Source organism: Camarhynchus parvulus, chromosome 27 (genome assembly GCF_901933205.1).
Source record: "Camarhynchus parvulus chromosome 27, STF_HiC, whole genome shotgun sequence".
Taxonomy (NCBI): domain Eukaryota; kingdom Metazoa; phylum Chordata; class Aves; order Passeriformes; family Thraupidae; genus Camarhynchus; species Camarhynchus parvulus.
In genome coordinates, this window is record NC_044597.1 from 3,511,748 (window position 1) to 3,562,973 (window position 51,226).

Below are 51,226 nucleotides of genomic sequence, written 5' to 3' on the forward strand. Positions count from 1 at the left end.
CAAACATCATACAAAGAAGGAATTTCTGCTGCAGAGCCAGGCATGGATGAGGGATCCACACAGAGAATGTGGGTGCTGGTCCCTCATCCTGGCCACAGATGGGGACGGGGTGACTGAGCCGCCTCTCGCTCGGTGCCGTCCCCCTCAGCCAGTGCCTGCCTGGCAGCTGGCACGTCCCCACGGCGTCCCGGCACGTGCTCAGGAGAGCAGCAGGAACCGGCAGGAACGGGCAGGAATCAGCAGCCGGCCCTGCCAAGTTTCCTAATGCAATTTGCAAACGGCTGCGAGGACGTGGCCAAGCCGTGGCTGGAGCGATGCGGGATGCGGAGCGGCAGCACTGCGGCACACCAGAGCCAGCCGGGACAGCGCGGCACAGCTGCGGTGACAGTCACCCCGTGGGGTCAGGAATCCCAAAGGGGACACAAGGCTGCTGTGGGGAAGTAAGGCAGGAGCTGGAGCAGGGCTGAGGTGCTTCCTTGTGAGGCCGGAGCCCAGCCCGGCGCACTGGGGCGGGTTCCAACACCCTCCACAGCCCCAGCAGCAACACCCAAGTGCTGGGAGCAAACCTGGCCCTGCTGAGCTGGTTTGGGTGCTGGCTGGGCTGCTCAGGCAGCGTCGGAGTGCTGGGTGCCCACAAACCTCTCCCTCTCTCTGTAGATTTGGCAGAGGAAGGGTGGAAACATCCCCCTGTGCTGCTGGGGGTGGCAGGGATGGGGTCACCCTGTGGATTCCCTCCTGAGAGCTCACACACACCAGTTACCAACAGTTTTGTTGGGAAAAGAATCAGGAGGAGCTCCTAAGTTAAGTGGTTCCTGCCCAGGCAGTACATTCCTGACAGCTTCCCACGGCTCCATTGCCCTTCCCCTGCCCCAAAAGTGGCAGAAACCAACTTGCTAATTGAAAAGAGAATTGAAAAGAAGAATGAACTGGGGGGGATTTCACCGCTGCTTACCCAAACAAATAAAAACGAAATACCCAAAAGAAACAAATCAGCTTTACTGAAGGAGCTGCTTCATTCCTTAAATAAAAACAGAGACCACGATCAAGCCAGCGGAGTTTGACATCCCAGGAGGGAGCGGGGAACGTTTAGTAAGGGGGAGAAGTTGGGAGAACTTGTGGCCAAGGACCGACTCGGGGGTTGGTTCTTTGGCGGCCCCAGCACGGGGGAGAAGGGGAGTGGGCAGCAGCAAGATGGATTTTGGGAAGGCACCGCTCAGGCCACGGGGGAAGTGCCTGGTCCTGAGCACAGTGCAGGTGGCTCATCCTGCTGCCTCACCTCCACGCAGGGAAGGAGCCATTCCAAGGAGCAGCTTTCCTCCTTGCCGAGGGGCCGAGTCTGGTGCTGGGATTCCTGTGGCTGTGTCCCTACGTGTTGCTCCTCTCCTTTGATTTTTCACCTTTGCTGTCCTGGGAGGGGGGGAAGAGGGAAGAGCAGCAGAGGTTTAGGGCCCCCCAAACCCCTACATGGGGGGAACAGTGCTATGGCTGGGTCTTGCCAGCAACACCCCCACCCACCTCTCTGGGCACAACCAGCCCCCTGTGTCAACCTCTCCACACGGTTCCAGATTTTTCCATCACGAGGCCTTTCCAGGGCCCCTCCATCAGACAATTTGCTTCTCAGCCCTCCCCATGTACAGGAACCCACCAGCACATGTCTGCCCAGGTCTGGGCTTGCTTGGCTGCCATACATGAAGAAGGTATCGAAAGGGAAACCAAAAACACACATGGCATTCCAGCACGCTCACACATGCACAGCTCACAGCACTGGAGCAAGGAGATCATTCCCAGCACAGGGAAGCACTCGCATCCTGAAAAACCTTTAACTCTACTGCCTGAATTATCTGCTGAGTTCTGAATGTTCGTCCTTCCAGAGAACTCCCTGCCTCCTAGCTCCTCCAGCCAGGGCTGGATTTTTCCCTCTCAAAATTGTCCTGTTTTCTACCCTGAACAAATAAAATTAAAAAGAGTCAACTTCAGACTTACTTTTTACGTGGTTTTAGTTTTAAAGATTTAAGTAACTCAAATTAACTGGAGCCCTGCTTACCACCTGCAACGAGAAGCTGAGGTTTGGGACAGGTCAGAGATGAGACAGTTTAAGATTTCCCCTTACAAAAGAACAAGGTTATTATTTTGGGATGGGAGAGGGAACTGCAGCCTCACACACACACAGCAGCGACATCAGACACACACACACAAGGAGCAAAGGTGAGGGGATGGTACCTCTGGAGGCGGTGGCTTGATGGTCACAGGCTGGGACGTCCGGCGGGGCGGGGAGGGCTTGGGCTGCACCTGCTGCTGGACAGTGTTGTAGTAGGTGACCCCCCCATACACCTGGGACTGCGCCTGCAGGAGCAGCAGGATCAGAGCTCCGGGCTGGGGGGCCCTGTGAGCCCCTCCTGGCACCCACTGGGGCTGGACAGCTGCCCCCAGCCAGAGCCAAGAGGGGCTGTGCCCCCCAGACATCAGCCTCCGAAGCCCCTTGTGTGTCCCCACCCCTCATCAATGTCCCCCAGCTCCAGCAGGGACAGGACACAGTCTGTGCAGATGGGATACCCTCACCTTGCAGTGCATGGAATGCCTGAACTTCCCAACAGCAGCTTTTCAGCCTAACACAGCTCCCCTGCACATCCAGCCCTGCAGCCTCGGGGGAAACTGCCCTCAAAGCAGGGTGAGGTCCTGCTGGGATCAGCTGGAGCAGTGGCAAGGGCAGGGATGGCTGGGAGCTCAGGGAACATGCAGCTCTCCAGCCTTCCACGGCGTGTCAGCCCTGCTCCACCCACAGCCTGTCAGCCCTGCTCCAGCCACGGCACCGGGATCTGGTCTGCTCTGGTCTCATCTGCCTTTTCAAGGATCTGGTCTGATCTGTCTCCTCACAGGGTCTGATCCTCAGAGAGATCCAATCCAATCTGCCTCCTCAGGGATCTGATCTTATCTGCCTCCTCACAGAAATCTGATCCATGTCCCTACAGGATCTGGTCTGATCTGCATTCTCAGGGATGTGAACTGATCTGCCTCCTCAGGGACCCAATCCAATCTGACTCCTCACAGCCCAGCAGTGACCTTAGATACCAAGCTGGGCCATGGAGCTTGAAAATCCATCCCCATGCTGCTCACACCAGCCAGCCCCCAGCCTCTATCTCAAACAGAACTGACCTCCACAGCCATTCCCAAGGTATCCTTGGCTCAGCAGGGCCCTGGAGGGGCTGTTTCCCTGTTCCATAAGGGAACCCCTCAACTCCACACCCCCCAGGACAGGATTTCACCCAGTGCCTGCCACGCTCAGGGAGCCATGAGAACAATCTTTTCTGGGATGCCAGCAGCTTTTCTCCACGGAGCTGCTGTGTTGTTCCACATCCTCTCCCAGGAACACCTCACAGAACACACCCCACACTCCACACCATCCCACCTGCTCCTGCCTGCTTGGGGAGGAGCCGCAGTGCACCCGGCTTACCTGCGTGTTGGAATAGAGATGAGGAGGGGGTGGAGGGGGCAGAGCTCCAGGGGGGTAGGGGTAGCCAGGATTCCCGAAATTCATCACTCCAGGGGCCGAGAAGTAAGTCGGAGTGAGCAGCTGCTGCGGCGGGGGCTGCCCCGGGGGCATGGACACTGCTGGGGGGTACAGGCCGGGGTTTGCCATGGCAGGGGGCGTCTGGTGGGGGTGTAAACCTGGAGGTGACCCAAAAAAGAGCGTCCCTGGGTAGCAGCAGGAAGGAGCATGCTCTGCTCCCTGCTGGGGAGGGACACAGAGCAGCAGAGCACAGCCCCCTCCCCAGTTCCGGATTCAGTGGAACCAGACGTGGCAACTCCACTGCAGGAAACAATTTGTGTGGGCAAGCAGAGAACGTGTTAGACAGCTCCCAGTTCTGCTTTTTCCTGAGCTACAGGGCTAGGGAGTGAGGAACCAGCCCAGTGCCCACGGAAGGGAGCGGCCCAGCCTGCTGAGGGCCCACAGAGACCTGCAAACATCCAGCTGGGAGCTGCCAAAGGTTCAGCTCCACTTGTCCTGCACTGGCGGGAAGCTCCAGAAACACTTATTTTTTCTTTCATTAAAACTGATACTGGTTCAGCCTCACTGCAAGAGGGAGCAGCTCTCTTCCACATTGTAGAAATTAAGGAAAATGGATTCCCCTCTGTGATAGAGGCTGTGGGAGAGCAGAGTTCTCTGTTCCCCAGGTCCAGGGGTGTCCCAGTGGCTCCTCACCTGGATGAGGGAGGTGCATCTCTGGCTGCACAATCATCCCTTGGGGCGGCAGCGGGGCTGGGTTCTCACCGTGGGCGTAGATTGGTCCCTGGAATTGTACTGCAACAACACATGACACGCTGTGAGGAAAAGCTCCATGGAATTTTATTCCCCTGCAGCTGGGCACACACAGCCCAGCCTGCCCCGAGGGCTCTTACAGCACACAGAGGCTCCAGGACTCACAGATGGGACATGCTCCCTAAGGAAAAGCCTCCTACTCCCTTAGAAAGCAGGAAAATACTCAGGGAATTTCTCCTCTAACACTTTAAATGCTGGAGGGAATTCCTAATCCATCCCCAGTCCTGCTCTCTCCATGCTCAAATGTCAAAGACTTGATTTAAAGTTCAATTTAAATCCCAGTTCTCAGGAAGAATTGGGGTGTCCTAAGAGCCCTGGCACAGAGAGGGGATAACACTGAGGATAATTCCATGGGTTTAAACACAACCAGGCAGGCTCCCAGCTGCCTTTGAGACACTGCACGAGAGGACACAACAAACAAAAGACAAGACACAGTTCCAGCCCTGAAAGAAATGGGGAGATCCTTGCTCCAGTTGCTCCCATGGAGCAGGGATCACATGGAGCCACAGGAGCAGGAAGGAAACACTCACGTGGGTCATAGTAGTGCCCTTCCACGATGCTGATGTGCATGGGGGGCGCAGGCTCTGGCACGGGGGGTCTCTGCCTCTGCGATGAGTAGCGCTTCACACGCCCCCCTGGCACTGCCTGTGAGAGTCCAGGGGTCAGGGGGGCTGTGGGGCACCCCAGATCCCCAAACCTCCCCTGGGTCACCCCCACAAGGGAAAGGCTGAGGCATCAACAGCCTGTAATTAGCACAACCCCAAGGGAATGAGAGCCACGCTCCGGGATCACGCGTTACCATCTCCTCCATCCGGTTAAACTGCGGTGCTGGCCCAGTTCCCACGTGCACATGGTTGGGAATACCTGAGGAAGGAACAGACTGGTTATTACTGTGGTTTGTGCTGGTTCCCAGGCTGGAGCTGCCTCACCCGGGGGCGTGGCTGCAGCTCAGCTCCCGCTCCCATGACATGGGACCTTTGGACTTCATGGCCTCAGTGACTTTAAATATTTAGGGATAAATTAGAGGCTGTTTTGTCGCCGCACATTTCTTCAAGGTGCTCAGCAATGCCTAAATCCTGCTTTAAAACTGAATCCACAGCTTGAAACTCAGGTCTTGCTCTGAGCTCTGTGTCTGCTGAGACACAGATCTCTTCCAGGTGGATCAAGGATCCATGTGGGATCTGATGCTGCAGTTTAAACCCTCTGCAGGGTGTAAACACTTTTATCATAGGCTCCTTTGGATTCCAACAGCAAACTGAATCCATGCCAATTCACAGCAAAGTGACTTTTAAACCATGGCTTAAAACCACAATGCCAAGGTGATCACAGGTGATTCCAAGGGAGGGAAAATGGATAAAACAAACACTGGAAGTGCTCATGGATCACTGACAGAGGGATACAGAATGGACAGATGGGGGCCAAATGCTTCCCAGAATAACTCCTCCCTCCTCTGCTAGGGACAAAAAAGGGACATCAGAGTCATCTCCTTCTCACAGCAGAACGTGATCATGTACCTGCAGCCAAGAGCTGGCCTGTGGGAAATTTGGGAAGATGCTTCATTTTTGTGCATTAAAAAAACCCCTAAACCAGACAATCTCAGCACTTTTGAACTCTCATCCCACTGTGATGTTTCCAGCCTGTCCAGGGGTCTGTTCTCACAGACTTCACAGTGCCACCAGTACCAAATGACTTCTGGTTCCATGACCTCAACCTCACAGACACTTATGAAAGCAGCAAGTCGCTTCCTTCTCCTTGCTCCAGTTTTACTCCCCTCGGGAAGCATTCTAACACTTCCCAGCACAGACTCTAATTCTGCAAAGGGATAATTATACCTGGATGACCTCTCTGTGGATGAGCAACTGGAACTGTCCTCAGGTGGCACCACAGTTACTCTGTCCCATGTCCCTCCCTCCTTCCAGGCACAAAGGGATTTGCCAATCCCTGCCAGGCCTTGGCTATTGGTAACCAAATCCCAGTGCCAGGAAATGAGCTGATAAACAGGAAGAAGTTCCCTTCTGCTCTGAGCAGGACACCACAGAGCCCAGTTATTGATCCTTATCTCATGCTCTCCTGCAGCAGGGGTCAGTCTTGCTGTGATTCACACCACAGAGAAAGGATCCTTTCTATCCTTCCCAGCCCTGATTCCATTCACCTACATGAAAATGTTTAATTTCCCTTTTTTTCTGCTGTTGTATCCATACTGCAGCACTTTCTCAGCAGAAACCACCACTCTGCACCCCCCTGGGACAGGGCTTGGACAGAGACAGCTCAGCTCTGACCAACTGCACAGATCAGGAGGCCCTGGGCTGCTGGAAAACCAGGAGGCTGCTCCCACTTACCCCTCAGCTCCCGGGGAGGGATGAACTGGGACTGCCCCGGGCTCCAGTTCTGCTCTGTCAGGTTCATCTGGGTCATCTCCTGCTCAAGTCCATCCACGCTGGATTCCACTGGTGACTCCCAGTTGCTCTTGGCTGGCGTGGGGGAGCTCTCAGCTGGCGTGGCTTTTGGAATCACAGGAGCCAGCCCCTCAGAAGCAGGCACCTCCTCTGCCAGCTTCCCTGCCTCCCCAGCCTTGACTCTGGTCCTTCTTGCCCGGGAATAAGATTTCTTCTCCACTGGTCTGTCCGGTGGTGGCTGCACAGCATCAGCACCCGTGGCTTGGTTTTCCAGAGCCCCCTCCTCCTTGCCAGGGCTGCCATGGACATGTCCCACCTCCAACTCAGGGGACGTGTCCCTCGATGGGCTCTGCTCTGCGTGCTTCCCACGGTAGCCACCCTCCTGCTTGGCTTGTTCCCCATTCCTGTGCAGGACAGTGGCCTCTGAAGCTCGGTAGCCTGGACGGGTCTCCTTGTAGCCCCCCATCCTGGGGTAGTTCCTGGCAGGGGGCATCCTGCCAGCACTGCCAGAGCTGCGGCTGTTGTAGGAGCGTGGGGGAGCCGAGGGGCTCTTGGCACCCTGGTGCCTCGGGGGCTTGGGGGGCCTCTCGCTGGACCAGTTAGGGTCTCGCTGAGGGGGACTGCCAAAGCTGAGGGAGAAAAATAGAACAATTCATTAGAAAGAAACCCCTGGGTGGGAAAAAATCACTTGTGTCAGGGAACACCTTCCCAGTATGCACATCTAGAAACCCCAGGAACATGGTCCCACGTGACAGAGCTTTCCCTCTTTGCATCTCCAGACCTGGCCCTTCTCCCCGGGACAATCCAAGCCCTGGTGGGACTCTGGGGCTCACCGTGGCTTGCGCATCCTGCGGGGTTTGATGTCGTCGGGGTTGTGGGCTGAGCGGATGTCGTAGCCATACAGAGCAATCAGCTCCTGCCTGGTCTTGGGGGCCTGCTCATCCTCACGGAACTTGTCGTGTTCCCAGCGCCCCTCGTCCTTCCACAGCTTCCGCTGACGGCCCTTTGGCCTGGAAAAGGGACACAGGGAGGAACAAGGGGCTGTAAGGTCAAGATGAGGCAGTTTTGAGCAGTTCCACATAGAGCCTGAGCATTCCTGGGGCAGGGAAGGCACAGGAGGCAGCATTCCTCCTTCCTCCCACTCCTCCTGCCCAGCAGCTGCTGGTGACCCTCTGCTATTTGGGAAAAGCGGCTGGAAATCACTGCTGCCTGGCACTCCTTCCTCTTGCTCCTCCTGCCCAGCAGCTTCTGGTGACCCTCTGCTATTTGGAAGAGTCACTGCTGCCTGGCACGAGGCTTTTTTGGTGGGTTTTGTGCATCTCTCCTTCAAAACAAAGAGCTGAAGTGCCCTGGCAGGTAACAGAAGCACAGACCTTCCCAGTGCATCCCACTGAAGCAAGGAGCCCTGCTGCCAAAGCTGGCCGGGAAGCTGGCCTGTCCCTCCCAGAGCCCCAGGGCGACACTCACATACCTGACCTCCTCCTCCTGCGTCTGCCCTCGGAGGTCGTGCTCAAAGAAGAGCCCCTTGCGTGGGATGTACGCCGGGTTCTTGCGATCCTCATCGTCATCCAGGTGCTTGGGAACCTTCTTCCCAACTTTCTTCTCCACAGGCTCGGTGCTCTCCTGTCAGAAGCAGGGAGCTCTCACCACTGCAGCAGTCCTGCTGCCAGCCCCCAGCCCGGAGCCGTGGGACACCCACCTGCCCGTCCCCGCTCTGCCGCTCGCCCGTCACCGCTCCCTTGGCATCCACCTTCTCAGTGCCCTTCTCCCCTCTGGCTGCCGACTCGCAGGAATCGTTGCTGTCCTGCTTCAGCTCCACCTTGGAGCTTTCTTCCTCGCTGTAATCCTCTTCCTCTGCCTGGGAGACACACAGTAACTCAAATGTGCTCCGTTACCAACAGATCTGCCAGGAATCTCCCCAAATCTGGAGTCAGATCCGGCAATAGATTGCCCAGAAATTCCCTCAGTTGTGGAGTTAAATCCCTGCTCCAGCTGTTAGGCATGACTCTTCCAGAGCAGATGATTAGCCCCTAAAATTCTTCCTATCCCTGTGTTTTTACAGGAAAAGCAAGTTAAACCCAAACTCTCCAAAGAGAGAGAGGATCCAACAGGCTTTCTGGAATGGAGCTGGGATCAGCTGCCCCACAAATATGTGACATCCCACCACTCCAAAAAGGCTCCTGCAGACTGGTGATCTCAGGCCCTTCCTTCCACACTGAGGGCCTGGATCCAGCCAGGGCCACGTTTCCAAATTCCCTGGAGTTCCTCAGCTGACTCACTCTGCTCAGGAGCATGACCTGGTTTCACCCCCAGGAGCCTCCAGAGGCTGGAGCCGAACTAAAAATAGCGCGGGGTGATTAACCAAACCCTGCTCCATTTTCCTCTTTCAACACAGCCCTTTCACATCGGCTGCTCCCGGTGTTTACGCTGGGGAAGCCCAGGCTGGGCATTATTTTTAGGTACAGGAACAGAGTCATCCTGGCAAGGCAGTGATGCAACAACCCCGCTGCCACTGGGAGCCTCCACGCGGGATTCCAGGCTGGAAGAGCTCTGGGAGCTGCCCCAACACTTCTGCAGTCTGCAGTGCTCCTTCTTTGTTAATAGCATAGATTAATTCCCAAACTGAGATTAATTCCCAAGTAAACAGCTTGGATTTCCTCTGCCTGGTGGTTTGGATGGTCTCTAGCCACTGTTTCCCTCAAGATTCCCAAAACACAGATGGATTTTCCATAGAAAGCCTTCACTATAATTCTTAAGACACCAGAACTTTTCTAAACTCCTTGTAAATCTCAAACTTGAAGACTTCTGAACTAAAAATCCAGGGGAACCTGCAACCCCCCAGGCACGGGTGGGATGGGATTCCTTCAGCACCCCCTAATTCCCAAAGTGCATCCCCGCCCTCCAGCTGCTCCCTCAGAACAGAGGGAAGCCCCTGGGATGCTCCCAACCACCACTTTGCTTTTGAATTCCAACTAATTAAAACCCAACAAGCATCCCACACTCCTCCCACGCCCTTCTTGGCCATGGCAAATCCAGTTCCCAGTGCGAGGAGCCAGGAGGGTTTTTCCCTTGCACATACTGGCCCTGCACCCCTCCCAGCAGCACAGTGATACAGGTCCCAGTGCCAGGGGCTGGGAGTGGGGGAGGTAATTTCCTCAGGAGACAGAGAGAAGGGATCCAAGGACACAAACTGGGTTTGTGCTGAAATTCCATGGGAATCAGGGGCTCAGCAGGACAGGGGTCACCCTTACCTCCGAGTCCTCGGCGCTTTCGTAGTCAGAGAGCACAGCTGTGGGGAGGGAGAGGAGTGGGGTCAGGGCAGGGGTGGACATGGCTCCTCTGCCATGCAACCAAACCCTTCCCAAAGGGAATCTGGATGCCAGCACCACCCTAAATCAATGCCACAGCCAGCTACGGGGAGCAGGGAACAGTTTGGGACACTGCCCCTGTACCCCACATTTTCCTGCTGTCATAAATGGATATTTGGCATGGCAACAACCACAGGGTTGTTGGAAAAGCTGTTTTGTCTGGTTTTTACTTTTTTTGCACCCAAACAACCCTGCCCAAGAGCCAGCACTCACCATCTCCTTCAATGCCATCCTCACTTTCCTGCAGAGAGAGAAAAGTGAGGGGTGTTAGAGCAGGGGAGGGCAGCAGCCAGGTCCTAGCAACATGGAATCATGGACTCACAAAACCACAGAATAATGGAATTGTTTAGATTGGAAAAGGTCTTTAAGATCAAGTCCAACCTTCAACAAACACCAGCACCATGTCACCACTAAACCACGTCCCCAAAAGCCACATCCACAGTTTTTGTACACTTCAGGGAATTGGGCAGCCTGGGCCAGTGCCTGACCACCCCTTCCATGAAAAAAAATTCCCTCAGAACATATTTTCTTAGTATCTACTACCCTAATCCCTTTTCCTAACAGCTGTTCTTTTGTCCTAATGTCCATTTTTCCTAACACCCAGCATCCCATGACCCCACACATGATAACAGCAAGGTCTGGCCCTGACCCTACTGCATCCACCCTTGGAAGTTCAACTGCAGTGACCAAGAAGAAACAAATTCCAGGCTCCCAGAGCCTTTCTAAGGCTCCAAGAACCTTCTAGAGCAGCTACAGTGGGGGAATATGGAGAGGAAAGCACAGCATGTCAGCGCTGGGGGTCTCCAGGGAACAGAGTGACAGTGACAGGGGAACCAGGATCCCTCCCCTGGCAACCAAGAGCCAGGCAAAGGGCAAGAACAGGGAATAACAAACAATCCTTGGAAGCGTCCAAGGAGAGGTTGGACAGGGCTTGAATTAAACTGGGATAGTGGAAATTGGTCCCTGCCCATGGTAGAAGGTGGAACTGGATGAGCTTTGAGGCTCCTTTCAAACCAAACCATTCCACGATTCCAGCATGAAGACAAAGGTCAACCCAACTGTACAGAAACAACAACCCCAGAGCACAAACAACCCGACCAAGGTGACAAGATAAACCCAAAAGCACCAGAGAAAAACACCCAGGGAATCAGGGGGAGCTGGAAATAACCAGCCCTGGAACCTAAAACAGGAAAGAGCTGGAAATAACCAGCAGCAGAACCCAAACCAGGAGGGAATTGCAGCTGGATGTGAACTGCAAAGCAGAACTGCATGGTGGGGGGAGAGAGCACCACCCACCCCACACCTGCCCTTGTTGCAGGGACCCCAAGAGCAGGGACAGCACCCCAAAAGCAGGGAGAGCACCCCAGGAGCAGGGACAGGATCTCAGACTGGGGAGATCCAGCCACAGGGCGCACACAGGGAGCCAGAGCAAAGCCTGGTCCTGGGGGGCTGCCCCAGCCCACCTCTCCCACACACATTTTGGGGGGGTTCAGCCCAATTCCCCCAATTCCCCAGACTGGTGCTCCCCCAGCTCTCCACCCCCCAGTTTGTCCCCACACCCTGCAGGTCCTAATATCAGTCCCCCCAACAGCAGAGCCCTCCAGGTCTCTAACTCCTTCCCAAGGCCCTTCTTGGAGATCTGAACTCTTCTCTAAACCCTCCCTAGAGACCAGAATCCCTCTCTCAGCCCCCCCTCAAAGACCAGAACCCCTTTCTCACATCCCCCCTTAGACACCAGAACCCCTCTCAGAGACCAGAACCCCTCTCTCAGCCTCCCCTGGAGACCAGAACCCCTCTCTCAGCCTCCCCTGGAGACCAGAACCCCTCTCTCAGCCTCCCCTGGAGACCAGAACCCCTCTCTCAGCCCCCTCCGTGCCCTTGATCCTCAATGTCCCAACTCCCCCACCTTCCCCTCAGGACCCCCAAACACCAGAACATCCTTGGACCCCCTCCCTCCATTCCCCAGGACCCCAAACCTCTCCATGATTCCCACAGACACCAGAACCTTCCCCTCAGCCCCCTCCATCCCCAGGCTCCTCACTGTCCCCAAGCCCCCTCCTTCCCCAGGCTCCTCAGTGTCCCCGAGCCCCCCGCCATCCCCAGGGTCCTCATTGTCCCCAAGCCCCCCGCCATCCCCAGGGTGCTCATTGTCCCCAAGCCCCCCGCCATCCCCGGGCCACACTCGGACCCCCGAGCCCCCGTCCCCGAGCCCCCCCAGCCCCTCACTCACACACTCCGACTCGGCCGCGCTCTTCCCCCCGGCCCCACCGGCGCTCTCAGCCCCGCGGCCCCGCGGCCCAGCTCCGAGGGCCCCCGCGGCGCCGCGCGGCGGGCGGTGCGACAGCCGGGGCGAGCCGGACCGGGAACGGGAGCGAGATCCGGATCCCGAACGGGAGCGGGCGGAGCGGGGGGAACCGGGAGCGGACCCGGCGCTGTCGGAGGCCGCCGAGCCCTCGCTGTCCTCGCTGTCCTGCGAGGCGCGCTGCCGCCGCCGGTCCGCCATCTTGGCCGCGGGGCACCACGGGAACGGCGCGCGCGCGGCCTCCGCTCCCCCCCGTTCCCTCCGGTACCGCGCCCGCCAGGGGGCGCGCGCCGCGCGCGCCGGTGACGTCACCGGCCCCGCGGAAATGACGTCACACCCGAGGGCGGGTAAATCATCAGCACCCAGTGGCCTTTTCCTTGTTTATTGTAAAAAAAAACCCAAAAAAAAAAAAAAAAAAAAAACCAACCAAAACCAAAAATATATAACCAACAACGAAAAGCAATAAAAAATAATAAAATAAAACCAGCGAGCGGGCGTGTCCGCGAGTGACCCCACCCCCTCCCCGTACTCCCCGTAACGTTTGTTTAGAACTCGGCGGTTTTAGAACTTTATCGATTTTTTTTTTAACAATTTCCGGGTTTTTTGAGGTTTTTTTTTTTTTTAAGTTTGTTTTTCTTAAAGTTTTTTTTTTTTTTTACTAATTTTTTTTTTTTTTTGTAAACGAGTTTTCCGGCGTTCATTAAGCTCGGGGTTAATTATAGAGAGGGGGGCAGTGGGGGGATAAGACTGGGGGGGCACAGGCTCAGTGTAGGGGGGAAAAAATGGGGAAAAATGCGGAAAAAGAAGGGGAAGGTGAGGAAAAAGGGGGAGATAGGAGGAAAAAAGGAGATAGGGAGAAAAAAAGAGGAAAAAGGACACATGGAGCCCCCAGCCATGGAGCCCCCTCCCCACCCATCCAGCACCAAGAGGGTCCAGCAGCACCCAGGGGCTCAGACAGGCAATAATCGCCCCCCCCTCACAGCAAACCCCTCGCCCGCCTGAAAACATTTAAATTACATTTTAAAAAAACCATTAAAACCCCCCAAATTGTGCGCACAGGGTTTCTATTTCACAAAAAAAAAAAAAAAAAAAAGGAAATTTTTGCTTTTTAACTCTCCCTTCTGCCCCCGCCAACCCCGCTCCAGAGAGGAGGAAAACCACCAAAGAAGGGGGAAAACCTCCCCAAAAGAGAATCCCAGGCGCTTCCCAGCTCCCAGCTGGCTCCAACACAATCCGCTGTTTATCCTGCTCTCTAACTAAACACAACATGAAGGCAGCAGCGGGTGAGTCCCGGGGGATGTGGCACCCCCAGACACGGGATCCGGTGCTGGTCATCCCCGTGCTCCCACCGGACACGGGAGAGCCCCAGATCCCAAGGCCACGGGCTGTGGAGTGCAGGGGGGGCACACAGGGGACTCAAGGATGGGGCTGGGATGCACCCACTGCCCCCCAGGAGTGGAGCTGCAGGCTGGTGGCACTGGGAAGGCGGTGCCAGTGCGGGGGATGAGTCCGGGAAACGTTCCAAAACCCAAACGAACAAAACTTGGGATCGCAGAAGAACGAAACCATCCGTCAGCACGGAGCAGGCAGCAGCTGGTGGTGACCCGCTGATGGCAGAGCTTCTGGTGCCTTAGAGGTGCTCAGAGCTCCTGAGGACGGAGCTCCTGGAGGTGGTTGGAGCTCCTGGAGGTGTTTGGAGCTCCCAGCATCTCCCTTATTTCCGACAGGTCCGGTGTGGTGTCTGCTTCTTCTGCACCTCCAGCCGACAGCGGCTGCGCTCGTCCAGCCAGGGCAGCTCGAAGTTCCTGTGGGCACAGCTGGTGTCACCTCAGCGCCCTCCCGACCCAAAATGGCACAATCCAGACCCAAAATGGGCAGGGTGCCTTGTTAGGAGTGACACTGGCACTTGCCAGCCCCATCCCCTCCCACCCCCAGTACTCACTGTGGGGTCAGTTTGGGCAAGGGCCGGCCAAAGGCGACGACGGGAAGGTAAGGGGTGATGAGCAAACTTTCCACTGTGGAGAGACAGCAGAGCGTGTGAGACCCCCCCACATCTGCACCCCAAACCCCTGACACCCCCTCCCCAAGCCTCACCATCATCTGGCTCAGGGAAAAATGAGGTAACTTCAGGTTCCGACTCCTGAATCCCTTTCCTTTTGTACATTCGGAGCTGCAGCCGCTGCAGGATTCTCTGTTCCCTGATCCGCTGGATGTCCCACCTGGAAAAGAGGATGGCTGGGAAAGTGAGGAGCCATGGGGCAGTGCCAGACTCCCCCCAGAGACCAGAACCCCTCTCTCAGCAGTGATCACAGGGCTGCACTGGCTGCCAGTGATGCGAGAGCATCCCTCCCTCCTCCTGCAGCATTCCTGGTGCCCATGCCAACTGCACCCTGCTCCAGGTGGCACCCCAGGACCCTCCCCTGTGAGACTGACACTCCAGACCCCCTTTGCTCCAACCTTTTCCTTCGTTTCTCATCCAGCTCCAGCTTTGCGTGCCGTTTGGAGAAGACGCTGTCGTCCAGGTTCTGCAATGACACCAGACAGGGCTCAGTGCATCATCCCAGGGCCAGATCCCCCCACCTCAGCCTCCCAGCCACAGATGGGGTTTGTGCTGGATGAGGGGATGGGATGCCACCAGCTCTGGGAGTGGGGGACAGCCTGGAAAGCCCCTGTGGCAACACTGATGGCTCACATACCTCCAGGAGGTCCGAGGGGTTGGGGTCTCTCAGGGGCTCCACGACATGGTCCCTCCAAGACGGAACTGCAGGACAAGGAGAAGGTGTGTTACCCCACAGCCAGCCCCTGCTCCATCCCACCACCTCCACACTCCCTTCCTGCCCATCCTTCCCCTTGGAGCACGGCTTGGCATGCCCCAAAACCCCATCCTGAGCCAGCAGTGGACACCTGGCTGACAACCATATGACAACCCTGCATCCCCAGGGCAGCAGAGCTGATCTCCACCCCCTTAGCCAAGCACACAAGCAAACCTGTGCCACTCCCAGGCATGTGCCAGGCTCTGTCTGAGGCACAGTGCTGAGCCACCTGGCACAGCCCAGTTCCCATCGCTGGCACCAACCTCGCTGGGCTCAAGGCAGGACAAGCACCGGATTTGGGGACAGCAGGTGACCCCAGTGCTGTGTCACTGTGTCACGAGCCAGAGACACATTTCCCACCCACCCACAGGAAGCTGCTCCACCAGACACCAGGCAGGATCCCTGCCCAGAGCGAGGTGAGCCCAAGATGAGATTTGGGATAACCCAGGGCCAGCACCCACCGCAGTGGAAGGAACCAGCAGCACGGCACCTTTCCACCGCCACGGGCACTCCCTTTGGGAATGTGGGAGCCCTTTCCCAGATTCAGAATGAGGGTGCTGAGCCCTGCTCCCAGGCTGGAGCCCTTCTCCATCATTCTCTCCATCCTTACTTGCTACAGTCTCCTCCTTTTTGGGGGAAGGCTCCCGCAGCGGCAGCGGCGACGGGGGCGGCTGGTGCCAGCGGCACAGGTACATTTCTGTGGTGGACAGGTAGGGCAGGTCGTCGGCCTCACTGACAAAGCCTTTCTCCTTGGGGTGGGTGCCAGGACCCTTGGGTGGGGCTGATGCTCTCAGTGGGGTCTCCAGGAGCGAGCGGGTTTTTTCCGGAGTCTCTTGGCTCCGCAGTTCTCGTTTACAAACAGTTTCAGCCAAGGAGCCGCCCGATTCCTCCTTCCCCGGGGAGTGTTTTGGAGTTTTACTCTTCACTTTGGAGAATTCTGACACTAGTTTTTTCACAGGCGTCTTCCTCTCTGCGCTCCCAAATGCTGGCTTCCTGCAGGAGGAAGAAGAGCTGAGCCAGGCACATGGATCCTCACCCTGCACCAGGAATGCTGTGGGGGGCTCTTGGCACCCCCAAACCAGGGCTGCTGCACCAGGGCCAGACTTAAGCAGTTTACAGAGGGGCTTCCTCAAGATTTTGTGACCCTGCATTCCCCACACAGGCTTTCTTGAGGTTCTCCTTGACACAGGGATGAGTTCCTGGCGCTGGGTGGCCTCTCCAAACACCTCAAAGGTGAAGCCACGGGGAGTGTCCCCCCTCCTCCCCACGCAGCCCCCCCATGCACTCTGTACCTTTTATGCCCCTTCCCGTTCCTGCCGTAGGGGAAGTGCTTGGGCTGCAGGGTCGGGGGAGGCTCCAGCAGCTCCTGGGGACACTCCAGAGGCAGCTTCTCACAGGCCTCTGCCTCAGGCTTCTCATCCACCTCAAAGCCCTGGAAGATGCGGTGCTTCTCCCGCTCGCTGTCCTTCTTCACCAGCTGCACCCGCCTTTCCATGCGCTCGATCCGCGCCAGGAGCTGCAAGGCAGGGGAGGGAGGGCTCACCTCGGCGTGGGGTCACCCCCTGGGCACCCCAAGGCAGCTGCCACTGGATGTCTGATGGCACAAAATGGCCACTCTCTGTCTGCTTCTGCTACAAGGACATCTTCCACTATCCCAGCTGCTCCAAACCCTGTCCAACCCACCCTGGAATACTTCCAGAGATGGGGCAGCAGAAACCAGAGGATTTGGGGGGTCCCACCCTCTGTGTGTCCTCCTCGAGGATGCAGGATGGAGTGGGGGGGGGGTGGAATTAACTGTGGGCTTAAAGAGCACCTGGTGACCCCTGCCCATGGTCACCTGCCCCCCCAGCCATCCCCAGCACTGGTTTTGGACAGCACCCGCCAAACGTGTGGCTGTGGGGGGCCCCAGCTCTGGGGAGCAGAGCCCAGTGCACGCAGGGTGTGGCAGTCCCACGCCCCCAGCAGTGTCACCCCGGGAGGCTGTGCCCCTCAAGTCCCATCCACGGACTTGCCGCAGTGGCTCCTCCATGTTGGGGGACGCGGCACTGCCTGCGGTGACACCACGTGGGGTGTCCCTGTCCTTCCTGCCACGATCGGGGCCACCACTGCTGACACCGCCACTGCAGCTGGGCACAGCCACCGCCGCTGGTGGCACATGGCCACAGGGCTGTGGGGCTGTGACCCATGGCTGTGGGGGGGAACACTCGGCATCTGTGGGGTGACACAACACCCATGGGGGGGACAACGCAGGTGGGACAATGTGCGGGGGCCATACAAATAGGTTATCTATGGTGGGGGCACACATGGCATTTCTGGGGTGACACAGGACATCGTGGTGGGGTGGGGGGGGAGTAGCACAGCTGAGGGGACCCCACAGTGTCCCCCCCTAAAGCTGGCAGCCTCTCATGGCTGCGATGGTTTCCAAATCCCCGAGGCGGCCCCAGCAGCGAGAGGTGACATCCCTTGTGGCCGTGTCCCGCCCGGTGACGCGGCTCCTTTAAGGTCCCCCCCCCCCCGCACGGTCGCCACGGTAACGGGCGGCGGCCCGTTAACCCCCGCCCCGCCCCCGCCCTTTGTGCCCCCGCCGCTTTGTCTGGGGGGGGCTGCGACCCCCGGGGGCACCCGCGACCCCCGAGGGGGGGGGGAGCGAGCCCAGCCCTGCGGTTGGCAGAGACCCCCGAGGTGGGGGGCAGAATTGTGTTTAACCCTTTGGGGAGGGGGGCATTAACACCCCCCCCCCCGGGTACCAGATGCCCCCAGTGAGGGAATTCTCAAAGAGAGGGAGAATTAACCCCTGAGGTGCCACGGAGGGAGAACAGTAACACCCAAGGAGAGGGGGGGCATTAACCCCTGGGATGCCAGCGGGGGTGGTGAACCCCCGAAGGGAGGCACGGTAACCCCCGAGGGGCCTCCCTCACAAGGGGAGAACATGTGGGGCATTAACAGCCAAGGGGGGGGGAATTAACCCCTGGGGTGCCACGGGGGGGGAGCAGGTTAACTGCCATGAGGGGCACATGAACCCCCAAGGGGATTGGACGTTAACCCCTATGGGAGGACATTAACCCCCCCCAAAAAAGGGCGGCATTAACCCTTGAGGGGAGCAGAGCTAACCCTCAAATAGGCGGGCAACAACTACCATGGGGTGCGGAATTAACCCCCAAAGAGGGGTGGACATTAACCCTCAAGGGGATGGAATTAAGCCCCAAAGAGGAGGGGACATTCACCCCAAAGAATTAACCCTCAAAGGGTTAATTTGGGGGGCATTAGCTCGCATGGGGTGCAGAACTAACTCCCAGTGAGGTGGTGGAATTAACCCCCAAAGAAGGGAGCACATTAACCTCCAAAGAGGGCACTGAATTAACCCCCAAAAAAGAGGTGAAATCAACCCAATAACGGGGGTTATTAACCCCAACGAGGGGAGGGGTTAAATTAAGCATTGAGGGGACGGAATTAAAAAAAAGAGAAGTGAAATCAACCGCCAAAGAGTGAGGTATTAACCCCAAAAAGGGGGGTATGAACCCCCAAAAAGGGGGGCAGCATTAACCCCTTGGGTGTCAGGGGGAGTGAGAACTTTCCTGTTGGCGGACAGAATTCCACCGCAATCCCAGGGAGCCCTGGGTGGTGTTGGGGAGCCATTAACCCTATGGGGAGGGGGCATCACTCTACGGGAGGGATGTTAAAGCTAGGGGGGGCTAAACCTAATGAGGATCACCCCATGGGGGGGGTCACCCCATAGGAGGCTGTTAAACCTAGGGGGGGTTAACCCTAGGGCGGGGGTCACCCCATGGTGGGGGGGTTAAACCTGAGGGAGGTTCAACCTGAGGGGGAATTAACCCTGAGGGGGGGTGTCACCCCACAGAGCAGTGGGTTCAATCGGGGGTGTTAAACCCAAGGAGGAGTTAGTTAACCTTGGCGGGAGTTAACCCCTTCCACGCCGCATTCCCGCCCACCTCCCCGTTCCCCCCGGTGCCCCCCCACACCTCCGTTCCCCCACACCTCGTTCCCCCACCGTACCGTGTCGCGCTCGGCCCGGAGCTCCTCGATCTGCCGCTCCTTGGCCTGCAGCTGCTGCTGCTGCTGCTCGATCAGGTCCAGCTGGAGCAGCAGGATCTGCCGCAGGCAGGCGGCCTGCCCGGGCGACCCTCCGCCGGCGCCCATCGCTGCGCGGGCCGCGGGCCGCCGCTTCCCGGCTCCGCGGGCCCCGCTCCGGGCCCCGGCCCCGCTCCCGGCCCCGCCGCCGCCGCCTCCCCGGGCAGCCCGCCCGCATCCCCCGCCGCGGCCCTGCCCCCGCCGGCCGCCGGCCCCGCCGCGGCCCCGCTCCGCTCCCGCTCCGCCACCCCGCAGCCGCGGCCCGTGTGTGCCCCCAGCGGCGGCGGGGCCCGGGGCCGCCGGGCCGGCGGAGCGGGGCCTTCCCCCTCCTCCCCTCCTCCTCCTCCTCCTCCCCGCCCGCCCCCCTCGGGCCGCCGCCGCCCGCCCCCCGGAACGCCGTGGACCGCATGGCCGGGCCCCCGTTACCGCCCGGCGGCACCGCGGGGCGGCGGCGCGGGGGGCGCCGGGGGCATCGGCGCGGAGCGGCCCCTGGCCCGGGGATGACCCGCGCGGGGATGAGCCGCGCGGGGGGCGGCGGGCGGGGGTCGGTACCGGGCACGGGACCCCGGGTACCGGCGAACGGGGCTCGGCGCGCATGCGCCGGCGGCGGTGGGGGGCGGTGGGATCCCCGGGGGTGAGGAGCGGGGCCGGTCCCCGCTTGGGGACCCCCGGGGCGGTGCCCACCGGCGCTGCTGCCCCCGGGCCGGGGCGGGGGGGTGGTCGCGACGCGCGGACACGCGTGAGGCGGGGGTCCCGCGCCGCAGTACCGGGGGCGGCCGCTCGGGGGCCCCCGAGAGTGGCGGTAGTGGCTCCCCGCCCCACGGCGGGGGCTCGGGTCACGGGCCGGTCCCGTGGCGGGAGGGGACACGGACGGGCGGGGGGACCGCACAAAGGGACCCCGAGCTACGAGCCCCTCACGCGGGGACGGCCGAGGATGGGGGGGCTGTGCTGTGATTCTGGGGGTCCGCACCCCCGACGGGGACTGAACCCCCCCGTGCACACACAGAGCTCTGCAGTTCCTGCTGGACGCGTGCAAGAGCGCGCACACACACACACACACACACACACACAAGCCCGCAGCACTCCCTCTGCAGAGGCTGCAGCCCCGGCACACTCGTTCGTGCACGGACACGCACATGCACACGCGTGTCCCCCTGCAGGGAGCGAGCGCAGCCCCCGCTGCAGCACAGGCGCAGCCCGCAGACACTGCAGCCCGGGCTCAGCACCCCCGACTGCAGTCCCGGAGCGCACTCATGCACACTCATGCACACTCATGCATGCACACGCACAGCCCGGGCTGCGGGCACGCGTACGGACATGTTTGTACACGTACACACACACACACACACAAACACACACGGAGGAGCATTCCCCCCTCTCCCGGCTGAAACTCCACCCCTCCCGCAGCACACGGGGCCGTGTCACCGGGGACACACAGGGGACACGCGTGGCACGTGCTGGGGACGCACAGGGGACACGTGGGGGACGTGCCTCCCTCTGCAGAGCTGCGTTCAGGGACACGCAAACACACGCGGGGGGAGATCCCCCTTCAGCCACCCCCCTGCTCCTGGTGGCCGGGTCACGGTGGCGGTGCCACCCCCGCGGTGTGGCACTGGGGGAAGCCCCTCCGAGGTTCCTGCTGTGCCATGGGTCACATCAAGCCGTGCCAGCAGCGTGTGCACATGGATGGGTGTTGTTCAGACACGGGGGGGAGCTGTGGTTGTCCCCCCCGTGTGAGTGTGCACATCCACACATGTGGCTGTGGTCACCCACAGGGGTGGCAGTGTTCAAACACCTGTGTGGCTGTGCTCAAACACACACACATCTGTGTTTACACACGTGTGCGGCCATTCTCAGACACACACAGAGCCATGGCTGGCTGTACACACGTGTGGCTGTGCTCACACACAGAGCTGTGGTTGCACACACGTGTGGCTGTGCTTGCACACACATGAGCGGGTTGATACACAGAGCCATGTTCACACACATGTCACCATGCTGACACACACAGAGCCATGTTCACACACGTCACCATGCTGACACATATAGAGGCATGTTGACATGCATGACAGTGCTCACACACACACAGAGCCACGTTCACACACACGACAGTGCTCACACACACACAGAATCATGTTTACACACACGAAACTTCTCACACACATGTACAGAGCCACGTTCACACACATGACAGTGCTCACACACACAGAGCCATGTTCATACACACGTGGTCATGTTCACACATATAACAGTGCTCAAACACACACAGAGAGCCATGTTCACACACCCACATGACCATGTTCACACACATGACAGTGCTCACACACAGAGCCATACTCACACACATGACAGTGCTCACACACACCCAGAGCCATGCTCACACACACACGTCCCTATCGGCACACACGGTGCCGTGTCCCCGCCGTGCCCGGGCCGGTGCCGGTGCCGGTGCCGGTGCCGGTGCCGGTGCCCGCTGCGGCAGGCCCACGTGCCGGCCGGCACCCGCCCGCACATGGCTCTGCAGCAGGGAGGCTGCTGGGGCTAAAAATGGAGCAGGGCGCACATGCCAGCGCCACGTGACGCGCATGGAGAGGGCTCCCCGCGAGAGGAGGAGGAGGAGGAGGAAGAGGAGGAGGAGGAGGAGGGAGCCCGCTCACATGGGCTGGCACAGATGCCAACCCGGCCGCTGGCCGCGGCGCCGTGGCCTCTCTGTGACCTGTGGGTTTGGAGGGGGCTAATGGGGTGGCCCCCTCCCCACTTCCTCACAGATTTGACTTTTGGGAAGGTCAAACACGGGGTGACGGCGGGACGGGAAGGGGGAGGAGGGTTCGCAGGTGGTGGGTTTGAGGTGGGGGATGTGGAGGCTGAAGGAGTTCCCGGTGCTGTCCCGCCCCCTACCCCGCTTTGCCCCCCCGTAGGGTCCCAAGGCTGCAGAGGGAACGCAAACATCGGCACAAACATCAGTGAGATCTTGGGGGATGGGGCAGGTGAGAGGGATCCCCACCTGCCAGGGCTACTCCCCCTGGGGGTGCTCCCCAGAGCCCCCCAGATGATGAACACACTGGGGTCCCCCCTCCCCCAGGGGTCCCGCACCCCTTTTGCACACCCATCTCACAATATTACCTCAATTTCTGAGCCCCCGAACCCTCCTGGGGTCCTGACACTCCCAAATTCTATCCCAGTGCACCTTTCCTGTGGCCCTGCACCCCTGAATCCTCATGGGGTCCCTACACCCCCTCATCCTGTGCTCCTTTTGGGGTCCCTGCAACCTCCTGGGGTGCATTCATCCTTAAATCCCACACATCCCTAAAACTGTGTACTCCTGCACCCTCCTGGGGGGTCCCTGTATCCCCAAACCCTGCACCCCAAAACCCTGCACTTCCTGGGGTCTCTCTGCACCCCAACACCGCTCTGCCCCATTCCGCAGTGCCAGGACACCGCGGGGTGTCCCCGCCTGTCTTGGGGTGCCCCCACCTGCCGTGGGGTGCCCCGCCCGGGGCCAGGAATGCCTTGTTTACCCGATTTTTCCCGTTCCCGGGGAGGGAGGACAAATCTGGCAGCGGGAACTGCTGCCCCAGCCAAGAGCCAGGGGCCGAGCCAGGGCTGCTCCCTGCAGGAAAACACCCCAAAACCACCCCAAAACCCGGCCCTCCAAGCACTCTCCGGGCCCCCACAGCAGCACTGGGGGTCCTGCCCCACCCTTCCCCCCACTGGGGACACATGAAAGGGGGGGGTCAGGGGCGCAGGACCCGCAAATTGGGTGGCACTCAGCAACTCTGGTTGCCCCCGAAGCTCATTTATAAGTGGGGAAACTGAGGCTCGATGTGTGTAGGGTGACACGGGGACACAGCTGGACGCGGTGTCCCCAAACCCACAGGGCAGCTGCAGCCCCACGGTGGCTCTGGGGGTGTTCAAGTGGGGCTGGGGGTCCTGTCCCGTGTCAGGCCCCGGTATCCAGCCTGGGGGCCGAGGGGGTGATAAGCAAGAACGAAGCCCCGGTGTCCCGGAGGAGATACCCCCCCCCCTCCTTTTCCTGGAAAAGGTTCAACAAGGTAAACAAGGCTCCAGCCCCGAGTAAAAATAAACCCTCGGCACGCAGGCGCCGGCCGGGAAGCGGGGCGAGCGTCACGCGGCACGGCCACGGCACCGGCACCGGCACCGGCACCGGCACCGGGCACCGGGCACCGGCCCCACCGCTGCCTCCTGCCCCCGGGAGCAGTGGCAGGGGAGGGCAATGCGGAGTGTTGAAATGGGGGGTGCAGGGGGTGCACCTGGGGGGATACGGCGCGGGAAGGGCAGGGGCGCAGCCGGTGGCACGGACGGGGTGACGGGTGTGTCCCCCCCCTCCCCGACACTCCGGGCACCCCACGGAGGGTGGGGGTACCCCGCGGGGTCCTGGCACGACAGGGGAGAGACCCCGGGAGGTGCAGGATTTGGGGGTGCGGGATACAGGGGGAGCAGAATCTGGGCTTGCAGGACCCCCAGGAAAGTACCGGGATGCAGAGTTTGGGGGTGCAGATTGCAGGGACGGTTTGGGGGTGCAGGATGCAGGGGTGCAGGGTGAGGGGGTGCAGGATGCAGGGACGGTTTGGGGGTGCAGGATGCAGGGGTGCAGATTTTGGGGGTGCAGGATGCAGGGATGCAGAGTTTGGGGGTGCAGGATGCAGGGATGGTCTGGGGGTGCAGGATGCAGGGATGCAGGGTTTGGGGGTGCAGGATGCAGGGGTGCAGAGTATGGGGGTGCAGGATGGAGGGGTGCAGGGTTTGGGCTTGCAGGGGTGCACAGATCCGTGCAAGTGCAGGATTTAGGAGTGAATCTGGCATGTGGCGACCTTGAGGGGCGTTCAGGTGCCCCCTCCGTGCCCTGGACTGCTTGGCACGGGCGCTGCCATAACGGGGTGCACAGGGAGCCGCGGGGAGCCCCCCGAGACACAGACCCGGCCTCTGGGGGCGTTCCCGGCTCACGTCAGCAGCAGAACCCCCCTGTCCCGCTGGCTTTGGTGGCCCCTCTCCCTCGCTCTGCTCCCCATGGGTGGTCCCAGAGTCGGGATATCCCGGAAATATCCCAGCTGTGCCCAGCCTGGGGTCCCTGCTCACAGGTCCGCCAGGACCCCCCGTGCCGGGTTCCCAGCCTCACGGCGGGACCCCACAGAGAGACCCCAAGAGATTTGTCCCGTCCCTCGCAGCCCCACTCCCGTCCCGGGGATTCCTGGGGGATCAGGGATTCGGGCGAGCATCACAGGCGCCGTGTGCCGCAGCGCCGTGCGCGGGGATGTTTTCCCAATCCAGACGCGCGGCTGAGTCACGGATAATCACCGGGAACGTGCCGGGAGGGGAACGAGGAGCTGCGGGGGCCGAGGGCACCTGCACGGTCCAGGCACGCGGGGTCCCTTCACTCCAGGACCGGGGCGTCCCCCCAGGGTCCCCCGTTCCCGTTCCCGCCTGACCCCACACATCCTTCCGGGAGCTGCCGCGGTTCTCCCGGCCGGAGGTGCCACGGCACCGCGCACCCGCCCCGTGACTCAGGGCAAGGGCACGTCCTGTGGGGTGTCGGGGTGTTCCCACTGCCCCAGTGCCTTGGGGAACCCCAAAATCCCGGACCATTCCCAGCAAACCCCGGACACCGCCAGCTGAGGGGTTCCAGGGGGTCTTTGGGGTGCAGAGCTCTGGTGTCCCTCCCCGGGTACTTCGCAGGGACACCGGAGGCCTCCCCTCCTGCGGGATGAGCTCGGAGGATTTCCCGGCGCTGGCACATCCGTGCTCTGCTCCTTCTCCTCCTGCCTGGGGGCCAGGGCAGCGCCCGGCACATTGCACCCCCAAAACCTTCCTGCAGGAGCACCCACGGAGCCCCGCGGTGCCACCGGGGCTGGGCTGGCTCCGGCCGGCTCCGCGACCCAGATCTGCCACCGAGTGTGCCCTGGCACGGCGTTGCCGCAGCCCCCGCGGCAGGCAGGAGCGGGGCCAGGCTGGGATGTGGATGCCAGGCACGTGCCACAGCGGGCAGCGTGGGGACAGCAGGGGACCATCGGCAGGGGGACAGCCGTGCCGGGGGCTGTGCCATGCACAGGCACCCCTGGAGCGGGCGGGCTGCGCTGCTGGAACAGGTGGGCACAGGAGACGGTGCCATGTGGGGTGACAGGGATAGCTGAGTGTCCCCAGTGCCACGCGGGGTTACTGGGTACCTGCGTGTCCCTTGGACTATGGGCTGCGCTTTGAGGGGTGACAGAGATACCTGCGTGTCCCCAGTGTTGTGCGGGGTGGCATGGGTGCCCAGGTACCCCCAGGGGAAGGTGCCAGGCAGAGTGACAGCGCTGTGCCTGGATGTCCCCGCTGCAGGGGACAGCCAGCGCCGCGCTCAGGTGTTGCCAGGGCAGGTGACAGCGCCGTGCAAGGTGACAGGGCTGCCAGTGCCGTGACTGGGGGGACGGTGTCGGGCCAGGTGACAGATGTGTCAAGTGCTGCACCCAAGTGTCCGCAGTGCAGGGGACACTGCTGCGCCCGGGGGTCCCCAGGGCGGGGACCGCGCGGTGCTGCCCGACGGGGCACCCCGTGTTCCCCGGTGCGGGTCCCGGTGCAGGTCCCGGTCCCCGCGGTCCGTCAGGCGGCCCCGGTGCGGGGGTCCCCGCCGAGCCCGGGCTCCCCAGCGGCGGCGCGGGGCCGGGGCCGCCGGCGGAAAGTGTGTCACTGGGGCACGAGGCTGTCCCCGGGAATCACATGGGGGAGGCGGCGGCGCCGCGTGCGGCCCAGTGCGCAGCCGCGGCCGGTGCGGGGGCGGCGGGGCGGGCGGCGGGCGCACAACAGCCCGCACCGGGCGGCGGCGCGGCACGGCTCGGCGCGGCTCCGCTCCGGGAGGCTCACGGGGCCGGGACAGGATGGCGGCCCCCGAGGCCGGCAGCACAGGTCAGTGCCCCGCCGGAGCCCCCCACCCCCGGGACCACCGTGCGGGCATCGGCACCGGCAGCGGTCCCCGGCACCGGAGCGGATCGGGGGGCAGCGCCCCGGGACCGCGGAGAGGGGCTGCGCGCTTGAGACGCGAGTTGGAGGGGTCCGGACACCGGGACCGAGGGGTCCCGCACGCCCGACCGGGCAGGATGCGCACTGGGACCGCGTCCCGGAACGGGGCTCCGTCCTACCGGGACCGGGGGGTCCTGCAGAGCGGGGTAAGGCTCGGACAGCGGGGCCGGGGTGTCCCAGGGAGGAGGGTAGGGAGGGCTGCCCCCCGGTACCGGGCGTCTTGCACACCGGGGCGACGTGAACACCGGCACCGGGGTGCTCCGGTGATCGGGGCAGGAGGGATGGAAACCGGACCGGGGTGTCCCGAATGCCGGAGCGTCCGGGACGCGGGGATAGGAAGGCTGAGAACGGGGATCTGTGTTCCGGGAGGTCCCGGACAGCGGGATCGGAGGGGAGCGCGGCGGGACCCGGGTGTCCCGGAGACCGGGACCGAGGGCTCCCGAACGCCGGAGAGTGCTGGACGCGGGGGTAGGAAGGGTGAGAGCAGGGATTGTTGTCTCCTGGGCAGCGGAACCGGAGGGGAGTGAAGTGGGTCCGGGTGTTGTCTCCTGGGGCAGCGGGACCGGGGTGTCCCAGGAACCGTGACCGCAGGGCAGCGCACTGGGATCGGGGTGTACTGAGCGGCGGGACCGATCAGGGTGACCGGAGGGGACGGCGGCGGGGAGCGGGGTGTCCCTATCAGCGGCACCGGGGCCACGGGACCTGGCAGCCCGTGGACGGCCGAGGCGGTGCCGCGCGTGTCGGGGCTCCCTGCGCACCGGGAGGGACGGAGGGGGGGGACCGGAGGCGGTGCCCCCCCCTCCCCCGTGTCCCCCCCCCGCACGTGTCCCCCTCCCCGCCGCTGCCACGTGCGGAGTTTGTTTTCCCCTCAGCCCCGCCCCGCCCCCTCCCATTGGTCGGCACATGACATCAGCGATGACGTCACGCGCGGAACTGGGGACGCCGCCGTTCATTGGGGGGGCGGCCCTGTCTCCGGGGCAACGAGAAGGGGCGGGGCGGAGTTTAGCCAATGAGAGGCCGGTGGGCGTGGTAAAGCGTGAAGGGGCGGGGTTTAGGGGGTCCACGTGCGGCTGGAGCACGTGGGGCGGCGGCGTGAGGCCGCCTGAGCTTGGGGGGGGGCTGCGGGGAGGCTGTTTGGGGGGGTTCCCTCTGTTTTGGGGTCAACAGAGTTTCCCTCTCTCTGGGGCAAGCCTTTCTGGGGAATCCCCGCACCCCATATCCTAAAATGGTTGTCCCGAGGCTTTGGGGTGCGGGGATCCCCCAATTATTTTGGTGCCTTAGCAGCGGGGGGTCCCCAGGATCAGCTGCCCTGGCGGTGGGACCCACTGTCCCCAATTCGGTGACCCCCTTTGGAGGTGGTTCAGTGAGGGGGGGGATGGTGACAAGCTGGCTCTGGCGCGTGGCATCTGTGCCAGCGGCACCGTGTGCGGCGGGAGACACATGGCCCTGGTGATCCCGTGTGTCCCCGACATCACCATCCACGTGTCCCAGCCCGGAGTCGTGTCCCGGTGCTGCTGTCCCTGCCCCGTGAGTGGGGTGACAATGACTGTGCCTTCAGCCAGGGGCCACGCGTGTGTCCCTCCCCATCCTGCTCCCCATTTTCGGGGGTCTTCACACAGCTCCTCAGTCCTGCAGTGCGGACTTACCGCCCCCAGTTTGGGGGGCTGCGCTGGCAGCATCCCGGTGCCATGGGGGGGCTGCACTGGGGACACCCCAGTGCCGTGGGGGGCTCCGTCCCGGGGGGCTGCGCCGTGAGACCGTCCCGGGAGCTGTGGGGCGGGAGCTGCAGGCACAGAGCCAGGAACGGCAGCAGCAGCAACTCTGTGACCTCCTGATTTCACCTCTGCAGAGGGTTCCCAGCCCACATTCCTCCTGCAGGCAATTCCGGGGTGCCCTGCCCGTGTCCCCAGCCGGCACGTACCCGGATAAACCCGGCTGTCCCCGTCCCACGTGGGGCCGTGGCCCGTGGCTGCCGCTGGGTGCGGTGCCTGACTCAGGGTGGGCGGCACACGTGCGGCGCAGCGGGATATCCACGGATCCGGGATGTATCCGGGGCGCTTCCCCGGAGACCCCACCCCGCGTGGGGCTGCGATTCCCTTCTGGGGGGCTTCCCCACCCCCGCGGTGCCTGGTGTAGCTCAGTGCATAAGCGGCCCACCGGGATGCCCGTGGATCTGGGATGCTTCCCTATGGATCCCACCCCACCTGGGGCTGCCATCGCCCTCCGAGGGGTTTCCCCCTCCTCAGCTGGCAGAGGCTGAGCCTGGCACGGCTCGGTGCACGTGTGGCTGCGCGGGATGCCCACGGATCCTGCCTGCCGATGGATTCGGGGTGCTTCCCTGGGCATCCCAGCCACCTCCACGAGTCGGGGGAGGCTGAGCCCGGCACAGCTCGGTGCATGAGTGGCTCCTTTTCTCTGCAGGTGGGGTGATCAGCTACGTGGGCTCCAGCGGCGCCTCTCCCACCCGCACCAGCCCCGTGTCCCTGTGCAGCGACAGCTCCAACGGGAGCTCCCAGTCGGGCTCGCAGCCCTTCCCCACCTATTTCCCACCGTCGCCCACCGGCTCCCTCCAGGATTCCCGCGCCTATGGCGGAGCCACGCTGGCCCCACATGAAGACGGCTCCCCTTCCTCCTCCTCGTCATCCTCTTCCTCCTCCTCCACCTCCTCTTCCTCGTACAGTTCCTCGGTGAATTTCCCCGGGGTGCAGCCGGTCCCCGCGGACGAGCGGCGCCGCAGCTCGCCGAGCAAAGCCGGCAGCACCGTCACCAGTGAGTGGGGCCCCGGGGGGGTGGGGGGGGTAACGGGGGTCTCCCCACCCCTGGACCCCGCTGACCCCCGTCCCCCCGCAGAGCTGAACGGGATGGTGCTGCTCTGCAAAGTCTGCGGGGACGTCGCCTCCGGCTTCCACTACGGCGTCCACGCCTGCGAGGGCTGCAAGGTACTGGGATGGGGCCGGGGATGGGGCACGGAGCCCCTGTCACACTGCGGGGACCCGCAGTGATTCCCCCGCCGCTCGCCCCGCAGGGCTTCTTCCGCCGCAGCATCCAGCAGAACATCCAGTACAAGAAGTGCCTCAAGAACGAGAATTGCTCTATCGTCCGCATCAACCGCAACCGCTGCCAGCAATGCCGCTTCAAGAAGTGCCTGCTGGTCGGCATGTCCCGTGATGGTGAGCTCGGAGGGACCCTCGTGACGTCCCGAGGCGGGGATTCCCTCTGGGGGTGGGATTTCCCCCGCTTGTCCCTTCCCGGGATGTCTCCAGGGCTGTACCTCCCCTCTGGAGCTGGCTCCCCGCCTGTGCTGGGTGCTGTGCCTGTCCGACGGGATGTGTCCCCCCTTCCTGGGACACCCCCATATGTGGGGCTGCGTGTCCCTTCCCAGACTGGGTGCCCCGTGCCCAGAGCCGCATGTCCCCGCCATGGCCAGGGCTGTGTGTCCCCTCCCACACCGGCTCCCCCAACATCCAAGCTGTATGTCCCTCCCCTGGATGCGTCCCCCATGCTCAGATCTCTACATCCCCTCCCGGGATGTGTCCCCCTATGTTCAGGGCTCTGTGTCCCCTCCAGGACCGAGTATTCCAATTTTAAAAGCTGCGTGTCCCCTGCAAGTCCGGGGCAGGGATGCAGCCCTGCTCCCATCACCCCCTCATAGCGCAGGTCTGGGGGGGCATGGGGGTGTCCCCGCCAGCCGCTGATGTCCCCCTAACCCCGGTGTCCCCCCTCAGCCGTGCGCTTCGGGCGCATCCCCAAGCGGGAGAAGCAGCGGATGCTGGCGGAGATGCAGAGCGCCATGGGCGGCATGGCCAGCGCCCCACCGCCGATGCCGGGGCCCGGCGAGGGTCCCACCCAGGGCGGGGGGCACTCAGCGCCCCCCGGCCCCCCGCCGCTCGCCCCCCCCGCCTGCTTCTCCCAGTTCCCGCAGCAGCTGACGCCGCCCCGCTCGCCCAGCCCCGGCGGGGCCACCGAGGATGTCATCGCGCAGGTGGCCAAGGCGCACAAGGAGATCTTCATCTACGCGCACGACAAGCTGGGACCCCCTCCCGCCTGCGACAGCGGCCTCCTGCGCTGGGACGCGCCCCCCGCCTGGGCCCCCCGGGCCCCCGAGCCCCGGCTGTGCCCCGCCGCCTACCCCGAGCCCCCGGCCCCGCGGGGGTGCCCCTGGCCCCGCGGCCCCAAGGACGTCCTGCCGGTGAGCGCTCCCGCTCCCCCACCCCAGGCTATTTTTAGCTGCTAATCACATGTATCCCCTCGTCCGTGCCCCCCTCCCCTCGGTGGGGAGAGCCCGGGGGAGCCCCCGGTGCCCGCTGACCGCCGCTGCCCCGCAGGCGTGCCCCATGAACAGCCACGTGCCCGGCCGCAGCGGGCGCTCCGTGCAGGAGATCTGGGAGGATTTCTCCCTCAGCTTCACCCCCGCCGTCCGCGAGGTCGTGGAGTTCGCCAAGCACATTCCCGGCTTCCAGGCGCTCTCCCAGCACGACCAGGTCACCCTGCTCAAGGCTGGCACCTTTGAGGTACGTCCTGGGATGGTGAGGGCTCGATGGTGCCCCACAGACTGACAGGGTGCCCCATGGACTGGCACAGAGCCCCAAAGCACGGGGACAGTGGGCCAGAACACAGCAGGAGCCCCGTGGCATTGCAGTGCCCCACATTTGAGAGCCACGGCGCCCGCGGCATTGCCTGGTGCCTCACAGCACTGCAGTGCCCCACATTTGGGATCTGTGGCACAGAGCACGGTGTCCCTGTCATGGCACGGTGCCCTGAGGCCTGGCATGGAGCCCTGCAGCACTGCAGTGCTTCACAAGCAGGAGTTGTGGCATGCAGCACCGTGCTCCTGGCATTGCACAGTGCCCCATGGCACTGCAGTGCCACACTTTTGGGAGCTGTGGCATGGAGCACGATGCCCCAGGCATGGCATGGTGCCCCACAATTGGGGACCACGGGCTAACATGAAGCCCCATGCCCCATTGCAATGCCCCACATTTGGGAGCCATGGCATGAAACACAGTGCCCATGGCATGGTACCTCACCTATGGATCACAGAGCCCATAGCATGGCACGATGCCCCTGGCACTGTCTGCTGCCCTGTGGGACTGTAATACCCCACATTTGGGTACTGTAGCATGAAAAAGAGTGCCCATGGCGTGGTACCCCACATTTGGTGATCACAACATGGATCACAGAGCCCATGGCATGGCACAGTGCCCCTGGCATTGCCTGGTGCCCCATGGCACGGCCGTGCCCCACATTTGGGACCTGTAACATGAAGACTGATGTCCCTGGCATGAAGCACGGTGCCCGTGGCTCTGCCTGGTGGCCTGTCCCACATCCTGCCCCCTGCCCACAGGTGCTGATGGTTCGTTTTGCGTCGCTCTTCGACGTGAAGGAGCAGACGGTGACGTTCATGAGCCGCACGCGGTACGGGCTGGAGGAGCTGTGGGCCATGGGCATGGGAGACCTGCTGGGGGCCATGTTCGACTTCAGCGAGAAGCTCAGCGCCCTCGAGCTCAGTGACGAGGAGCTGGGGCTCTTCACTGCCGTTGTCCTGGTCTCAGCAGGTGGGCACGGGAGGATTTGGGGAGATCGAAGTGTTTGGGGCTGGGATCAGAGGAGTTTGGAAAAGAATCGAGGTGTTTGGGGTTGGGATTAGAAGAGTTTGGAAAAGAATTGAGGTGTTTGGGGCTGGGATCAGAGGAGTTTGGAAAAGAATAAAGGGGTTTGGAAAAGAAGTGAGGGGTTTGGGGCTGGGAGCAGAGGAGTTTGGAAAAGAATCGAAGGGTTTGGGGCTGGGATCAGGGGGTTAGTGGGGTGTTTGGGGCATTCGGGGATGGGATTTGGGTGACATTGAGGTGATACGGGGGGAATACCAGCGGGTTCAGTGCTGGGATCGGGGTGATGCTGGGGTGCGATCAGGAGGTTTTGGGGGTGGAACTGACGTGTCCCCTCCCCTGCCTCGTCAGACCGCTCGGGCATGGAGGACACGGCATCGGTGGAGCAGCTGCAGGAGACGCTGCTGCGGGCCCTGCGCGCCCTCGTGCTGAAGACGCGCCCGGCCGAGACCTCGCGTTTCACCAAACTGCTGCTGAAGCTGCCGGACCTGCGCACCCTCAACAACCTCCACTCCGAGAAGCTGCTCTCCTTCCGCATCGACGCCCAGTAGTGCCCCCCCCCGGACCCCCCTCCCGCGCACCCCTGTACATACACCACAGCGGGGGGGGACGGACACACAGACTTCCCCCTCCCCCGGGGCAGCACCGACCCCGTGGCTCCCATCGGACTCGCAGGGATTCACCCCGAGGTGGGCGCCAGGATGCTGGGACCCCCCTCCCACCCCAAATCCAACCCCACGGCACCGCTGGCAGCGCCGGGGGGGTCCCCTCGCCCCGACAGCCCCGTTCTGGCGGCCGGGGGTGGGACGCAGAGCCGTGCTGGGGAGGGGGGTGGGTCTAAAGGAGGGGGGTGGTTGGGGTTGGGGGGGTTTGGTTGGTTGGTTTTTTTTTCATCATATATTTATTACATAAATATATAGTAAAATAGACCAGCAACAATTACCATAAAAATATCTTTCTTTAAAATCCTGACCAAAACACAAAAGGGTTTAAAATCGCACGTCACAGACTGTGATTGTCACGGGGGCTCCACGGCCCCCCCGGCCCGCGCCCCTACATTCAGCGACGCCGGCCGCGACCCGCCCCCCCCGCCCTTCCCCCCAGCACCCTGCATAGTGGGGGACCCCGCGTGGGGCGCGCCGAGCCGAGCCGGGCCGTGCCGGGGCTGTGCTGGGCCAGGGGCTGGCCGGGCTCGACGCCCCCCGGGCAGGGGCAGCTCTGGAGCCATGAGGTATGTGCTTGGGGGAGACGGGGGGGGGACAGGGGGGTGCGGGGACGGGGGACGCGGGCGGGGGGTGGCCCGGGGGAGGTGGCGCAGGGGTGGGGGGCACCGCTGTGGCCCCCCGGGACCGACGCTGGATGCTGGACGTGCGATGGCGACGCGAGACGGAGACGCGGGGACGGCCCGGGGGAGGGGGCATGGGGGGAGTACAGGGTGGGGGGCGTGCGGGTGGGCAGCGGGTGGGGGGGGCCGGGCTGAGCCCCCCCCAGCCCGGGACAAGCTGCCCCAGGGCCCCGTGTGGCCGCTCGGGGGAGGGGAGTGTCACGGGGGCTGATTAAGACACGTCCCGTGTCGCGACGGGAGCGCGCGGTGTCGCACGGAGTGTGCGCGGGAACGCGCGGGCAGCGCGGGGACACGGCACCGGCACCGCAACGACATGGAACGGCACCGCAACGGCCACGGCACCGGCACCGCGCCCTCATTGCACCAACAGGAGTTGCCATGGCACTGGCATGGCACGACACGCGTGGCCGTGGCACCGGCGTTGCGCCAGCGTGCCTCGCACTGGCACCGACATGGCACAGCCACGGCGCTGGCACGGCAGCAGCACGCGTGGCCACGGCAGCAGCATGGCACTGCCACGGCACCGTCACGGCCACCGCCGGGCGTGGGGGGCATCACCCGGGTGCCGCGGCCCCGCCCGTGGCCCGAAGGCGCGAGGCGGGACCGGCGCTGCCAGGGCTGGGGGGCGAACCCCCGAACCTGTGCCCCCCCAGTGCGGGCGTTAGTGTTCGGCTCCTATTGCACCGCCCGCAGCCGGTGCTGCCGGGACCCCCAAACCGGGGACCCCCAAAGTGGGGATCCCAGCTGGGCCCCCCCGAGCCAGGCCCCTGGGTGGGGGTTTAAGACATTTTGCACCAAGGTCCAATCCGGCGCTGGTATTTGGGGCTGGGGGCAGGCGCCCCCACCCAGGGCACCCCGGGGTGCCCCAGCCCCGCTGTGCCCCCCAAGCCAGCTGCAAGGGGTCTGGCAGGGCCCCCCGACACCACCCCCATGGCTGAGGGGGGAGTCTGGGGTGTGGGGGGAGCCCAGCCCGGCCCCCTGTGCCTATGGGGGGCCGGGGACGTGTCTGGTGTTGGGATTTTCTGCTTTTAAACGACCCGTAAAAAGATTTTTTTTTTAATTACAAAAATTATATATTTTATATATATTTATATATATATATATATATATATATTAGCTTAGGTGGGCCCGGCCTGCCTTGCCGGCCCCCCCCCGGCCCGCACCCCCCCCTCGGCCTCCGCCTGAGGTAAGAAAAAATTCACAAACCTAAATTTGGGGGTGAGTTTAAAAAGGTGATAAAACCATTCCCGGGTGCCCCCTCGCAGCTGTGCCCCCCCTCCCCACTCAAGCCCCCTGTGGGATTCCCCCTGCCGGCCCCCACCTCAGCCCGGCCCCCCCGGAAGCACTGGGGGGCAGTTGGGGGGTGCAGCCCCCCCAAAGTGCTGCTGCCGGGGGGCCGGGGCAGTAGTGCAGTGGGGGGGTCCCGGGGGGGCACCCAAAGCCCCCCCCAGCCAGCGCCTCCGGGGCCTTTGCAACTCCTGACGGACACGACAAAACCCACGAGGACAAGGGGAAAAAGAACAACAAAAAAAAAAAAGGACAACGGAAAATTGGGGGGGTTTGGGGAGGGGGGAGTGCCCCCCCCCCCCAGTGTCCTGCAGCGCCCACCATCCGTGGCGCTTGGCACAAAAATCGTCTGCTCTCAGCCCAAAAAAAAAGACAAGAGAAACCCCCAAAACCCCAATTCTGGCCCCAAATTTGGGGATAAGGGGGGGACACGGGGGGGTCACCCCAGCCGGGGCAGACCCAGTGGGCTGGGGTGGGGAGGGGTCCACCAGCCCTGCACCCCGATGGGCTGGGGTCTCCCTCGCCACTGCTGTGCCCCCCCTGTGCCCCCACCCTGCTGTGGGGGAGTCCTGGCCCTCACCCCACTATGGGGGATGGGGGTCCCAGCCCCTGCCCTGCTATGGGGGAGGGTCCTGGCCCCCACCCCAGCCCCCCAAATTGCTGCCCGGCCAAAAGTGCATATGGCCACGGCCCCCCAGCCGGGGCAGCCTCTCCCTGTGCAGCCCAGAGCCCCCTCCTCTCCTCCCTGCTCTTCCTCCTCCTCCTCCTTCCAAAGTGCAGTTAGTTTAATATTTTAGCCTCTCAGGGAGGGAAATAAATGCTTAAAAAATAATAATCTACGAAGAGAAGGACAATAAAGGGAACGCTCGACCGTCGGGGCCCTTCCCTGTGCAAACAAACAAAATTCGTCAAGTCCTGGGGCGGGGTGGGGGGCGTGGGGGGTGGCTGTTGGGGGGCACAGCAGGACCCCCACCCTGGGCACAGCATCCCCTTGTCCTTACAGGGGACGAGAAAGATTTGAGGGGGGGCCAGAGCAGGGTTTGGGGGGCACAGGGTGGGGGTGGTGTCGTCCCTACACCTCCTGGTCCTCGAAGACCTCGAGGAAGAGAGGGGGGAAGAGCTCGGTGGGACACTCCACCTTCATGTGCAGGAAGCGGCTGGCGTGGCAGGCGCCGATCATCCGCAGATCCGTCACCTTCATCAGCAGCTTGGGCCAGAAGTGGGGAATGTTGTGTTTGCGGTAGTTGATGTAGTGCTCAAAGGCCAGCAGATAGGTCTCCTGGCACTTCTCGATCTTCTCCACGCAGATCAGCCCCGTCCGGTCTGCAGGAACCCAAGGAATCGTCAGGGGATGGTGGAATCACACAATGGTTTGGGTGGGTGGCAGGGACACCTCCCACTGTCCACCTTCCACCCTGTCCCAGGGTGCTCCAAGCCCCATCCAGCCTGGCCTTGGACACTTCCCTTTGTCAGGTCCTCACCACCCTCACAGAGAGGAATTTTTTCCCAATAACCCAACACAATCTCCCCTTTTTAGTTTAAACCTCTCCCTGCTGTCCTGGCATTCCCTGCCCATGGAGGAGTCCCTCTCCCAGTCCAGCACTGCAGGGATTCTCCCTCCCACAGGGCTGAGTGTCCCACACACCCCCTGGCTCTTGGGGTGCCCACCCCAGCCTGGCAGGGATCCCCAGAGGCTCAGCCTGTGCTCCTGGGTGCCCTCCTCATTCTCCTGGGGCCCCTCCCAGCCTGGCACAGCTGCCTGAAGCTCTGGGAATTGGGATTGCCCACCCCAAATCCACCCAAAATCCAGGGGGGGGGGCATGGCATGATTTCCCACCCAATGCACTCTGAAGTTGATGGGGGGCTCTGCCATCAGGGTGCCCATCCAACATTCCCCAGGACACTGAGGATTCTGGGCATCAGGTTGGATGCCCACCTAATGCACCCCCAAATGCTGGTGGCTCTGGCATTGGGGTGCCCATCCAACACACCCCCAGGACAGTGAAGACTTTGGGCATTGGGGTGCCCACTCAATGCACCTCTAAATGCTGGGGGTTGTGGGCAAGGGGGTGCCAACACCAAAATCCCCATGGACACCCTCTGGGCATGGGGGTGCCCACCCAATGCACCTCCAAATGTTGGAGGTTGTGGGTAAGGGGATGCCAACACAACAATCCCCATGGACACCCTCTGGGCATTGGGGTGCCCACCCAATTCCCCAAACCTGCAGGGGATCTCTGGCATCAGGGTGCCCACCCAACCCCTCCCCAGGACAGCGAGAACTCTGAGCATTGGGGTGCCCACCCAACAAACCCTTTGACTCCCTGGGCACCGGCGTGTCCATCACCCCGTTACCTGAGGACATGAGCAGCACAGCCTGGAGCAGGGCCACCTCGGTGTCATCCAGGTTGAAGGCAGAGAGGGACTTGCCCAGGTCGAAGATGGCATCGGAGACGACGCCGAGGCCGCCGTTCTTGAGCTGCTCCCGTTTCACCGCCATCTCCCCGCTCAGCGTCAGCGTCTCGCTCTCGGGGTCGTAGCGCACGGCCGCCCGCAGCGACATGATCTCCATGCAGCACCCCTTCAGCAGGATGATCTGGTCCTCACAAGGCAGCTGGGGGCAGTTTTGGGGGGGGTTTGGTGTGATTCAGACCCTGGGCTGAGCACCCCACACCTCCCGAAGTCCCCAGCCTGCTGTTACCTCTGAAAACATGGGCAGTTTTTTGGCAAAGTCGACCACGCGGGTGATGGCCGGGGTGATGATTTTTGTAAACTCGCTGAACGCCTCCAGGTCGACTTTGTCCCCGTCAGGCATGGAGGCCATAGGGGACTGGCCGATGTCCTCAGGCTGTGGGGGACATGGTGGTGTTGGGGGGTGTCATGTCACCACATGTCCCCTGGGATCACCGTGGTGGCATTGGGGAGTGTGGTGTGACCGTGTCACCCCTGGGACCCCACAGCACTGGGGGCATTGAGGGGTGCAGTGTGACTGTGTCACCCCTGGGACCCCACAGCACTGGGGCATTGAGGGGTGCAGTGTGACTGTGTCACCCCTGGGACCCCACAGCACTGGGGCATTGAGGGGTGCAGTGTGACTGTGTCCCCTATGGTGGACACTGGGTTTGGGGGTGCAGTGTGACTGCGTCACCCTCTGGGACCCCCATGGTGGGCAGCGGTGTTGGAAGTGTGGTGTGACCATGTCCCGCCCTGGGACACCCACGGTGGCACTGGGGGTGTGGTGTGACCATGGTGTGACCAACCTGTGGCCCCCACAGTGGTGTTAGTGGGTGCAGAGTGACTCTTTCCCCTCTGTGACCCCCGCAGTGGACAGTGGCACATGGGGGTGCAGTGTGACCGTGTCCCCCCTCTGGGACCCCCGTGGTGGGCAGTGGTGTTGGGGGTGCAGTGTGACCCTGTTCCCCCTCCCTGGGACCCACAGGGGGCTGTGATGTGACCCTGCCCCCTCTCATGTCACCGGGAACAGCCGTGGCAGGGCCGGTGCAGCAGCCAGGAGAGGGAGCTGCATGACAGGGCCAGCGGCAGGGCCAGGCCAGGGCCACCCGCGGGCACAGCTGTCCCCTTCGGTCACTGCTCACCCCTGAACCCTTTGGGGGTGACCAGCTCAAGGACGCCGAGCAATGTCCCAACCCCCCTCGACTGCCCAAGGACACGGTGACATCCCGAACCCTGGCACTGCCACCACGTGCGTGCTGAGTGCCCAGCAGATCCCAGCTGGGGCCGGGGTGGTGACAGAGCCCCCCCCACTGCATCCCCTCACCAGGAATTTCCGCTTCTGCTTCCAGTGGCTGCCCTGGGCATTGGTGCTGCGGTGAGCTTCTGTCACAACGTGGATCAGCTCCCACTCCTCGGCGCTGGGGTTGGGGCGGTGCTGCAGGGATTTGATCATCTCCTCCTTCCGCCGCCGCTCCCGGTTCTCCTCGATCAGCTTCCTCTTGGCTACCCGCTTGGAGTCATCCAGCACCACTGCCGGGACCCCCCTGGCATCAGCGGGGATCCCCCAACCCGTGCACCCCACAGTGACCCCCCAGCATCAGCGGGGATCCCCCAACCTGTGCACCCCACAGCTGCACCCACAGTGACCCCCAGCCTCCTCCTGCTGCTCCAGGCATCTCAACTCACTCCACAGCACCACGACCCCAACCCACCTCCCCAAAGCTCCTCACTATCATCTAGGACCCCCACAATCAGCTAGAACTCCCCCATTTCGTGCATCCCACCCCACTGCAGCATCTGAGATCCCAGCCTGCTCCTACAGCTGATCTGGGCACCCCAATGTGCCCCACAATGCCAGGACCCCAACCTGCCCTGGGGTTCTGCAGCTGATCTTGGTACCCCAAAGTGCTGGAACCCCAACCTGCCCTGGGGTCCTGCAGCTGATCTGGGTACCCCAAAGTGCCCCACAGTGCCAGGACCTCAACCTGCCCCACCAGCCGAGCCCCCCGCCCCACAGTCCATGGCCATGCCCACGGAGATGCACTTCTTGAAGCGGCACAGCTGGCACTGGTTGCGGGTGATCTTGTCGATGACGCAGCACCCATCGTATTTGCAGGAGTAGGTGGGGTGCAAGTTCTTCTGGATGGTCCGACGGAAAAATCCCTGGGGAGGGCGAAAGGGGGGGACACAGTGAGCCCTGCTGAGCCCCCCCTGAGCCCCCCAACCCCCCCCTGCCCCAGCTCACCTTGCAGCCCTCGCAGGTGATGCAGCGGTAGTGGTAGCCGGTGGCCTTGTCCCCGCACACCACGCACTGTTCATCTTTGTCCAGGTAACTAGGGATGTACCCTGGGGGAACCCCCGAGTCAGGGACCCACAGGGCACCCCGGGGCAGGGCCCCCCACAGCAGGGACTCCTGGGGTGCTCCATGACAGGGATTCCCATGCCAGAGACCCCCAGAACACCCCATGAAGAAATTCCAATGTCAGGGACCCCCAAGTCAGTGGCCCCCAAAGTGCTCCATGACAGGGAACCCCAAATCAGGGACCACTGGAGCCCCCTGTACCAGTGACCCTCCCACAGACCCCACATCAGGGACCCTCCAGAAACCCTCAATCAGGGACCCTCTGCACACCCCAAATCAGAGATGCCCAGAAACCCTAAATCAGGGACCCTCTGCACACCCCACATCAGGGCCCCCCAGGACCCCTGAATCAGGGACCCTCTGCACACCCCACATCAGAGACCCCTGGCACATGCAGCATCACCCCCCATGCCAGGGATGCCCAGTACATCCTCCCCCCTCCGTGCCTCAGTTTCCCCTCTGTCTGCACCCAGCGCTGCCCACCCCGCCACTGCCCCTGGCCTGGCACGGGAAGGGTTAAGGCTGGGGGTGTGTGGGGGGTGCCCGAGCCCCCCGCACCAATAAAGCCCCCATTATCCCATTAACCGGCAGCGGGGGGGGTCCCTGTCCCCCTGGCACACAAAGACACACTGTCCCCGCTGCTCTCCGGGGACCAGAGCCACCCCCAGCCTCCCCACCGCCAACTGCTCAGGGAAACTGAGGCACGGATCATCAGCAGGTCCCCAGCACCCTCCTGTCCCCCCCAGGAGCCCACCCTCGTGTTTTGGGGCGGGGGGGGAAGCAGGACGTGGCAATCCCCGAGGGGTGGGGGAGATGGGGAGGGGGCTGAATGCCCGGGTGCCACCCACAATTCGGGGGGTGCCCCCAGCACCCCGGGATCCCACAAACGCAGGCGTGGGGACCCCTCGAGCCCGCTGTGGCGCTCTGCAGGGGCTGGATGTGGGGGTCCCCGGGTGTTCCCCCTCTGTCAGGGAGCGGGGCGGGTGCAGGGGATGGGCGGGAGCCGCACGCCCCGGCTCCCCCCGGGCAGGTCCCGCCGGCGCCGGCCGCTCCCCGCCGGGGAATGGGGCAGGGCGGGGGGCAGCGCCCGCGGGGCCCCCCTTATCGCCCACCCCAGGGCGCTGCCGCCCCGATAGCACCGCCCCGACCCGCGGGGAGCCGGGGGGGGGGGACAAGACCCCGGGGGACCCTGCAGGGATGTGGGGTGCGGGGTGGAGGGGACTTTGGGGTGCCCGGGACGCATGGGGACCTCGGGCTGCCCACCAGGGACATGGGGTGTCGGGGCAACGACATGGGAGCTCCTGGGGTGCCCACAGGGGACACGGGGTGTCCGTGGGACTCTGGGGAAGCCAGCTGAGAGCTGGGGTGTCTGTGGGACATTGGGGTGGGCAGGCACAGGAATCTTGGGGTGCCCACAGGGGCACGGGGTGTCCGTGGGACTCCAGGGAACCCAGCTGAGACCTGGGGTGTCTGTGGGACATTGGGGTGCCCACAGGGGACAAGGGGTGTCCATGGGACTCCGGGGAGCCCAGGGGTGTCCGTGGGACATTGGGGTGGGCAGGCACAGGAATCTTGGGGTGCCCATTGGGGACGAGGGATGTGCACAGACTTTGGGGGACCCAGGTGACACATGGGGACCCTGGCAAGGATTCGGGGCCCCCAGGGTGGCCCATGAGGTGCCGGGGTGAGCCGGGGGTGCCCAGCCGGGTTCATGGGGTGCCCGGGGGGTTCAGCGGGAGCCGCGGGTGCCCCCCCGTACCTGACATGCTGCTCTTCACCAAACATTGGCTGCTCTTTCTTTTGCGCTTCCCATCCAGCCACCTGCGGGAGCGGCGCGGGGGACAGGCTGGGACGGTGCCCACGGATTCCCGCTGCCCCCCCAAAATTCTAACAGCACCCCAAAATTCCCCTGGGACCCTCTTCCCTGCAGCCCCCGCCCGGGGGTCCCAACGCGGCGATGTCACGGGTGGGGTGCGGCTTGGGGGGGTTGGAGAGGGCCCTGGGGACGCCCCCCCACCCAGAACAGCCCTCCCGGGACCCCCCCCGGGACACGGCACCGCCCCGGGGGGGTGGGGGAGGGGAAAGGAGGGGAAGGGAAAGGGTGGGGGGGTGGGGGAGGGGCGGGGGAAGGGTGGGGGAGGGGCGGGTGGGGGGAAGGGCTCATTCACAGTCAAAGACAAAATGTCCTTTTGGCTGAGCGGGGAAGTGACGTCATCGGGGGCTCAGCCAATGGCGGGCGGCGGGGGTCCGCGCGCGCCCGGCCCCGCGGTGGGGGGGAGGGGCACCTGCGGGGGAGGTGACCCGGGGACCCCGCACCCCCCAACCCCACCCTCGGGGGGGTTCAGCCCAAGGTGACCCCGGGCCGGCACCCCCCGCCCGGAATTGCCCCGGGAAGGGGAGGGGCGGGCGTGGGGCCCCCGCGGGGAGAGGCACGAGTGGGGGGGACACCATGGGGGGACACCTGGGCATGGACACACCTGGTGACACGTGGGGTGCAGGGGGACAGCCAGGACATGCGGGGATGATACCCAGAACGGGAGGGACGGCTGGGGACATGTAGGGTACGGGGGGCGGTGGACAGCTGGGGTGCACAGGACATGGGGACACCCACGGAACGCGCGTGGGGACACACGGGAGGGGATGGGGACACGAGGGACACCCAGGACAAAGGGACACACGGGGCATGGATACATACAAACCACCCAGGGACACACGGACACGTAGATGACCGTGCAGGGGGACACACCGCGCACGAGGACACAAGGGACACACCGGGCACGACAATACAGGGGACACAGTGGGCACAGGGACACGCCAGGCACGACAATAGAAGGGACACAGTGGGCACAGGGACACACCGGGCACGACAATTCAAGGGACACAGTGGGCACAGGGGTGCAGCAGGTATGGGGACACTTGGGGACACACACGACATTCGGACACAGAGGGCACAGCCAGGTGCAGGGACGCGCAGTGCCACCCCAAGCAGCGCCACACGTGTCCCCCGCGTGTCCCCGCGCTGGGGTGGGGGCTCACCGGGTGTCCTCTGGCTCCGACAGCGGGTCCAGGGTGCTGGGCTTCTGTTCCATTCACCGCAATTCCATCAAGGAGCGCTCAGCACCGACCGGGGGGGGGGCTCCGGCGCCACGCGGGGGCCACGGCGGGGTGGCCACGGCGGGGCGGCCACGGCGGGGGGCTACGCCGCGCACCCCATGGTGCCCCTCAGTGCTCAGCACCGTGCAGCATCCCGGGCCGGACCCTGCGGGACGGCGGAGTCAGCCCAAAGCGCCGGGAGAGGGCAGGGAGCAGCCCTAGGGGACACAGAGGGGACCCCCAGGGAGGGGTGGGATGTATGGGGGACCCACAGGAGGGGGGGATGCTGATGGGGGTGGGTGTGAGCGTGCAAGGGCGCCCAGGGCTGGGCAAGGGCATGAGGGACGTGTGAGAACTCAAGGAGGGAGCGACGTGCAGGGTGTGACAGCAGCGGGGCTGGGCCAGAGGGCACAGCGGGGTGAGAGTGTGCACGGGGCAGGGGGGGGTGAAAGGCACGGGTGTGAGAAATGCACAGGTGTGCAAGGCTGCGGGAGCATGAAGAGCGTGCAGAGTTGGGGAAGAGCGTGCAGAGACGTACGAGAACGCGCACAAGTGTGTGAGTGTGTGTACGGGTGTGCCACGGCGTGGGAGAGCGTGCACAGGTGTGCAAAAACACGTACAGGTGTGTGAGAGCGTGCATAGATGTGCAGGGCACGTATGTAGAGGTGAGAGTATGCACAGGTGTGCAAAACATGCACAGCTGTGTGAGAGCGTGCACAGGTGTACAGGGCACGTGTGAGTGTGTGCACGGGTGTGCAAGAACATGCACAGGTACGTGAGGCTGTGGCAGCGTGGAAGGCGTGTGAGAGAGCGTGTGCAGGGCTGTGCAAGGCTCTGTGAGCGTGCACAGGCGTGGGTGGCTGTGCAAAAGCACACCCAGGGGTGCAAGGCTGGGGGAGAACGTGCCCAGGGCTGTGAGTGTGCAGCAGAGCACAAGCACACACACATGGGAGCTCCCCCCAAGAGGTGGGGAGAGCGCTGGGGAGGGGGTGCAGAGGGAAGCCCCTCGGATGCTGAGCCCTGACACGTTCACTGCACAGCTGAACACCCCCAAATCTGGGCCTGGGGGTGACTCTTGCTCAGGGGGTGACCTACGGGGCGGGGGTGATTTATGGGGCAGGCGGTGACTTACGGGATGGGGGGCGCCGGAGCTCCGGGCGATCCCTCCTCTTCGAGCTCTGCTGTGGCAAAGACACGATGTGGGGGGTCAGGGCACGGGCAGCACCGGGGGGCACCCCCCGACCCCCCAGTGACGGCAGCAGCACCCCCGGCTCTCGGTGCCCACCCCATTCCACATCCCACGGGTGCGATGGGGGGGCCCTGCTCACAACCCCCCCCCCCCTCCGTGACCCCCCGGTGACCCTCCCGGTGCGGGGGGGTGTGAGGGGCGCGGGGGGCCCTCAGCCCGCGGCCGGGGGGGGCGCGGGGGGGCGGCGGCGGGCGCAGTGCCCAGCCCCGGGCTCCTCCGCTCCGCGCGGGGACAGCAGAAAGTAGGTCACGTTTGTCTTGGCCGCCACAGAAATTCCTCCGGCGGATTTAAAACGCGGCGGACGGGGCTGGGGGGGGCCCCCCCCGACACCCCCACGCTACGAGGCCCCCATTGATGTCCCCCCCGCTCCTAGATGAGGGCACCCCAACCAGCGAAGGGATGCTGCACCCATGGGTGCGCAGAGCACCCCGCGCCGCACGGGGGGTTCGCATGAGGGTTCCCCCAGAATGAGGAGGGGGCGTCGCCTGCAGCAGCCTCTTCAGGGAAACTAAGGCACCGCAGCGCACCCACCAGCCTGGGGTACACTCCCCACCTCGGGGTGGGGGGCTCATGGGGAATGGACGCCCCTCGCCGCAGCCTCAGGCCGGGTTTGGGGCCGGCGGTACCTATAGAGCCGGGGGCTGCAGCAAATGTTTGTTCCATATGGGAACGGCGCGCCGAGAACTTCCAAGTATAGGCACTGGCAGGGATCCAGAGCTGCGCGGCCCCCGCCGGGCACCGGCCCCCCGGCCGCCCCCCGCCCCTCTCCCCCGGGACCCGGCAGAGCCCCGACACGCTCGGTGCATGTGTGGGGCTCGGGGTGCAGCGACGTGGCGGTGGAACCGCTCTGGGGTGGAATATGGGCTGTCCCCAAAGCCGGCGTGCGGTGGGTGGGCTTGGCCGCCCCGCCTCAGTTTCCCCACTGAGGTGGCCTGGTGGGTGCAGCCCCAAACGAGAGAGGTTTAGGGCTACAGGCGGGGGGGCGGCGGCGTTTTAGGTCGGGGTTCGCCACCCCAGCGAGACCCCAGCAGCCCCCTGACACCCTCGGCATCACCGGCACCCTGGGATCGCCCGGCGGAGCCTGCGGTGCCGCTCCAGGAACCGTCACTCGAGGAATCCCGGGCGCGCTGGGGCGGCCCAGACAGACAGACACGGGAGGCGGCTCTTCTCGTCCTCCTCCTCCTCCTCTTCCTCCTCCTCCTCCAGCGGGACACGTGTGATGAGCGCAGTCAGGTCTCGCCCCCCCCTGCGCCGCCGGCACCCAAACCTGCGCGTCCCACCTGCAGCACCAGGTGCTGCTGGGTGGGTGCTGGCTGGGAGCGGGGTGGCAGCCGGCGGGAGCCCCCCCGGCGCCCCCCCAGCCCAGCCCCACGCCCAGGGGAGCGTTTCTGCTGAGTCGGGTGGTTGCAGGCGGCTGAAAACAACCCGGGAGCAAAGTCCGGGGCTGGGCCCGACGGCGGGAGCCACCTCGCCCCAGCGGGGGCACCCAGCACCCCGCTCCCCACAGACCCCACCCCCGGGGACCCCCCAGACAATGGGAGACCCCTCCACAAAGGCACTGACCGCCTCCGTGGGTGTCGGGGCTGCCCCACGGGGCCACTGCCGTGTCCCTGCCCCCCAGCACAGATGGGCTCCGGGGGTCCCGGCGCCCGCCCAGCCCAGCTGCCAGCCGGGTCAGGGAGGTGAGGCCCTAAGCGCTTTAGCCACGGTGCCAATTAGCGTGATTAGCACGGGCTGGGGGCAGGGCAGCCCCGCGGCCGCCAGCCAGGGATCCCCGGCCATGCGGGCACCGGGGCAGCGTCACGGTGGGCACCGGGGCAGTGTCACACTGGGCACCGGGGCAGTGTCACACTGGGCACCAGGGCAGTGTCACGGTGGGCACCAGGGTGGCACAGATCTGCCTGACAAACCCTGGCTGCACCGGCTGGCACGACCGTGCCGTGGGAGTGTGGCCAGGCACAGGGCACCTGCCGTGCCACGGCTGGTGGCACCCGGCACGCGCCGATGCCCGTGTGTGAGGCTGTGCCATGTGCCACACGCGCGTCTGCGTCTGGTGCTGTCATACACCTGTGCCAGTGCCCGGCACACCATGCCCAGTGCCCTGCAGTGCTGTGGGCACATGTGGCAGTGGGGACAGCATGCTGCGCCGTGCTCTGCTGTGTCAGGAGGCTGCAGGAATCCCAGGCATGCACAGCAGCTGGGCAACCCGAGCAAGGGGGATGCCACGGGGCTGACATCAGGGCAGCCCACCCAGTGCCATGGGGGCGCTGCATGGTGCCCCCTCCCCACACAGGATGGCTGAGCCCAGGTTTGTGTCCTCCCTGTGGCTCACGGCTCATTGAAGCCACCACTTGTAGGACAGTGGGACAACTGGTGGCTGCAGGGCTGGTGACTTGTCCCAACCCTGACAGGGCACCCAACGTTGTGGCCTTGAGCCTCTGACAGGTCCTGTGTCCAACGGGTCCTGCATCACCACAGTGGGGACCTGCACCATGATCCAGCCCTGGCTCTGCAGCCCCCAGGATTCCCAGGAACACTGCATCCAACCAAGGCCCCCAGGATTCCCAGGAACACTGCATCCAACCAAGGCCCCCAGGATTCCCAGGAACTCTGCATCCAACCAAGGCCCCCAGGACTCCTAAGAACTCTGCATACAACCAAGGCCACACTGTCTGCTCCTTCCTACCATGTCTGAGCATTCAGCTGTGCCTCCTTTTCCCCATCCTACCAGAGCTGCCTGGCAGAGAAAGAGCCACACTCCCCTATCCCCAGCAGCATGTCCCCTGTGCCAGCACACAGGATGAGGCTCATCCAGATGTCACAGCTTGTCCAGGCTGCAGAGGTCACCCAACAGGGTGACCCCCGAGCACCTGGTGTGTGCTGAGTGTGCCCAGGCTCAGCTCTTTGGGGTGGCTGCGGGCCCCGAGCCCCGCGGGGTGCCCCTGGCCCCAGGAGGTGTGCCGGGACGCCAGGAGCTATTCTCAGCCCTTGGCACGGCATGGGACGTTTCTAAATCGGGGGCTCTGGTTCACGTGCACGGGGATGGGGGGGAGCTCCTGAGTCCCCTCCCCGCGGGGCCCTGCTTGAAGGGGGGAGGTGGCCGCCACGAGGTGCCCAGCGCGGGCACCCACGAGGGGACACAGGGACAGGCACCGGGTCACGGCACCGGGACCGCCCGTGGGAGCCCGTCCCCCTTGAGAAGAGGACACAAGGGACAGTGCTCGCAGTGTTCCTGCAGTCACCCGACCCTGTCCGAGGGTCTGCAGCGCCGGGGACATCCCGAACAGCACCGCCGTGCCCCCCGCCCGCATCCAGCCTGAGCGGGGCCCTGGCAGCACAGCCCGCGCCCGCCTTTGCCTACACCGCGCCCCCCCTTCTCCTCCTCCTCCTCCTCTTCCCCCCCAGTCCGGAGGGGGACCCAGGCGTCCGGCCCCGCCCCCACACACCGGCGGCTGCGCGGGGTCCGGCGGGGCCGGGGGTCCGCGGGATGGGACCCCCGGGGCGGCCCCGCCGCTGCTTCGGTGTCCGCTGACCCGGGAATGCGCTGGCGGGGCGAGGAGCGGAGCCGGGGGATTGCGGGAGGGGGTCCCGCTTCCTGCAGCCGCCGCCCGTCAGGAGGGGTCCGGGGGTGCGCCCGCAGCCCCCCGTGCCCGCTCCGCAGGGTGCGGGACACCGGGGACACCGGGCGTGTACGGCCCGCGCTCCCCGCTCCGGGAACCGTGCGCGGGGCGACCCCGCGAAGGTCACGGCCGCGGGAGGGAAAGGGGTGCCGGGGAGAACCCCCACGCCAGGATCCCGCTCCCGGGGCCCGCACCATTGCGGGGGGCACACGCAGCCGCACGGAACTGCCCTGGGGAAGGGGGGACGCGCCGCGTCCCCACCCTGCGCCAAGACCCCCGGGCAGGGGAGCCCCCCCAAACCGGTTCCACCGGGGTTTGCCCGCGCCCCACGGCGGCCCCAGCCCCCTTAGCGCTGCAGCGGAGCCGCGGGGGTCCCCGGTGCCGTCGGGGGTCAGGCGGGGTGAGGCGCAGCCCGGCCTCCCGGTGCGGCTCCGGTGTCGGTGCCGGTGGCAGCTCCGGGCGGGGGGGGTCACGGCTGAAGGTCGCGGTCCCGGGGTGACCTTGGCCGTGGCGCCCGCCCGCCCCTGCCTCAGTTTCCCCGCATCGCACAGTGGGAACGCGCCAGAGTCCGGTTGGGACCGCATCCCTAACCCCGGCAGCGACACCGGACCGGGGGCAGGATCCGCCCCCGCGGGGTTGGGGTGGGGGACACCCCGCGGGACCGCGGGGCTCCGTGCAGAGGGGAGCCCCCGCCACGCCCCGCGCCCCGCTCAGGGCGAAGCCCGTGGTGCGGGACTCGAGGCCCCCCCTCCCACCCCGCCGCACCGGGGACGCCCCCCCGCTGCCCCCGCCCTAACCGGGAGCGGCCGAACCGCCCCCCCCGCGCTCCGCTCTCGGCGCAAAAAAAAAATTAAAAAAATATTTTAAAATTTAAAAAATAAAAAAAATCGCAGCATTCCTGCCGCCCTGCGGGGTGGGTGCAGGGAGCGGACACAGGGGCCCCTAAAGCCCTCACGGACACCCCACGGCGCCGTCACGGCTCGGCCGTCCACGGTTCCTCCCCCCGCCGCGACAGGGCCACGGCCTGCCCACGGCCCGGCCCCGCGACCTGCCCACGGCGCGGCCCCGCGTCCATCACCGCAGAGCCACGCCGCGGCCCGGACCCCGCCACGCCGCCACGCCACGGCCACGGGGGGCCGCGGGGCCGGGGGCCACGGCCGGGGGGCTGCCCCGTGGCGTGGCGTGGCGGGCGGGGGGCAGCGCCGTGCCCCGCATGCAGCAGCCGCGGGTGCGGTGGGGGTGGGGGGCGCGGTGCCCCCCCCCCACGGGGGAACGCGGCCCCCCCGCCCCACGCCAAACGCCCGGATTTTCCAAGAGAAAAAAAAAAATCTTTGCCCGTGTTTTTTCCTCGCGGTTCGCGGCCCCCGAGCCCTCCGCGGGTCCCGAGCTTCCCGAGGCGATCGCCCCTCGCCCCCCCGCCATTCCACGCACCGAACTGCGCCCGTGCTCAGCCGGGGGGGCCCGGGGCGGGCGGCGGTAAACAACCGGGGGGTGGCGGGGCCGCTCGGGCCGGCGAGGCCGCTCGGGCCGTACCTGAGGTCGACGGCGGCGGGCGCGGAGCGGCGGTGCGGGGTGCGGAGCGGGGCTCGGAGCGGCGGTGCGGGGCGCGGAGCGGAGCGGGGCGCAGCGGCGGCGGCGGCGGCGGCACGAACGGCGCTGGCTCCTCCCTCCCCCCGGCCCCGCCGCCCGCCCGCTCCGCTCCGCCGCGGCCGCAGCCCCCCTCCGCCGGCCGCAGCCGCTCCCTGCACCCGCCGCGCCCGGCCCCGCGTGGGGACCCACGGGGGAGCGGCGGGGTCCGGGGGTACCGGGGGAGGGTGACCCCGGGATGGGCAGCGCGGGACGCGGGGATGGCGGGGTGGGGACGGTGGCGGTGGCAGGGTGTGTGATGGGAGCCCTGGTCGTGCCCACGGGGATGTGGTGACAGCGACAACGAGGACGGGGGGTGGTGAGCGCAGGGTGGGGGGCTGTGGGCAGGGGGGGCGAGGGGAAGTGCCCAGGGGGTTGGGGATGGCACCCACGGGAAGCTGGGGACCGTGCCCACAGCGTCCCCGGGGTGGTGCCCGTGGCCGCCGGAGTTTGGGACGGTGCTCACGGGGATGTCGTGACAGTGACAACGGGGACGGGGGATGGCGACCACAGCGTGGCGGGCTGTACCGGAGGGGGTGGAGACGGTGCCCAGGGAGGCCCAGGGGGATGCCCGTGGCAGGGTGGGGATGGTGCCCACAGGGACTGGGAGCAGCACCCACGGGGATGCCGCGACAGTGACAACCTGGTGCGTCCACGAGGGCAGGGCACGGCTGGGGACGGTGCCCACGGCCATGCTGTGAGAGCGACAGTGGGGACTGGAGAGGCTGCCCACAGGATTTGGGGACAGCACCCAGGAAGGGCTGGCACGGTGCCCTCGCTGGGTGGCGGTGGGGTGGAGATGATGCTCACGGAGATCTGGGATGGTCCCCACGGGGGTTGGTGCCAGTGCCCACGAGGCAGGGGGCAGCTCCACACCCCGCGGTGCCCAGCCCGGCCCGGGGCACACACCAGACACGGGGGTCCCAATCAGACCCACACCGCCCCGGGCAGGATCCGCTCCCGCAGCACGTCGGGGGGCCCTGCCCCTGCGCCCCCCGGGGGATGTGTGGGACGGGGCAGAACGGGGGTCGTACCCCGCTGTGCGGCCGGATCCGGAGCCGCTGTGGGGCCGGGGATGGCGGCGTGCACCGGGAGCCGGGGGGGATCACTGGGGAGGGCGCTGAGGGTCGCCCCCCGGAGCCCCCCGACCCGCCCGTGCCACCCCACCCCCCTTCCCAGCAGCCCCTGCTCCCAGCCCCCCCTTTTCCACCCCGGACTACACGTCCCGTCATGCCCCGGCTTAAAGCGGCCCTGCCGCCCCCCACCCCCGCCCCGAGCCCCGCAGCTCGGCCCTGGGACCCCCGGGGGGGTCGGTCTGGCCGCCCCCCACCCCCCAGCCCCGTGGGTACCCCCCTCCCTGGGCTGCACGGGCGGTGCGGTGACACCCAGGGGATGAGGGGGATGAGGATCCCCAAGGGATGAAGGCTTCTAGGAGAGGAGGGTCCCCAAGGGATGAAGGTTTCCTTGGCAGGGGTGTGCCCAGGGGATGCTTTTCCATACTCGGGGAGCGCAGGGAACGGGGGTCCCCAGCGGCTCTCAGGGCACGGGGCTGCTCAGAATGGGGACAACAAGGGGACAGTGCTACCCAGGGAACGGGGATCTCCAGGGGATGGTGGTCCCCAGGTGATGGGGACACCCAGGGGATGGAGGAGAGCGACACCCGGGACTGCTGGTGGCTGTCCCCACAGACCCCGACGGGCCCTCCAGGACCTCCTGCTGCCGCTGGTCCCCACAGGCCCGTGTCCCCACAGCCCCCATGGATCCCTCCGGTCCCTGGGGCACCCTGGGGCCCTCCTCGCCTGCCTGGCGGTCCCAGCGTGGCGGGGCAGCGGCAGCGTGACGGCCCCCCCGCCCCTCCCCGCCTGTTCCGTACACTTTATCCTCAGCAAACACGGCACGGCCGCGGCCCCCCGCAGCCGTCTGCCCGCGATAAGGCTGTGGCCGAGCTTGCCTGCCCCCAGCCCCGTCTCAACACCACCTCATGTCCCCAGATCCCCCTGCCCGAGGCTGCCTGGCAGCCCCCATCCCAGTAGGGAAACTGAGGCAGGGCTGGAGTTTGCCTGTGGCCCCTCTGGAGCGCATGGACAGGCACCTCTCGCACTCATCACCAGCTCCCTGTCCCCCGTGAGGTGCTCCCAAGGCCACCACAGGTCTCTCTGCACTGCCCCAGCAGGGTGGGGACCCTGTGCCCTGTGGCAGACCCTGATTTGGGGGGATTTGGGATTTAGAGGGGTTGTGCTGCTCTTGGGGCTCAGGCGCTCAGCCGAAACACACGCGATAAAAT

General features: G+C 64.4%; 4 protein-coding genes across 4 annotated transcripts; 1 reads left to right on the forward strand and 3 right to left on the reverse strand.

The window, feature by feature from the left end:
- Positions 1-981: 981 nt before the first annotated feature.
- CASC3 (CASC3 exon junction complex subunit) lies at positions 982-12,594 on the reverse strand. Its single transcript, XM_030966144.1, has 13 exons — positions 12,313-12,594; positions 10,296-10,323; positions 9,966-10,003; positions 8,414-8,572; positions 8,186-8,337; positions 7,548-7,724; positions 6,658-7,343; positions 5,118-5,182; positions 4,849-4,963; positions 4,202-4,300; positions 3,452-3,666; positions 2,221-2,343; positions 982-1,407 (listed from the first exon to the last, which is right to left on the reverse strand). The coding sequence occupies exons 1-13, from the start codon at positions 12,583-12,585 to the stop codon at positions 1,366-1,368; spliced, it is 2,172 nt and encodes a 723-aa protein (XP_030822004.1). The 5' UTR covers positions 12,586-12,594; the 3' UTR covers positions 982-1,365.
- A 282-nt stretch (positions 12,595-12,876) lies between these two features.
- MSL1 (MSL complex subunit 1) lies at positions 12,877-19,406 on the reverse strand. Its single transcript, XM_030966249.1, has 8 exons — positions 19,212-19,406; positions 16,490-16,713; positions 15,808-16,190; positions 15,081-15,145; positions 14,842-14,909; positions 14,479-14,603; positions 14,327-14,399; positions 12,877-14,189 (listed from the first exon to the last, which is right to left on the reverse strand). The coding sequence occupies exons 1-8, from the start codon at positions 19,353-19,355 to the stop codon at positions 14,099-14,101; spliced, it is 1,173 nt and encodes a 390-aa protein (XP_030822109.1). The 5' UTR covers positions 19,356-19,406; the 3' UTR covers positions 12,877-14,098.
- Positions 19,407-26,093: 6,687 nt separating this feature from the next.
- NR1D1 (nuclear receptor subfamily 1 group D member 1) lies at positions 26,094-32,457 on the forward strand. The gene is made up of 8 exons (XM_030966165.1): positions 26,094-26,186; positions 28,722-29,069; positions 29,151-29,239; positions 29,326-29,470; positions 30,026-30,489; positions 30,626-30,811; positions 31,645-31,855; positions 32,258-32,457. The coding sequence occupies exons 1-8, from the start codon at positions 26,159-26,161 to the stop codon at positions 32,455-32,457; spliced, it is 1,671 nt and encodes a 556-aa protein (XP_030822025.1). The 5' UTR covers positions 26,094-26,158.
- Positions 32,458-34,659: 2,202 nt separating this feature from the next.
- On the reverse strand, positions 34,660-48,894 carry THRA (thyroid hormone receptor alpha). Its single transcript, XM_030966242.1, has 10 exons — positions 48,850-48,894; positions 43,580-43,628; positions 42,391-42,613; positions 41,114-41,175; positions 39,238-39,338; positions 39,008-39,155; positions 38,317-38,522; positions 37,240-37,386; positions 36,894-37,152; positions 34,660-35,861 (listed from the first exon to the last, which is right to left on the reverse strand). Exons 3-10 carry the CDS (start codon positions 42,441-42,443, stop codon positions 35,611-35,613), a joined length of 1,227 nt encoding a protein of 408 aa, XP_030822102.1. The 5' UTR covers positions 42,444-42,613; positions 43,580-43,628; positions 48,850-48,894; the 3' UTR covers positions 34,660-35,610.
- Between the last annotated feature and the right edge of the window lie 2,332 nt (positions 48,895-51,226).

Excerpts from the sequence above, each read along its gene's own strand:
- CASC3 (XM_030966144.1), bottom strand. The coding sequence starts at position 12,585 with ATGGCGGACCGGCGGCGGCAGCGCGCCTCGCAGGACAGCGAGGACAGC. Across the intron at positions 7,344-7,547 it reads CGCAGGATGCGCAAGCCACG|CTTTGGCAGTCCCCCTCAGC; the intron begins GTGAGCCCCAGA and ends TTTCTCCCTCAG. Across the intron at positions 1,408-2,220 it reads TCAAGCCACCGCCTCCAGAG|GACAGCAAAGGTGAAAAATC; the intron begins GTACCATCCCCT and ends CCCCCCTCCCAG.
- THRA (XM_030966242.1), bottom strand. The coding sequence starts at position 42,443 with ATGGAACAGAAGCCCAGCACCCTGGACCCGCTGTCGGAGCCAGAGGAC. Across the intron at positions 41,176-42,390 it reads TCGGAGCCAGAGGACACCCG|GTGGCTGGATGGGAAGCGCA; the intron begins GTGAGCCCCCAC and ends CCGCTCCCGCAG. Across the intron at positions 37,153-37,239 it reads AACTGCCCATGTTTTCAGAG|CTGCCTTGTGAGGACCAGAT; the intron begins GTAACAGCAGGC and ends AACTGCCCCCAG.
- NR1D1 (XM_030966165.1), top strand. The coding sequence starts at position 26,159 with ATGGCGGCCCCCGAGGCCGGCAGCACAG. Across the intron at positions 26,187-28,721 it reads CCCCGAGGCCGGCAGCACAG|GTGGGGTGATCAGCTACGTG; the intron begins GTCAGTGCCCCG and ends TTTTCTCTGCAG. Across the intron at positions 29,070-29,150 it reads AGCCGGCAGCACCGTCACCA|AGCTGAACGGGATGGTGCTG; the intron begins GTGAGTGGGGCC and ends GTCCCCCCGCAG.
- MSL1 (XM_030966249.1), bottom strand. The coding sequence starts at position 19,355 with ATGGGCGCCGGCGGAGGGTCGCCCGGGCAGGCCGCCTGCCTGCGGCAG. Across the intron at positions 16,191-16,489 it reads AACGGGAAGGGGCATAAAAG|GAAGCCAGCATTTGGGAGCG; the intron begins GTACAGAGTGCA and ends TTCCTCCTGCAG. Across the intron at positions 14,604-14,841 it reads GATGAGAAACGAAGGAAAAG|GTGGGACATCCAGCGGATCA; the intron begins GTTGGAGCAAAG and ends CCTCTTTTCCAG.